Source organism: Phaethon lepturus, unplaced genomic scaffold (assembly GCF_000687285.1).
Source record: "Phaethon lepturus isolate BGI_N335 unplaced genomic scaffold, ASM68728v1 scaffold4374, whole genome shotgun sequence".
Taxonomy (NCBI): domain Eukaryota; kingdom Metazoa; phylum Chordata; class Aves; order Phaethontiformes; family Phaethontidae; genus Phaethon; species Phaethon lepturus.
In genome coordinates, this window is record NW_010535229.1 from 1 (window position 1) to 59,095 (window position 59,095).

A 59,095-nucleotide genomic window follows, 5' to 3' on the forward strand; every position below is an offset into this window, starting at 1 on the left:
ACTGCCCCCCGCGCACAGGTGGCGACTGGGGCTTGGGGTCGGGCCGTGGGGATGGCCGAGCCTGTCGTACAGGTAAGGGGCTGGGGTTGTCTTGGACCTTGGCCTTTCCCTTCCTTTCACGCACCTCCCGTTTCTTTTTTTCCCCTCAGCAACGACGGGACAAGGCCGCGCTGATAAGTGAGACTAGGCGGCGTTTCGAGGCGGAGTACTTGCCAGGTGAGCGCCGCGGGGGTGGGCTGTGAGTGGTGGGCCCGGCTCCCTGTATGTAGTCTCTGGGGCTTGCCCCGTGTCGCTTTCCCCCAGTGGGCTTTCTGTATCTCCGCTTTTCCCGGGTGAGGGGGGTTTCTGCCTTTGCTTCAGGCGGCCGAAGCTAGCGGGTGGGGATGGCGCACAAAGCGTGATGTTTGCTCTGTTGGCTCTCGGTGCTCTCTTCTGGGTTACTCTCTTAAGCGGCAAGGCATGTCGGGGCAAAAGTCTGGATCCTCTTGACTCACAGTTATGTTCGGTTGGCTGTAGCTTGGGGTCTGGGACACTGCTCTGCTTGGTACTTTTTGGATATAAAACATGGAAGAAAAAAAAAAAATCTGACCTTGACTAGTTTGTCAAGGAAAGAGTTGTTTTTCTAGAGTAACTTGCACTTTGAATTCATGCTGGCCTTAATTAAAGTCATGCTGCGTGTCCACCTCAGTTGTTAAGTGCAGATGCTTTTGAACTTGTAAATTAAGGCCAGGAGGTGCTGCGGGTGCCTAGGGGAAAGGGAATAACAGGGTAAGCCTAGAGGGGTTTCCTTGCATTTCAAGGTTCACTTGCATTGCTTATGATAGAAGAAAACATAGTAATAGAGTATGTTAACAGCTGCGGTAAGCACTATTATGAATGTCTAAATGCTTTCTATTAAAAACATACTCCTATCCAGTTTTTAATGCAAATACAGTAAGAGCATAGTAGTTAAGGAGTCGCATGCATTTCTTCTAATATAAGCCTTAGTCCTGCAAACAGATGCCTTGCTTTGATGTTCCTGATCAGAATTACTGAGGTTACCTAGTTATCACTTTTACGTAAGGGTTTCATGCTACTATGACTTATTTGTGATTGGCTATAGCACTTTTCTTGCAAACTTTGAGGGTCTTGAGGGTAGTACAACTTTGTTTCATACAGTTGCCCTATTGACTTTCATTACTTTGGCCTTGGTTAGAGATGACCTGTATTTATGGCAAGATGACAAAATTAGAATATTATTAGAATAGTGTCTTGCAGAAGAGAAAGCTTATTTTACCATTTGATATTTCTATGTGAATAAAAATGTCTTTGGCAGTCTTAAAGCTCAGGCTCAGGAGAGCGGAGGATCATCTTAAATTATAAACTCTTTTGGCTGTTAATGTTTTCAGTTAATGTGTATAGTTTCCTATGATAGGTGAATGTATCTTGTTTTGTATTATATTATCCCAGAGTCTCACTCATAAAAATGAATTTGGAAAACCTAGAACTGCTTTAGGACAGTTGCCGCTGAAAGGGAGCATTACCTTTTTCAACTGAACTATCCCTTACAATCTTGGAATTCCACCGGTTTCTCTAGTTGTAGAGAAACCTCTGTTGGGCTGGTTATTACAGCCATTAAAATAATTTAATACTGTTGCAAGGTAAGCTGTAATCCTGTTTGCAGTACTTTGAACACATTTTCTCAGCCCATTTTTGGGTCATGATTTAGGGCTCTTAGCCCTTTCAAGAAAATAGGATTGGGATTTTTTTGAGTTTACATTCTTAAGTCCCTCCCTCGAATTTAGGAATGACACAAGCAAGTTAATGTTGTCATGCCCACTTCAAGTATGAAAACCACAGGGTTTTAGTTTTATTGTGGTCCTTCAGCCTTTACTGTACATGCTCTAAAATGTATTCTTTTATGCTTCCTTTTAATTGCGAAGGGGATGGACGTGCATGTATGCAGACACCCCCAAACATGTGACTTTCTGTATTGTAAAGGTACAAATGATTGCTTCATATCCAGCAATTTCAGTCTGCTTTCAAAATTGAGGACACTGTCGAGGCACACTGGGAAACTGATATTTTCTGTGAAAGTTTAGTGTAGTTGTAGAATTGTGGGCCTTTATGGAATGAGCCTAATTCCATTTAGAGGTGAACTGCAAGTGTTAAATCTAAAATTTTAAGGCAGTTTTTTTTTCTGGGGGAGTGCAGCTGCTGCTGTTTTATTTTCCTTCTGAGGAAGATGGTGTTCCTGATTATTCTAGAAACGTGGTTTTGTGTTATGAAGGCATTCTTCCATGTTAGGGAACTCAGTTACATGGTTTCCCCTCCGTGCAATAGCAATTGTTAATGGTCACAAATGCTGTGATGATCTTTCAGGAAGGTTTATTTTTGTTGTGCAATGAAAACTTAGAGGACCTTTGAAATCCTGATATTTGGTTAAAATTACTTATTGGCAGAGTACAATTTTTAGGTTAAAGCAGAATGTACACAAATATATTAATATATTGCTGGTTCAGAAAAATATAATGTTAACTGTGACATCTAATACATGATGGACTATTTCACATAAAAGTTACAACCAAGTAATATACTAGTCTTGGCAATTTTCCAGTTAGGATGGGAAAAGTTTTGTTCAGTGGTTGAAAGCACCAGAAATCTGTTTTCTGAATTACACAGTTGTTTCATTTATGTGACTGAATCAAGGAATCGTTTTAATAGTCAGATACAGTTTGGAAGATACAGCGTCAAAGAACCTTACTGTCTTATTCCCCGAAAGTTTGCAAGAGAACTTTCTTGCTGGAGTTGTTGAGAAAATTGAATTTTGAAATTGAACCATTGAGGGGTTCTAGAAGAAAAAAGCTTTGCCACTGTGAGATCTTATGTGCAAAGCAGTGTTTAACGTTAACTGAGATCTTCCAGTGCTTTTTTTTCCTCTTCAGTAAGTTTTCTAGCTGTATTTGAAAGACAACTTCAGTTCCTGTGAGGCATGTGTATCCCTAGTAATTAAAAACCCTTGCATTTCAGTATTGGAAATATGCCTTTTAAAAGTTCTTGTTAGTCCAATAGACTAGCAAACACTGCCTGATGTCATAGGCAGACAGCACTTTATCTTTGCAGTTCGGGGCCTAACTTCTGTTTTGTCTGTTAGGATTCTTTGTGAGAGTTGGTGATGTAAATGATTTGGGTGGTGACAGGAACAATGAAAACAAAAGATTATTTTCTAGTACTGCCTGGTACTAACAGTGTTTTCTAGCAAACAGTCTTGTCTGTTTTTCCAGTGCATTTTCATTCCTTAGATGATTTCTGAAATTAGCTTTTATTTCTGGGCTGTTCTTAATGTTACAGTGGAAATTATTTATGATCAAATCTTGGTAGATTTTTCCATTCAGCAAGTATTTTACACACTTCCTTTTCCATATTTACATTTTCTTATTGTCTGTATTCCCTGCTTCTCCCCATTTGCATCCTCTTCTTTTCTCCTTTAGGTAAAACTTAATTTTCAGAAGAAAATTTTGCAAGAGAGGTTTCCCACTCCAATTTAAAAGATTAAATAGAGTCATGATGACATTTAAGCCAGTAGCAAAATGTGTTTTGTTAATCATATTGGCCAATTACAAATAAAATTTTAGACATACAGGGCATCATGAAAAAAACAGACATGACTTTTGTAGAAGACTCTTAAGATAATGCTTTGAATACCTGCTTATGTCTACTTATGCTCTGAATAATCTATTTTCCTTGATTCTTGGCTTTTAGGTTGAGAAACGCTGGAAGGATAAGATAGAAAATATGGATAGGGTAAAAACCATAGTTTTAGAGAAAGCTATGTGATACTGGTTCTTGAGCTTTCTCTTGAAAGTAGTTTTTATTGTCACTGAGAGTGTTAAGTTTTTCTAAAAAGTTTAAATTTATCAAATCTTGTGGAGGCAGGTATTTTGTCTTGATTTTGTTGAAATAACTCCTTATTGAGTGGAAATAGTTTTACCTTCACCCTTCTGTCTGTATGGCTACTGACCTTGAATTGATTTCCTCATCTAACAACTGAAGGCACATACGTGAATGGCTATAGCACTTAGGTTAACATGTTAGGCATCAACAGCCAATTAAAATGGGCTTCCTCTTTCTGGCCAAGGTAAGGGGAAGAATTATGACCCTTTCAGACCAAAGACTTCTTGGCTGAAATAGCTTAAGGCAATAGTTAAATCGAGAGGTTTTGTGTAATGGAACACTTGACTACTTTGCTAAGTTGCTTCTTACAATTTTTTTTGTACAATGAAGTGTTTTGGGTTTTTTCCTCTATTCAAAGGTATGTAGTTGCTATCCTTACTTAGCTTTGTGCATGACTTGTTCTGTAACATTTCTTTTCTAGATAAGAATTCTTCCTGAAGGGAGGGGTCATTCTTGCATGTTGTGAATTCTGAACTTCTCAGGATTATTTTAGGGTGGGATTTAGCTGTTTTCCAGTCCTGTAGTCTTTCTTCAATATTCTTGTTGAATATTCTCCAATTTCTATTATTTTTCCTAAAGCATGAATGCTAGAAGAAAACAGAGCAATGCAGCATGGTCTCCTGGTAATGTAGATGGCACCGAAAAAAAAATATGTTAAGAGAAGGGCTGTTACAACTTATGCATCAAAGAATTTCATGAGTTCTTCCAGTGAAAGTGTTGCAGTGAAATTTGTATTAATTTAGTTTTGCATTATTGTGGAGCTCTTTTCAGAGCTGTTGTCTTGTGTTATACAAGGTCCTTTATGTTGGAAGATTGTAATTAAGTCCTAGAGTTGCAGTGTGAGATTCTCAGCTTGAAGACAAAAACTACTAATAGGGCAGAATGTAGTCATGAAAAGAACAGAACTCCTCATTTTATCAAGAAAAAAAGGAAGGCAAGTAATAGGAAGAAGCTGCTGTTCAAACAGTACTTCTTGTGTTTTTTCCCAGTCTTCTCCCTTGACCTGAAAAGTTCAATGAGGAAATGAAAGTAACTTTAAATAGCTATTTTTAAAATAAGTTTAAATAAAATTATAAACTTTGAAATCTTTAAAGTTTAGTCTGAGACCTGGTGAATCTTCTTGCTCACTGAAATTTTCTTGAAGGCCTGGTAGCTGAGGGAATGAAGAGAGCTAATTCTTCTTGCTGTTGGCACTTTTGGCCTCTTCTTGTTGCTATTATCACTGTTACTCACTCAGATATAAATTAGAATTTGTGTTTAATGCTCTCTGTAAATACAAAATTTGCTAAGCAGGTTATGGTTTCTCTTGCTGTTCTGGATCTGAGTCTTGATTAGTTTCTACACAGCTTCCCAGTTCAACAGAAGTCTTGCAGCGTCCGAGTTTTACCTCTTCCACTGGCTATGGAACTATTCTGGGATACAGTAAGGTTTGAATTTCTTGGACTGGAGGGGGTTTACAAGCTTCTGAACAGTTGTCTTAACCGTGAAATGTTTCACCGAAGTCTGGCACTGCTGCCACATATGTGGCTTTCATCAGCTCTTTCTGAACAGAAGTAGCTGTGAATGCTGTTCCTTGTGTTACTTTTGGGGCAAGCAGGGTGTGTTCTAAATACGTTATGAAATTCTGTTTGTTATGGACTTAATTATAGAGATGTCCATCTCCCTGAGTAGAGGGTGACTAAAATTAGTGTCTCAGCATCTTAGTGGCAGTTCTGCAGGTGTGAAGAAACACATGCTTAATTTTCTAGTGAGAAAAGCATGACTATATGTTTAGAAGTATCCTATGTGGCTAGGCTTGGAGATTGTCTGAGGCAAGATACTTCAGTTTATAGGTTCACCTGAATTTGTTTAGGTGCCACTCAACTTCCTTTTGCCATCTAAACTATGCAGGGTTTGTTTAAATTATGTGTTGAGAACCCCAAAGATCTGTTTTCTTTCAACTAACTCTAACTCCAGAAATTTCTAATAATCTAGTAACTGCAGTCAAGTGTTCCATGAGTGATTTTAAAATAATTTAGAAACATTCAGATTATTTCACATCAGCAAGTTTCCAGATGTCTGTAGAATTATGGGAAATGCACAAATTTGAAGAGGAGTTCCTCCTCTGAATTGACATACTTTCAATGACTGGATTATTGGAAGGACTCCAGTAACTTCATATCACACTGCTTTGCACATGTGAGATAAAACACCTTTCTTCTGGGTTTACAATCTTATTCTAAATCGTATTTATTTTGTAGCAAGAATTGGACAAATCGGATAAGGTTAAAACAGTACCTGTTCTATCAGTTTTGTTAAGCTTACCTGATTGAAATACCAGCATTCTGCAAGTGCCTGTGGAGGCAGAATTTGATTAGTTGTTCCTGTTTTAGTGTGTGTTGTAGTGTATATGTAAATTCAGATTACATGTGTCACCTTGTTGAGAATTTAGTTGCTGAAGAGAGGAAAAAGATTTTACTTTTTTTCAACTAATCCCCATCTGAATCCAGCTGGCATTTCATTTTGATGTTGAAAGTTTGGATAAAATGTTTTTTCCTCCTTCACTTTGATTTTTTTAAAAAAATTCATAAAGTTAAATTTCTATTTTTTAAATATTAAGTTCTGAATTTGGGAAAATTTGTTAGTGGCCCAGAAACATGTGTTCTGAGGCATGTTCCACATAATTATGTGTGAATGTTTTTATATTATTGTTTGATACAAGATGCACTATTCTGTCATTCTGACAGTTCTGCTCTCAAATAGATACTGAGAGCAGAGATACTCAAAGCAGTGTGAAACATTATCGTCTTAGTTTTACCTAGTGGTGTGTGCTTTTTCTTGAGTTACACAGTACTCATCCCTTATACAAATAGGATATTGTCCTGGTTTCAGCCAGGATAAAGCTGGTTTTCTTCACAGAGCTAGTGTGAGACTATGTTTTGGATTTGGGATGAGAAACTGTTGATAATGTGCTGATGTTTTGGGTTGTTGCTAAGCAGTCAAGGACAGTCCAGCTTCTTCTGCTGGCCTGCTAGCAAGGAGGCTGGGATGCATGGGGAGCTGGGAGGGGACACAGCCAGGACAGCTGACCCAGACTGGCCAAAGAGATATTCCCTACCATACGATGTCATGCCCAGTACATAAACTGGAGTTAGCTGAGGAGGGGGCGGGAATCGCTGCTTAGGGATGGGCTGTCGATCGCTGGGTGGTGAGCAATTGCTGTATTGTACATTCCTTTGTTGGTATTATCATTGTTGTTTCCTTCTCTCTTTCTGTCCTATTAAACTGTGTTTATCTCAACCCACGAGGTTTTTTTTCTATTTCTCTTCCCCGTCCCATTGTGGGAGGGGGAGTGAGTGAGCGGCTGCGTGGTGCTTAGTTGCCAGCTGGGGCTAAATCACAACAGATATACATGGGACTGATCTCAGAAAAATACTTGGCTGATTGATTAACTGCAGACACTCTTAGCTGGAAGTTAGTGTGTGTAAGAGTTTACTAAACCAAGTTTGAAGTAAGGTAGCTGAGGCACTGGATACACAATACAGATGTTAAAGTAAATTTTTGCTCTTGTAAAGCCCTAGTTTGCTGTGGCTATGAGTAGCTATAAATACACCATATTGAATAGTCCATAGTGTACAATAGCTGATATACTATGGCTAAGAGAAGCCAGTGCTTCTCATTTCAGCTGACTGTGGATGTGCCACCTTAGTTATTGTACATGACAGTACCTCTGAAGGGGATTTTGAAATGCATGTTATATAAAGACAGGCTGTGGGATCTTTCTAACGGTGTGAGGGTAGAAAACTTGACTGCAAAAGTTACGTGGTCACCTGTTTGGACTTGGAAATTAGCCTTGCTGTGAGCAGGAGTTAGGACTGAGGTGACCTGCAGAAATCCTCTCCAATGTTATATTTTTATAACTTTAACTTGAAACTGAGTACTGTTAGTGTTTCTCAGGCAAGACTATCTAAATTATAATTTGTAGGGGAATAATAAAATTTCAAATGAGCAGGTGAGACTTTACAAAATCTAATAACCAAAATCTTTGTACCTTGTTCCCTCTGTGGTTGACCTAGAGCCACAGAGAAGTTAAACAGCACTTCAGTCTTGTGCTGTGTGTTTATTTTTACAGGGCTTAGAATATAGGGAATGATCTGTCTGGTGCGAGTACAGAAATAGTGAGAGAAGGAACTGAAAGAGTTAGAGTTTTTAGTGGATTGGAGGCTTGTGGGCAGACACCAGCAAGTAGTGGACTACGATTAAGGAAAGTGGGATTTGACTGTAGGCTTGGCTAAGGAACAAGATAAGGTAGTGGGATGGGGTCAAGGGAGAGAAATTTGAAACCTAATGAAGGAACTGAGTAGATAATGTATGTGAGAAGCAGTTGAATGTGAAGAGATGCATTGGGGGAGTGCAAACAGAACAGTTTGGGTTGGAAGGGACCTTTTAAAGGGCATCTAGTCCAACCCCCCTGCAATGAGCAGGGACATCATCAACTAGATCAGATTGCTCAGGGCTCTGTCCAAACTGACCTTGAATGTTTCCAGGGATGGGGCATCTACCACCTCTCTGGGCAACCTGGACCAGCGTTTCACCACCCTCATTGTGAAAAATTTCTTCCTTATGTCTAGCCTAAATCTGCCCTATTTTAGTTGAAAACCATTGCCCCTTGTCCTATCACAACAGGCCCTGCTAAAAAGTCTGTCCCCATCTTGCTTAGAAGCCCCCTTTAGGTTCTAGAAGGCTGCAATAAGGTCTTCCCGGAGCCTTCTCTTCAGCCTGAACAACCCCAGATCTCTCAGGCTGTCCTCACAGGAGAGGTGTTCCATCCCTCTGATCATTTTTGTGGCCCTCCCGTGGACCTGCTCCAACAGGTCCATGTCTTTCCTGTGCTGAGTGTTCCAGAGCTAGATGTAGGACTCCCGGTAGGGTCTCACCGGAGCACAGTAGAGGGGCAGAATTCCCCTCCTTCGACCTGCCGGCCATGCTTCTTTCGATGCAGCCCTGAATACGATTGGCCTTCTGGGCTGTGAGCGTACATTGCTGGCTCATGTCCAGCTTTTCATCCACCAGTACCCCCAAGTCCTGCTTGGCAGGGCTGCTCTTGATCCCCTCATCCCCCAGCCTGTATCAGTATCAGCCAACTGATACCGGGGGTTGCCTCTATCCAGGTGCAGGACCCTGCACTTGGCCTTACGAGTTTCACACGGGCCCTTTCCTCAAGCTTGTGCAGGTCCTTCTGGATGGCATCTCATCCCTCAGGTCTGTCAACAGCACAACTCAGCTTGGTGTCTCTGTCTTTGATGAAGGTATTAAACACTACTATGAAAACTCATAGTGGATGGATACATTTCAAATGGGTATATACATACTGTTATGTTGATTAATTTGTGACAGGAAACAGTATAAATTGAAAGACAATTAAAATAGGTCATATCTTTGCAGGTAGGCCAGTAAAACTAAAAATATCATCAGTATTTAATGGTGTGTTTTTCTTAATATCTTCCTCAGAGTTAAGATGTCTGATTGAAATATGCATCCCTAAACCATCCAGTCACAGCTCTAAATAGTCATTTGAATTATGATGACCCTGAAAGTAGTTATTTCGAGTTTATTGCTGCTGGAGTAGTCTTTCCAGGATGTGAAAATTAACATCTTTTTCATTAACAACCAGTTTTAATTTTTTTCCTGATAATAGCAAATAAATTTAAGTGAATAGTTTAAGAGCTTATGGTTCTTCAGTAGCAAAAAGACGTGTATCAGTGTCTGTTGCTTTCAGTAGTCTGTTTCTATCATGGGCTATTGATTTACATTCCAGTGCAGATTTCTCAAAGAGGAGCACTGATCTAAAAACTGAGCCTTTAAGTATACCTATAAGAAAAATAGGTCCACTTAAGCATTTGTATTTTACAAACTTTTCTGTTTAAAAAAAATAATTAAAAAAAAATTAAAAAAAAAAGCGACTTCTGCTTCATCTGAAGTAGTCCTAGAGCATGTTAACCTGTTACCCTGTTGCTAACCTCATACAAGAAGAGTTTGAGGCTTGAGGGTTTTGTACTGCTCTGGAGTTGCATGTAGTTTGTGTTCAGTAAAGTAACAATTTATAACAAGTGTAGAATGTGTATCTTTTTAAAGGAAACATTTTTTTATGCAGTGATCTATAGTGGTTAATAATAGTCATTTTAACATCTGTTCTCTGGCATTTTGTGGTCTGACATGCTGATGCCTATAAGTTTTAGAATTCAAGCTTGAACTAGTGATTCTTAATACACATTTATCAGTACACAGATTCTTAGACTATATACTAATTTATGTTAATTATAGAAACCTGCTTTTAGAAAAATTACACCTGTCATACACATCTTGTTTTCTAATGTTTTTTTCTTTGAATAAGAATCACAGAAAATATTTTTCTAATGAATCTTGTAGTTTTCCTAAATATCATCACAGTAGACAGATGTCTTTAATCAATTTCTTATGCTATGCTTTGCTTAAGTTTGAGGCTGCCAAAGAAATCCTATGTACCTAGTAGATGCTTATATTGAAACTTGACAAATCTCCTTTGCATGTTTTCATAGCAACTGCTATATTCTTGAAATAATTGATTTATTTGCTAGACAAATCAGATAAATACGATTCTAGAGATGTGGAAAGACTTCAGCAAGATGATAAATGGGTTGAAAATTATCTGATTTGGCGTCACGATGTTGTGGATGATACATTGAAGATGATTGATGAAAGCTTTCAGTGGAGAAAAGAATATACAGTTAATGGTAAGCTATGTGTTACAAGGATTTTGATAGTGTATGTTGCTTTCCTATTGAAATACAACTGACTTGTATATTTAGTTTCATTAAGCACCTTTTGAAGGATTTGTATGTACCACAAAGATTTGAGCAAGAACTTTCCTATTCAGTTAAAAAAATTAAAACTATTGCCTTTCATGTTGACCAGTACTGTCTCACTGTTTTGTTGTGGTTCCATATATATTGAAAGTTTAAGAGGAAGGAAAGCCGCTATCTCTTGTTTTGTTTTTGTGCATTTGCTAGGATGGCATCCTTAAAAAAACAACAACAAGAAAACCAGGGCTCTGTTGTTCATCCTAGTAGCACTGGTCTGACACCCTAGGTAGAATCGATCTTTTTTTGTGCTGTGAGCATGTTTTGAAGGTGAGCTTTATCTATAGAACTTTACAATCGGGATTAAAGGATAGAGCAAGAGGGGCTGCAGATATAAGAAAAAAAAAAAACACACAACATTTGAAGCATTTTTTTTTCTTACTTCAATTTTTTATATTTCTTTCTAGATAGATCCTACTCTACAGCATGAGAGGAATAAGACAGTAAATATTTCAAATGAGCTCAATGTTTGCATTAGTTTAGTAAAGGTTTTGGAAGGTGGTTTATAAAGACATTTTTGTATTTTGTTGCTAGGCTTCTGCATTTTTAGTGATTTATGTTAAGTTGCAATGTCATTATTATGATTGCTGAAATGATCTTTCGTTTGGATTTGCAGACCTGACAGAATCTGTCCTTCCAAAGTGGTTATTTGAAAATGGTTCTCTCTTTCTGCATGGCTATGATAAAGAGGGCTATAAATTATGTAAGTTACACAGAATATAATATTTTCAGTCATTGTTTATTATTGTTTCCAGCATTTTAGTATCTCATTTGAAAAAATAAACATTTAAAAAATAGAAATAGATACATATTGGCAAGTGTTCTTACTAAAAATCATGAGATGTTGGTAACTTTGAGTGTCTCTTCAGATCACAAAAATGGAATGAGGAAACTTTATCAGAAGTTTTCAAAAATCATAAATCTTTATCCAAATTATAATAAAGTTTTAAGCTCTCCTGGTGAAATGAACTTTTTCTGTATCTACTGTGGTGAGTCTATGATGAGTATAAATGTTTATTATTACGGTGCATTGTCATTGCTTTTCTAGCAGCCTGCATTCTTGCCTATTTGCAGTGGTTCACAGGAAGTCTGCAATGGTTTTCTTGTTTTGTTTCCTTAATTTTTTTTATGTCATTGGAATGCTCAGTAACTGTGGACAAATGAGAATTGCTGGAGAATGAACTCTCAAGTTGCATGATTAACTTTTAGTAATTAAAAAGTAAGATTTGGAGAGAAACAGTAAATACTGCCTGAAATACTCCTGAGCTGTTTTTTTTTTAATAGTGTATAATAGAGGCTTTTAAAACAAATCACTTATGAGGCTTTCCAAGGAACATTCTTGACCCTTGGGGGGAGGCGGCGGGGGAGGCACAAAGGAAAAAAAAAAAAAAAAAAACAAAACCAAAAAAAAAAAAACCAAACCAGACACTTATATCTGAAATTCTGCTTTTCTTTGGTTTACAAGGGCTAGTTTGTACTTCCAGAAATACACTAACAATCCAAAACTTCTACAGAAATTATTGTGTTTTAAACAACAACATAATAGTTTTTAAAAAAATCATAACCAGAAAAATACAGCTTTTATTCTATGGCTGTGTTTTGTTAAGCTGTCCCTTTTCTTATCATTGTAAGATACCAGTGCTGTATGAAAAATTGCTGCTTTGTTACACTTTATGATTTTCTTTTAGCCTCCAAGGTAATTATTCAAAGATGAGTGGTGGTGAATACTTTTTTTAATAGCATTTGGAAAACTGAGCGTGGTTATATTGGGCAGTTGAGTTTGGTTGAGACTGGGGAGGCGGGTAGTAGAAAAAACTCATGACTTTCTTGCATCAGTGCTTGGACTGAGGAAAATTATGCAATTGTTTCATGACAAGAATGTGTAAGTTGGGTAAATAATGATTTCTGGGGTTTTTTGTCACTGAAACATAACTAATGTCTCAGTTTTCCATACCTGAAGTATTTCTTCTGCAAATGTTAATTGGGTCAGAATATCTGACTTGATATGCAAGTTCAGATTGTATCATAGTTAAGAGTTCCTGGTTAGTCAACGTTTGAGAAATGTGTTTCTTGGGCCACATGCGCCATTCTCATTCTGTTATGTAAAGCAGACGTTTGAAAGTACAAAGAAATTCTTCAAGAGTTATTGGTTACTTTCACGAGAGTCCTGTGTTTGAATAGGGTTATCTTTTTGAAATGCAGAACTTACAGAATCTAGTTAATATGCTAGGTTTAAAAAAAAAGTTTATTTCTTTATATGAGCTGTAAAATATTTTTTTATTTGTAATTGGAAGTAAGAGACATGGAGAAGAAATGTGTTTTTCAGTAAGACTTTCCAAGTTTCAGGGAGAAAAGTATACCTACAGTTATTTTCAGCGCTTGTCTAATTTTGGTATTTTAGAGGTACCAACAATGAAAGCTGCTCTTAACATTGTTGCCCTAAATACTACTTTTATCACTTCATTGTCTAATCAGTAATTTGGTATCAGATGTTTTTATGACGTCTGTTACTTTGAAATATGCTACTTTTTATGGAAAAACTTGTCTCTGCATGACTCATTTCTTATTCCAGAAGGGCATGTATTGGGCTTTCATTTATATAATATTGCTCACCTTCTGGATTTTTTTAATAACTTTATTTTTAGAAAGGTCTGTTGCTTTTTCATAATGTGTGTATAAATAATTTTTTTCAAAACACATCAAACACAGTGATGTAGAAAACATAAGCAGGAAGAGAAACATAAATTTCACAACCACAACAATACTTAAGGTATCATGTTCTGCATATATTCTATCTGAGGACCACATGATTTAATAGGAAATTATGTAATAATAATTAGACAATAAGTAGCCTTTAAATTAAAAGTATTTTTGCACTCTACTGTTTCTTCTGTGCTGTAATTCTTTATTTTCAATTTTGAAAAAGTTCTGGTATAAAAATGTGAGCAGAGGGATGTGTGGAAAGGTATGCAGTTGTTTTTCTGTTTGTTCAATGGCCACAAAATCGGTAGAAATGTAGAATACAAACTCAGAGGTGTTAATAAATTTCAGTGCATCCTGTATAGTTATTTGTGTAATGTTTTCTGTTGATTTGGATCTGTTTCAATTTGTGTGCTTTTCTTTCTTCTCACAAGTTTGGTTCAGAGTGAAACACCATATAAGAGATCCTAAACAGCAACTTCAGAAAAAGAAACTGGCAGCTTTTTGGTTAGAACATTATGCCAAGAGAGATCATGGAAAGCCCTTAACAGTGGTGTTTGACATGGCTGAAACTGGAATCAGTCACATAGTAAGTATTTTTATTGTGGTTTTTCTGATTTGCTTTCTGAATTATTTAACCTATGTCCTCAGAAAAAGGGGGTTCCCTGTGCAGTCCTTGACACCAAAATAACTTAACAATAATCAGTGATATGTAGGCAGTGACATGAACAATTTCCAAAATCTTTTGTTACCTACTGTCCTGGTTTCAGCCAGGGTAGAGTTAATTTTCTTCATCGAAGCTAGCATGAGGCTATGTTTTGGATTTGGGATGAGAAAAAGTTGATAAGGTGCTGATGTTTTGAGGTGTTGCTAAGTGGTCAAGGACAGTCCAGCTTCTCATGCTGGCCTGCAGCGAGCAGGCTGGGGGTGCACGGGAAGCTGGGAGGGGCCACAGCCAGGACAGCTGACCCAGGCTGGCCAAAGAGATATTCCCTACCATATAACGTCATGCTCAGTATATAAAGCTGGGACGAAGAAGAAGGAAGGGGTGGAGGGACGTTCGGAGTTATGGCGTCTGTCTTCCCAAGAAACCATTACGCGTGACGCAGCCCTGCTTCCCTGGAGATGGCTGAACACCTGCCTGCCCATGGGGAGTGGTGAACAAATTCCTTGTTTTGCTTTGCTTGCGTGCGCGGCTTCTGCTTTACTTATTAAACTGTCTTTATCTCAAACCATGAGTTTCCTCACTTTTACTCTTCCGCTTCTCTCCCCCGTCCCACCGTGGGGGAGTGAGCAAGCGGCTGCGTGGTGCTTAGTTGCTGGCTGGGGCTAAACCACGACACCTACTAAACTCTTTAAGTCTTGTACAGGATACTGAAAACTTGCTTTTAGTTTAGTGACTGAGCCAAAGTGACTATATATAGTAGTTGCTTGGTTTGTCAGTCATCATGAATGAGAGTGGATCTTAGTTTTTAAGCACCCAAAAGGCGATGGGCTGAGCCATCTTTTATTGTGAGTACAGTTGCTTCCATTTCTTCAACAGCTCAATTTTGATTGTTGTCATCTTTTTCTGGACAGATCAGTCAGTCAAAAGTGAAGAATAGAAAATGGAGTAATGGTGAAGCATTAAAACCCTTAGATGCAGTGGCGGAGATCTTTGAGAATGATGATCTGTTCTGACAAATCAGCACTTCTGACAGTTCTGATCCTGGTCTTGCCTTTCTATCCTCCATGCTGTATATGCTATGCCTGTATATTTAAATTGTGTTCATTTCTTAAGTCCCTGTATGCATCTGTCCACCCATTGAATTTTGTGAAGAGAAGTTAGGTGGTTACACGAGAGCAGTTCATCAAGTACGTGTTGCTTTCGGTATTGATCTTAACGAAATATAGTTCAAGTCTCTCTTACTAACAAAACATGTTATTACAATAATGAGCTCGTATGGTGAAGAAGTCTACATAGGTGTTAATGTCTACAGATACAGGAAGAAATGAGGGTGTCTGAACTTGAACAAATGTGATAAGCCTACAATTCAGAAGTCTTTCAGACTCAAATTTCTACTTAAGGAATAATATCTTCACCCCCCTTTTCAGTTCTTGTCCACCTGTCAGCTTTATTGAAGACTACTTTCTCCCAAGTTTGACCTTACTTAAACAAGAGATTTCAACTTTTCTTTCAGAAGAGGAAATGTTTTTCTTAGCAAAAGTTTTTATGCATTTCGAGATGTTCTTTAGAACTACAAAACCACGGAGGAGCAGTGTAGCTCAGTCATTTCTGTAAAAGTAATGATTATTCAAAAGTTTGCAATTAGATGAGAAAACTAATAATTTTTAAGAGTAAGATTTCACCTTTGCCTTGGATTTAATTGTAAAACTGAATAATTCAAGAAGCTAAGAGGAATTACACTAATCTTGGAAACTATTTCCCATTTGTACAATAACTTACAAAATTCAAAGTTTCATCAATTTTAAAAACATTTCAGAATTAAGTACTTGAAAACCCATGTTCTAGGTATTGGAAAAAAACAAATTCTATACCAACTAGTCATATGTCAAGTCAGTAGTCTACTTTGGGAATTACGTAGAGATTTATTGTAGTTATACATAGGATTGGGTAATTCCCTGCCTGAAGTAAGCTTCAGAGAATGTTTAAGTTTAGATGCTCATTGGAATCTAGCAAATTGTTCATGTATGTTACATGAAACTTAAACATATTTAAGAACTTCTCCAGAATTGATGGTTTTAAGTTCTTAAGTCCTGTGCCTATATGGAAAAGTGGAAGATTTAAAGAACATGACTTGTGGGGTTTTGAATTTTCAAAAGCTTTATTGTTTCTTTAGCCATAATATTTCATAAACTGATCCTGAAAATACTGCTGTAAAATGATAAAATTTCCCCCAAATTCCTTTACGTGGAATCTTCTTACTTTAGAAAACCACTAGTTGAGTATCTTTCATTTTTACTAAAGCTTTCACAAAGTGCATAAGTATCTGTTTTCACATGACCTCTGCAATGTCATAGAGTTCAAGGACACTCCATATTTGCTTTTGCTACAGTGATTCTTGCACACTTTCTGAACCTGTTGTAATTTGGCAGCCATACACCTGCATTTCCTTGAAGGTTGCTAAACTATAGAGAGTTTGTAGTATAGTGGCATTAACACTGTAACATGTAGAGTGGGGTTTCTTCTAGTCTGACCAAGCCAGAAGTTCAGCTTGGTATATTATATATATTTCCATTGTGATGCAGAAATGCTATTATCTATTTCAGGAGGTAAACAATTGCCTTAGTAAATATCCCTTGTGAACAATTTTTCTGAGATGATGGATTTCAACCTACAGGACACACAAAGAAACGTGTTTGGTTCACTTAATTATTTACTTCAGTAAACTTGAGATAAGGATCTTTTGCTGATGTCCATTTGCATTTATATGTTGTATATGTCAGCACTTCTGTGAGGACCAAAATGACAAACTGCTCCTTGGGGAGTTATTTGTAAATACATTGCAGTTGACAGAATTGTCAACCTCATGCTATGGGTTTTGGTTTTTTTTGTGGTTCTCTTTCACTTCCCTTCTTTGAGAAGGAATTTTTGATCCCAATACTTTCTTCCCCCTTCTCAACACTCATCAGTACACTGGCTGGTTGTACACTGTCATCCAGACTTCTTGTATATTTTTCTAGAATTTTTTCAATACACATTTTGCTCCTAAGATTGTTCCTTAGTTGGATTTACGTACCAAATCTCCTTACCAAAATCTCCTGGCTCAAAAGCTGCTCTTGTTAATACCTGGATTTACTTAGAACTAAGTGCACCAGCTGCAATCTATCTTTTATGTTGCCATCTTTACAGTGAGTCTTTAAATTCACCAGATCTGTGTCCTTTTTTTTTTGTGATCCATTTTAGGCATGAGCCTGGGCATCAGTTTATGTACAGCATTAGCTACAGTTGCTGTTAATACAGTTTGAATGATACACTACTACTACTACCAGTAGAACTTGATCTGGTTAACGGCATAGAATGAAGCTGCAGCTTACCTGTTGGTTGAGGTCTTGTTCTGAAATTTGGAAATGAAAATGCTTTTTTTTTTTTTTTTTTTAAATTTATGTAGGTTTAGGAACCTGGGAACTGGGGTTGTTCAGTGTTGCTATCTACAACTACCTGAAAGGGGATTGTGGCAAGGTGGGTGTTGGTCTCCTCCCAAGTAACTAGTGATAGGATGAGAGGAAATGGCCTCAACTTGTGCCAGGGGAGGTTTAGACTAGATGTTAGGAAAAATTTCTTTACTGAGAGAGTGGTCAAGCATTGACCTCCAAGGTTGCCCAGGGAGGTGGTGGAGTCACCATCACTGGAAGTATTCAAAAAACATGTAGGTGTGGTACTTCAGGGTATAGTTTAGTGGGCTTGGTGGTGTTGGGTTGATGGTTGGACTTGATGACCTTAAAGGTCTTTTCCAACCTTAATGATTCTGTGAAGGAGTGAATTTATGTTGTATCTCTTCCTTTAGGTTTGGTTTTCTACTCATAGTTTACTACAGGCATCTTTGTAGAAGCTTATTTAGAAGATGAGAACAGTACCACCTCCTGCATTTTTGCTGATCCTCAGACAGCCTAAAATCAGGGTGGTGGTGTTTTTTTTTGGAGGCATGGGGAGAGGCTACATTTGAGTAATTTTAATTTAGATAGATGAGAATCTTCAGAGTTCTCTGTTACTCTCTTCAGCTGAATTGAGTAGAGGGTAGTACATTTTTAGCACCTACTCTCAGGAGCAATGTCTAAGCTGTTTTAGAGTGCAAGATGGAGATCTGGCTATCATTACATATTTATGGATTCAATCTAATAACTAAAAATGTTGTACATTGTCTATAGCCAAAACAAATCAATCTTATTTCTATAGAACTTTGAAAGTTTTCTTACAAAATGCCATACTGTCCTATTATTCTTACAGGAATGGCTAAAATTTGTATCTTGTTCTTTTTGTTGGTATGGCAGGAACGCATTTAAACATAAGCAAAAAAAAAAAAACCTGCTTGCTGCATTTTCCAGGCAAGATGATTAATCTTGCATTAGGACCTTGCAGCTGTGTAATACAAGGCCATGAGCTTTTAAGAAGATATTTTGACAAATAAATACAGTGTAATTCAGTTTTGCTAGGCAGGATTGGTGCTCTTACCTGTGCCTTGAGTTGTCTATCCATACTCCTAAGGTAATACTCCATGGTTTTATGTCACAAAGATAAAGGATTGTAATAATTTCCTTCATGTGAAAAAGCAACTTGATTTCGGTTTTGTGGAGCATATCCTGAAGCAACTCCTTTCCAATGTCACTGAGACTCCCAGAGGTGCAGTCTCAGCAAGTGCTGTCCCATTGTACAGTCTTGCTTTGTATTTAGTACATTCATCATGGAACAAAAATATTTTTTTAATGACTGTTTGTAGCCATGTAGAGTAATTGATAAATTTTATCCTAAAAGAACTTGGATTTCTGAGTTCTTTTCCAGAGCATGCTTCATCTGTTTTTTCTGTTGCTACGGGCATCTACTATGTCAGCTTTTATCACTGGTATGCAGCCAGGTAATTCTGATAGCTCATGTCTTGTTGCATCAGTTCAGGTAACTAGAATAGGTGCAGTTGCTGAATGATCTGCTGGAATCTGTACTTCTAATTCTAGACTTTCATCAAAATAATGGATCCATCCTGCTAATAATATCTGATAGTGCTGCTTTTGGATACGCAGCAGAATAAAGAGCAGCATCCTAGTTAATGTACAGGAGCTTCTAATCATTACTTGGAAATCTATTGCTGTGTTTATGCTATTAAATGAAGGAAAGATAACTGCATTTGGCACAAGCAACAGCCAGTTGAGATAAATGCTTCTATTAAAGGATGCCTTCTGCCTCTAAAGATACCAAGCTTTTGGTTAATTTCTAATTACTGAAGCTACTAATAAAGCTTTCAAGTTGTAGTAATCATCTTATAGAGGGTGTTGGTTTTTTCCTCTCTGTCTGCAAATGTTGTAATACCATGTTTGCATCACCTTAGGAGCCTGTTCCCCATAGCATTTTTACTGTTACGACAGGCTTTGGATCCTCCATCAGCAATGTGTTTTTACTATTTCTGAAAGTCTCCCTTGTAGTAGTGGTCACTCCTGTTAAAAAGGACTGGGGAAGGTATGAGTACTCATGGCAGCCTTCCCACCTAACCAAAGTACTTTATTGTAGTAAGGTATCTCTTATTTTATTATCTATATCTGCCTCATAAAATGTCTTTTTTTTTCCCTTTACTGTATAGTCAGTTCTATTATACCTGTATTTTGCAATAGAGACTTGGTTGTACTATGCCTGTGCAGCTGCTCATTGGATGGAAGCACCCTGAAAATGGGTGGTATACAAGCAGCTGTATTCAGTGCTGCCTCTGCCCACAGTTTCTATGCATACCACAAACTAATTCTGAAACCAAAAATTCTCTTAAAAGGAGAACTTACTTTTTTTCCCTCTGGAAGATCCTAAGTGCAGTAGTATATTGAACAATATGCAAGATAAGTTATTGAAGGGAAATTTTAGTTTGTTAGTGCTGTCCCTTGTAAGGTTTTCAGATAATCTGTCGAGCTTCTCTAGTGCTAAAGGTGTTTTTTTTCCCTGTATCTTTCCTGTACACCTCAAATCCTGCTAATACTCTGCAGTAGTATAGATACCTAACTTACTGTATTGATAATAGGTCTGTTGACTTACTTCTTAAATCATAAAGCTAATTTGACAGTCCTGCAGAAATTTAATGACGTGAAAAGCATTGCATTGAGTTTGGGTGATGTTTATAGTATGTGTCAAATTTGAATATAGATGATTACAATAGAAGTATCTTGTGCTATTCAATAAACGCCTTATCTTACCTAAGACTGTATTTTTAATGTTTCGATTTGCGTTTACTCTGTGCTTTTATTTTAGGACTTGGATTTTGTTCGGTTTATTGTCAACTGTTTTACAGATTATTACCCAAACTTCCTCAGTAAGTATTGTGTATTACATCTTAAGCACTGTAGACTTGTGTCATAAGAGCATTTCATAGTATTACAGATGATGGTGGAGGCTTGACTTTTTTTACATGTGTTTTATGTGGTAACTACATGGAACATGTGGACATTACAAATTCAGAATATTTTTGTGCTTGTACCTGTATACTTGCCTGTTAATTTTTTTATGGATAGATGAACACTGAATAGTTTTTGCCAGCTCATCTTACATGAGTTACATGTTTTAGGTGGAAATGTGTCTGAATATTGAAATTCTGTACAGTAACTGCTTAAACTCTGAATATTAGATTTCAGCTTGCTGATCAAAGTTCAAAAATTTGATCATATATCAAACTTAGAGGGAAGTACAACACTATGTTTTTGGTTTTTCTGACACTCGAGAAGAATTTTGGGACACTTCTAAGTACTGACATTTTAGACTTCTCTGCTGAAACAAAGAAACCTTGGGGGGAAAAAAAAAGCAGATTTACAAAGACTCTTGCTGGTTTGCTTTTTTTGGGAAGAAGAGGTGCTGAATATACCTGTCAAACTTTCTTTTCCATTCTAGTTTCATTTCTAGGTCTGGTTGAGTTCTTACCTTTCTCTGCCTTATTTGGGGCAATTATTTATTAGTGACCGTATCCCAGAGAAGTATATAAACAGTGTATAACTTAGAATTTTATTAACTGTTTTCCAAGCAAACATCTAATGCCTTTATATAGTAATAGAAGTAGGTTTATGCATTGTGGCTAGTTGATCCTGGCTGGATGCTGTTGTGTCACTTCCCTCCTCAGCTGGACAGGAGAGAGAAAATATAATGAAGAGCTTGTGGGTTGTGATAAGGGCAGGGAGAGATAATTCAGCAATTACCATCACGGGCAAAACAGACTCAACTTGGGGAAAAATTAATTAATTGCCAGTCAAAATCTGAGTAGGGTAATGAGAACTAAACCCAAATCTTAAAACACCTTCCCCCCCCACCCCTCCCTTCTTCCCTGGCTCAACTTAACTCCCAATTTCTCTACCTTCTCCCTCCCAGTGGTGCAGGGGGACAGGGAATGGAGGGTGTGGTCAGTTCATCACATGTTGTCTGTGCTCTCCTTCCTCCTCAGGGAGAGGACTCCTCACACTCTTCCCCTGCTCCAGTGTGGGGTCCCTCCCATGGGAGACAGTCTTTCATGAACTTCTCCAATATGGGTTCTTCCCACGGGCTGCAGTTCTTCATGAACTGTTCCAGCCTGGGTCCCTTCCATGGGGTGCAGTCCTTCAGGAACAGGCTGCTCCAGCCTGGGTCCCCCATGGGGTCACAAGTCCTTCCAGGAAACCTGCTCCAGCCTGGGCTCCTCTCTTCATGGGTCCACAGGTCCTGCCAGGAGCCTGCTCCAGCATGGGCTTCCCATGGGGTCACAGCCTTCTTTGGGCATCCACCTGCTCTGGCCTGGGATCCTCCATGGGTTGCAGTGGGACAGCCTGCCTCACCATGGTCTTTACCATGAGCTGCAGGGGAATCTCTGCTCCAGCACCTGGGGCACCTCCTGCACCTCCTTCACTGACCTTGGTGTCTGGAGAGTTGTTTTTCTTGTATTCTCACTCCTCTCTCTGGCTGCAATTGCTGCTGTTGGGTTTTTTTATTTTTTCCCCCTTAAATATGTTATCCTAGAGGTACTACCGTTGTTGCTGATGGGCTCGGCCTTGGTCAGCGGTGGGTCTCTTTGAGCCAGCTGTCATTGGGTCTATTGGACATGGGGGAAGCGTCTAGCAGCTCCTCACAGAAACCACCCCTGCTGCTACCGAAACCTTGCCATGAGAACCCAATACATACATGTTAAAAACGATTATACACAATTGCTTCTACAAAGAAGTGAAGATGGAGGTTTCCAAAAATGAGTATTCACTTTTTACATTACCATTATTGCTGTGCTTCCTCTTAAACTGAGAACTACATAACACTTGATATTCTGATAATTTCCTTTTCTTTTTGTCTTTTCAGCAAAGATAGTGATCTTTGAAATGCCATGGATAATGAATGGTAAGTTGTTTGGTTTTTGGTGTGGTCTTTTTTTGTTGTTGTTTTGGGGTTTTTTAGATCATAATTTTTTAAAATTAGTAGCATAAATAAGCATTTTTCCACTCTGTGTAGATAGAGCGGAATGGTGGAATTTGTTAAACATGCATCTTCAAATCTGTCAATTCAGAGGTTGCATACCTTTTTGTTTTTCCTTCTAGCTTTGTATTTTGTATCATACTTTAAATGGAGTCAGTATTCATCCTGTTATCTTTAAAGCTTGGGAAGCCTTGATAAATAGTCTATTCTTTGAATGTTTCCAACTTATCCTTTCAAAGGTAGATCTGGTCATGATTTGGTAATACCATAATCAGCAACTGATGGGCACTTATAACCATCCAAAAACTAGAGTACACCATTTAAGATAAATGCCTGACACTGGACAGCGATATTGTTACGTATTTTTTTATGTGTGTACTTCAGTAATTATCTTCAATTATAAATGTATGTGATAAACATGCTATTCTTGTATTTTTACCATATGAATATATATTTTTATGCTTGCTTTATATTTTTCTGTATATTCATGTTTTACCATCTCTGAAATAACTGTGGTGTTTGAAAATACTCGGTAGATCTAAACAAGTGTCCTTTAAAGCAGCAAAACATTTCAGCTAGGAAGAGTGTATGCATCTCTTTCCCAGTCTCCCTCACTCAGATTTGGAAATACAATTCCTTTTACCCCCCCAGTACTTCCTGGACTAAATTCCAAGATGATAAATTTTTCATTTGTTAAATCGAAGATACTGTTTCCATGAAAGTCTGTGGTCTGTCTGCATTCAGCTATAGAAAAGTGTATGTCCATAAAATATTTTATCTGTAAAACAGTGCAAGGAGAAGAATATTTTTTTTAGTCCCTATTATAATAGATACTTTCAGAGCAGGTCTTGACATATCTTATAGGATGTAGCTCACTTGTGTTCCATAAGGTCTTCCAATACACTGGAAAAAAACAAAAAAAAACCAAACCCTTCCTGACAACTTATGTATACCTTTTCTTCTTTTTAAAGCTGCTTTTAAAATTGTGAAGGGTTGGCTTGGCCCAGAGGCAATAAGCATGTTAAAGTTCACAAACAAGAGTGATGTACAGGAATACATCAGTGGAGACTATCTGCCACCTCACATGGGTGGAACTGTAAGTATATTAACATTTCACGGTCCTTTTGTGATAGACTGAAACACACTTATATAAATTACATATGTGGGGTTGAGAGCTGGCACTTCATGGATGTGAAATTTCTTGAAATTGTTCTGCCAATGATAACTTGTAAACTACATAAATATAAAATGGGTTGACTTTATGAGGATTTGATACCAGGCAGTCTTAAGTACCAAAATAATTTTTCTGAATCGTTCATTCACTTTCAAGTAATTGAAATAATTTAGTTTTTAAGATCCTTAAAAAAAAAAAAAATCTGTTTAAGTCTCATTTTCCTTCTACTCTTTTTTTTTTTTACGCCACCTGATGAATTAGAGAGTATGTGTTGGTTTATGAAACCAGTTCTGTGAACAGAAAATAGGTTTCATGGTGCTCTCAAATTTTTTCATCCAAAGCTATAATTCAGTAAAGACAATATTGCAATTATTTTTCCTTTGTTGTCTCTAGGGCAGCTTTTTAAGACATGGCTGTAGAAGATTCTTTTTTAAGAGTCTATTAGAACTCCAAAGAGTACGCTACAATCCAGTATCACTTCGACAGAACCTGGATCCTATTCTAAATAGCAAACCAGCACAAGCATCTTGTACAAAATGTTTCATTTTTCACAAAGCTAGTAAATCAGTTTGCTTAACCTTTACGATAGAATTTGCAGAAAGAATTTTTTTCCATTAAAATTTTTATAGACCCATTTATGGTAATGGAATAAGCCCACTGTAGAGTAGTTATTTGTACTTGCTCTTTTCCTTTTTTTTTTTTTCTGAAGTGTTTTTGGAGTTACGGCAGCAACAATGTGGAGAAAAGGAAGACTCTGCTTCAGCAATAGTAGGATAGGCTTGTTCCTTTGCATATAAAGTCAAGGTAGAGTTCTTGCAGCCAGAACATATGAAACTTGTTTTAGAACATAAAGACGTAAGTTACCTTGTTTTTTATTTGAATGAAAGTAGCAGTCTTTAGAAAGTGCTTTTGCAAAAGACTCTTGACGAAAAGATACCCTCTTTCTCCATGGAAAATGGCTGCCCAAACTCCCCAGTATCATGTAAGAACTTCCTCATGTTAGAGAAAGCTGAAATTGTTGAACTTCAGGAGTGGACATTGAGGGAAGGGTTGATGATGTCTGAAGTGTTGTCCTATTGTTGCAGTAAAGGGGAAAGTTCTTTTCCTTCTTCTTAGAGCTGAGTATCTCCTGTCTGGTTTTTAGGCCATCTTACCTGACAGCTCATTATGTCTTTAAAGAAACAAGCTTGTGGCTTTGAATATCCTCCTGAAGTGTCTTGAGTACACAATCTTAGAGTTACCCTTTATCCTGCCTTAATCCTAAAAGGTCTTATTGCCAGTTAGTGATTGTTGACCAAGGTGGCTCCATGTTGCCCATCTTCTAAGAGCACTAACAAGTTCCAGAATCATGGAAGCAGCTTATCCAAACCATCTGTCTCTGGTAGTAAGTTGCAGTGACAGAAATAAATTAGTAGAATAGGAGTAAACGTGCTTGACAAGGACTCCAAAGGTTTTGATTATTTCGGAAAAACAGCTCTATCTCTGCCTAAAAACCCTGTATTTTGAACCAGCAGAAGTTTTCTAACTATTGAGTATCTTTGGTATTTAGCCACTTGATAGGTGTTTTGAACTCTTTAAGCTCATAACTGTCATAATCTGGAAGCATTGTTAACAAATACTCAGACTCCAAAATCATGCTCCAGGTCCTCCTTCCAAAGATTTCAGTGCATACAGTAAAGCCGGTTTTTGCATCTCTCAGACAGCAAGTTTTTCAACCAGAGAACAGACAACTTACCTTTAATCAGAATTAACTTTCTTGATGTGGTTAACCTTGGCTCCTCTTGAGGCAAATAAGAGTCTCTGAAGATAGAGTACATTCACCAGTATTAGTGTTGTCAGGCCTCGTTTTTTAAGGCGGCATCTGACTTGCACGAAAGAATTCCTTCCGCTTGTGCTTTTGTGGTTTTTTTTTTTTTTCTTGCCTCCTTCCAGTTCTCTTTTTGTCGTCTTTGATTTCCATACATTTAGGAACAGATCATCATACTTGCAACTAGCATAATACAGGTGAAGAGCACAACATTCAGAGTTCAGCCTTTGTACTCAATACAGTAGCCATAAGTAGACTCTCATCCTCTTTCGGCTGTGTCCCCTATTAGGATCCATCTTGAAAGAGCCAGGTCTTGCCAGATGTAATGAACTAGTAGAGCAGGTCATTTGGCTAGTTAACTTTGGGGAGATACAGGGAATGTAAGTGCAGTGGAATCTAGGTATCCAAGAAGAGTGTTAGACTAGTTTTGGAATTAACAAAAAAATCCATTTTGGAAATAGAATTAATAACACTGAACTTGATTAAGCAAAAAAATCATTGACTTCAAGGGAACTCTTCCATGTTTCCATTGGAAGCCTTCAAGCTTCAATATCTCAGTCAAGTTACCTTTATGTTTTCTTTTTACTGTGACTCGGGGTCACTCAAAGGATGAATCTGAGGCTTTCCTCTGTATGAAAATCCTTAGACCAAGGATTTTCTGTCAGCTATATGTGAAAAGAGGAAGATAACTTGCTTGGTTTTAGACCACTAGTTCAGGAAGGTGTCTTCAGAGTATTAAAAGTAATTATGGAAAACAAAAGCTTGAATTTTGCAGGACTTTGGAATATAAACTTAAAGTAAGTTCCATTCAGGTCTTCATCAGTGTCTGTTAGCTGTGGCTGTTACCATACTGCTGATCAAGAGTATACCATGTACCTGGCTTTGAATGATTCTTGTCTACACTGCACAGATGTCCCTTTCTTTTTATAGTAGATTTGTCTTGGAGAACTTGTTGGAATTACCCAAAACAGATTTAGGAGCAAGCTAATGATAAGCAGCCTGGAAAATTAGGGTTAGGTGATCAAAAGCCACTCGCTAATAGATTTAATTTATTAATAGTTGTATACCAAGTCAGTGTTTTTGTGGATTCCCTATCTGTTGTATTCCACATTCTACCAGTTCCAGCTGTTGATATTAATAGTGGAACAGCCAAATTCTTAAGGCATACATGTTTCTGGCTGGCTGTGCGAGATTGATGCACATACAGTGTACGCATTGATGCAAGACGTGTACATACAGTAGAATTTTAGTTTGTGTACTTGCCCAGTTTTCCTTTGTCAGAGATGGGCAATTCATCCTTGTTAAATCCAAGATTCCCTCCACTGGTGCCACTATTGAACAATGTGTACTAGAATGGTGTGTTCTTCATCTGGGTCATCTGAATTGATAGTCCATAGTGTGTTTTCTTGAGAGGACTGTTTATAGGTCAGTGGCCTGAAGTTAAGAAATCACTAGGCATTTTGCATGTGATTTCGTGGCCACTGTGTACATGTAATCTTAGAAAAAAATCACTATCATGATTAAGATATCTCTACTACAATTGCAAAACATAGTAGTGTAAAATCGCTACCTCCGCTAGAGAAGAAAGCCATTATAGATTTATTCAATGCTTCATATATCACATTGAATAATTCTATCTTGTTTACCTGTCTGAGGTTTTCACCCTGTCAGTAGATAAGCCTGTCACTGACACTTACGGACTGTGATTGGCAAGTGTAGTACTTGGAGTTGTCCCAATGATGGGATTCTGTTCAGCTGCTGAAGCTGTACAGTGTTGTGGATTAATGTCGCCAAGTGAAATGTGCAGCAAAATTAGCATCTCTTTATTAAGGTTGCTGTCATATATGCCCTTCATCATATGCTGGAAGGAAGTGAAAAGGCTTTTTATCAGTTTGGTTAAGGGTAAGCTGGCTGTTTCTGCCTTCTGTTTGCAAATGGAGGATGTCAATATTCTGCAAGCCTACTGTAACTTTTTCAAGTCTAGAGTCTTTTCTAATAGTGAATTAGTCTTACTGATACTTTGTCCTTTAGGCCCTTAATAGGATGTTGCTTGAGCCAGCAGATAAGTTTCATTCACCTAAAGGTCTGTGACTGTTGCTTCAGCCTGAAGAATAGGAGAGATTTAGGCCTTGATCATAGATGAGCAGGAAGTATGCTGTTTTCCTAAGGGTTTCTTTGAATGGCCCTGTCTAAGGTTTTTCCTTTTTTTTTTAGCATCACACTATTCTATTTTGAGAAAATACACTTGATTATGGAGAACTCTCTTGAAACACTTTTTTTGCCTCCCTGCTGGTAGCATAGTTTGGGAACTGGGCATGGCTTGAGTCTGCCTCTCAGGAGTCAAAGCTATGGTTTTTTTCCTCTGCTGGAAAAGCTGAGAAATTGATTCAGTTTACTTGGGGTTTGAAAATGCAGTAGGAACAGAGACCCCTGTTTAAACACTGTTTCTAACACAATAGAATATTTCAGTTGGAAGGGACCTACAATGATCATCTAATCCAATTGCCTGAGCAATTTAGGGCTGACCAAAAGTTCAGCATGTTTTTACGTACATTGTCCACATGCCTCTTAAACACTCACAGGCTTGGGGCATCGACCACCTGTAGGAAGCATGTTCCAGTGTTTCACCAGCCTCGTTGTAAAGAAATGCTTCCTGATGTCCAGCCTGAATCTCCACTGACTGAGGCAGCTTTGAACCACACATCCTGTCACTGGATACCAAGATATCCCAGAATCATAGAATAGTTTGGGTTGGAAGGGACCTTTAAAGGTCACCTAGTCCAACTCCCCTGCAATGAGCAGGGACACCTGCAACTAGATCAGGTGTCCAGACTGATCTGGAATGCTGCCAGGGATGGGGCATCTACCACCTCTCTGGGCAACCTGGGCCAGTGTTTCACCACCCTCATTGTGAAAAATTTCTTCTTTCGAAATCTACTCTTTCAGATGAAAACCCGTTACCCCTTGTCCTGTTGCCACGGGCCCTGCTTTGTCTGTCCCCGTCTTTCTTAGAAGCTCCCTTTAAGTTCCTGGCAGACTGCAATAAGGTCTCCCCGGAGCCTTTCTTCTCCAGGCTGAACAACCTCTCAGCCTGTTCTCATAGGAGTGGTGTTCCTCTGATTATTTTTGTGGCCCTCCTCTGGACCTGCTCTAACAGGTCCATGTGTTTCCTGTGCTGAGGGCTCCAGAGCTGGACGCAGGACACCCGGTGGGGTCTCACCAGAGCACAGTAGAGGGGCAGAATCTCCTCCCTCAACCTGCTGGCCACGCTGCTTTGGATGCAGCCCAGGATAGGGTCAGCACCTCCCTCTCCATTTACCCTCCTCAGGAAGCTGTAGAGTGATGATGTTACCCCTCAGCCTTCTTGTCTAGTTTGGAGAAAAGCCCAAAGTCCTTAGCTGCTCCTCATAGGACATTCCTTCCAGTCCTTTCACCAGCTTTGTTGCCCTCCTCGTGGATGCACTCAAGGATGCAGTTTGCCCCCTTGGCTGCCAGGGCACACTGACTCACACTGATCCTGCTGTCAACCAGCGCCCCCAGATCCCTTTCTGCAGGCCTGCTTTCCAAGCACTCCTCTCCCAGTTACTTGTGTCCACTGTAATTCTGTTGTAGATGCAGAATCCAGCTTTTAGACTTGTTAAATTTCATCCCATTAATCATTGCCCAGTGCTTCAATCTGTCTAGATGCCTGTGCAAGGCCTCTTGTCCCTCAAGAGAGTCAACAGCACCTCCTGTCTTGGTATCATCAGTGAATTTGCTAATGGTGCATTTAACTCCTTTTAGTACATAAGACGTAATAAAACTATCTGGAGAATGTTGAGTATTTCCAGTTAGTAAAATAGCAAAAACTGGGGGTGTTTTTTGTTTTCTTAACTCATTCTCCAATAGAAAAGATATCTTTACTGTAGAAACATTAAGAACTTAAGTATGCTGCTTCTACATTACTTAGGTGTATTGAATACGGTCTTTAAATTGATTTTGCATTCCAAAGACTGAGGTTCGAGTTGCAGCGTATGTTAAAGGTCCACACACTAGGTTAACTTTGAGGGATTGTTTGGGATTATTTTGTGGTTTTGTTTTTAAACTGGGGCTATTCTGAAACTAAAATACAAAGAACAACTGAAGTTTTTAATCACTTTGGGGACATTCTTTAGAAATAGCTGTCATGGGTTTTAAACCACATTTCCTAGAATGAAGAACAAAACTTCAGTCTTAAGACTCTGAATGTTGATCCTCAATAGACCAGATTCTGCAGTTGTGCTGTAACTATAAATAACAACAGTAGTTACAATTTGGATAAATGAAACATACAGTCAATGTGAAACAAAAAATCTATAATATTTCCATTTAAAAAAATACTAGAGAAGGCACTTCTCATCCTCCTAAATAACTGGTCCTTTAAAAATCTCTTTATGTTTTAGGATTCTTTCAAGTACAGCTATCCTCCACTGGTTGATGATGATTTTCAAACTCCTTTATGTGAAAATGGACCCATTACTAGTGAAGATGAGCATGAAAGTAAAGAAGAGATAGATGCAGACACCAAGGAGACTGGGGAGCTGAGTGAAGAGCAAAACCTTAATCAGAAAAAGGTATCTAACTCTGAAGGTTGAGGCAAGACTAGTTAAATGGCTACAAAGTGGGACAGGAGGCATATAATTTTTGTTTCTTGTTAGGCTTTTTTATTTTGTGTGTTCATTTTTATATTTTAAATTCTTTTTTCCCCTCCAGTTTGACAAAAGCACCCAGTAAAAGTGAAAATTATGCTTGAAGTTTCAACCTTCCTTCATAGTCTGTTAAGATCAGTTTCATGCTTCTGAATAAAATATGTACTGAATATTGAGTATATCTCTGGAATATAGTGAATTATACAGTAGAATTTAAAAGATGTCTATGTTTTGTTTTAAAAGGCTATGTCTTTCTAGTTGGTTAATTTTTAATCTTGTCATATCTAGTGGTGTACATCTTAAAATACATCTCGCTTTCTCAGGTGCTTATGTCAGTATGTATATGAGAAAATATTACGTTAAATATTTATACTCTACTGGATGTTAATTTGTTTTCTTAGATTATTGATAAAATCTCAACATAGAATAGTTTTCATTTAGTCTCAGGAGAAACTGTATCCCTAATCCATCAATCCTGTTTTACAATATAATCTTCCTGTTCAGTGTTTATCCAGAAATATAAAGGCATTGTTGTCCATATGAAGTGATACTTAGGAATATACAGTGATAGTCAGTGGTGATATTGCTCTTGAAAATAGTAGGAAAAAAATTAAATTCATCACTTAGTGCTATAATTAATTTTGGAATATGAATTGCAAAACTTCTGTTCAATGGAGTAGAATAATATTACACTTTCAGTTTCATTTACTGGTTTAAGTTTTTGTCAGAACAATTTGAAAACACAGCTCACTTTAAGTAGTCCAGCTGTTCTTTGCAACTTGTCCAAGTCTTAAAAAAAAAAAAAAAAAAAAATTTCACTGACCTTAAGCTCAAAAGAAAGCATTACATAACCATGGTGACTTCCTGACCATTAAACTCAGTAGCTTGTTTTGGTTGTAGCACATCTTCCAAGCTCTGATTCTCAGATATGGAAACATGGAGAATTCCTATTCAGTGTGTGAGTTGGCTTTGGTGTTTAATAGCCTCAGTGTGTGGTTGTGTTTAATTTGCTTGGCTGACTTCAGCTTTCTAGTTAGGTCTTTTTCTTTGGTTTTTTTGCTCTTTAAAATTATGATTTGGTTTGTGGTATTTTCTCTCTTATACAGTATAATCAATCTTTTCAATGAACTAAGATTGATATTTATGCTTAGCATGTATCAATCTTAAGGCACGTTTAAGGCCTTACCTTTAACATACTTTTAAAAATTCAGACCATATCATTGTTGTTGGTACTGTTTCTGTAAAAAGTAGATTATTGTTTTGCTTCAACTCACTATTCTTCTGTTCACATATTTAAGAATAATTCTTGCTATTTCTTCCAGAGCAAGTACACCATTGTTTGCCACTTCAATGTTACATTCTCCTCCAAAATGTGTTTTTCATAAATACTCCCTTATTGGCTCAGAATGGTTGGCATTTCTTATTTCTAAGTTAATTATTTTTGACTGTGTCTAAATATAAATATTCAAATGTTTTTGTAGTAAGGCCAGCTTCCAAACCAACTGATTTCAAGTCATCTGGGAGATATCATTGTCTTTATTATTTACAGCACTTTATACGCAGACTTTTGTTATCGCCAAGAATTCATCTGATTTTATATATGTATACCTCCTCTTATCCTATAGAAGGGCCTATTTCCAGAGTAGAGGGAGACATAAGTGCTAAACTTGGTTAGTAAGTGTCTTTCCTGCAGATGCCTCTACCTTTAATGTGTGCTGCAGTAATAATTTTCTCTGTAATTTTAGGTTTATGTAGAATGAAGCCCAACACATAACTAGTACAGTGTCTTTACACAACTTTTACTATAACTGTGATGATTAAAAAAAAAGACCTCCACACAAATTCCTATGTGGTTTCTTTTTATAAAACCTGTTTTCAATAGTTTTTTATTCCTTTCATTTCCATACTTCAAATTTACGTAAACTGAATCCTCTTCATGTGTTCTCTTTGTGTTTTAAGTGGAATAAAAACAAGGCTAAGCAAACTGTTCAGCTAGCTCATCCTCAGTCATGTCACTAACTCTTTCAGTCTTCTGTATTCCATCCCTCCACCCCCTGCACCCTGTTTTGCACTTAATTTCAGAGTTCTTTCATTTTTTTTATAATAAGATGTCCTGGCCTGCTGACATGTATTTTCTGAATGTAATAAAGGAAAACCATCAGAACCCAAGATATCTGCAGTTTTGGATGCACCAATTCAATCAGCACTATTTCTTTTAAGTTCTCCAATACTTCAGAGTTCCATCTAAAAGCAGTGAAGACATGTTTATTAACTCTGCAATACAATAAAGCGTGGAATTATTATTGTGTTTTCTGTTCAGTGTTGCAGTGATTGTATTGGGGTGTCTGTTTTAATTGAAAAGTGTTGCAGTGGAAGAATATCATCAGTGCTTTATCTTAAATATTTGAAGTACCGTAACTTAACGTGTCTGGACTTTTCAAAAATAACCAACTTGGGCATCAGGAAAATACATCTAAAAAAACCCAAAACAAAGCAGAAGTCTTGTTTCATGCATGTTTAATACATAATGTAACTTCTATAACAAATCATTTTATTCAATGGGTTTAAACCAGCTTAAGGGAATGAATATACATATATCAAGCTTGGTCTGCAATATATAAATTGTTGAAATAAGCCTCATCATATTCTTTGAAATACTGGCATGATTTTGTAACGTGTGTAACCCAGATTTCTAGTTAATCATTATAACTATCATTTTTACTCAGATGAATTCTATAGAACAAATTTCCAAATCAGAGGAAACTGACAAAACAGAGATCAAACCAAAAAATGCAAAGAAAACATTAACCACTTTTAAAGGACCTTTATTACATATCAGGTAATAATAATTTTCTTTTTTTTACCATGTGCCTTGGACACTTGAATACTGAACTAGTAGGTTTTCAAAATAAACTATTTTTTCAGATTGTTAGAGGAAAACAAGTTGTTATAATCCGTTCAAGAATGATTTTTACAAAGCTCAAAGAATTTTTCTGCTTTTACACATTTTTAGTGAATCTTTTGGTGTCACCATTGGCATGCTTTTTGTACTAACTAGTAGCTGTACATTTCATAGAACTGTGGAAGCATTTCATGGTTTCATTTACATTGAGAAACTGTCATTGGCTTTATTTAAACCTGTGCTTATCTGTAAATGAGAGCAGTGGTTTGGTACTGATTGCATTGGCTTAAGGAAAAACAATGTGTTTATTGAAAGCTTTCACTATTACGTCTTGCTTGAATTCTTTTAATTTAAGATGGTATAGATGTCCACACTAGTAGTTTGCACCAGTTAAACTTACTTTGTGTGGAAAGTGCTCTGTATAAATGGCATATCTGCTCACAAGATTTTTGTCACCCAGGATGCTTACATCTTGCAGTTAATCTGCTTTTTATCATTAAACTACAGGAAAAAAAGATCAGTTACTCAATATCACTCATTCTTTTCACTGCCTTTCAGGTTAAGATGCTTGTTTAGAAATTGATTTAGATGTTTACTTTTATTTTCACTTCCAGTTTGCTTTTAGGTGAATGAAGAAAATATCTAATTTATAGGTAATTCCTTAGCTAATTTTGTAAGTGCTGTACTGATGAATTAGTGTTGGAATGTATTTGAATAATGACATGCTCATTAACATCAAAAAATATTTTGTATTTTCCTGGTTTTGAAATTAAAATTATAGTCCTTTGTGCAAAAACCTCCTCTGTGTAGACCTAGTTTCCTGTATGATAGGACAAAGGTGTAAACTGTAGAATTGTGATTTTTTTTTAAAAGAATGTTTAAAATTTTCTGTCCCTCTGACAAAAGCAGCCAACAACTAACAAACCAAAATCAACAAAACCCACAACAAACAACAACCAAAAGAAAGCCATTAAAGAAAAACAACACTCAAACCTGCTCCACAAAGTGTACCCTTTTCTCTTAAAATATTTCAAGTTCTACCATTGAAATGGAAATTATGTTGGAGTCCATGTAAATTACATGAAAGACTAAACTTAGTCAAGTATGGAAGTGCTAATACTTGTAGTTTTGCTGTCATGGAAAATAAAATACTGATGTCTCCATTATCCTTGCTGTTTGTTTTTTGTTTTTTTAAGTAAACTCTTGAGAGTATGCACAGTTGTTGCTCTTACTAATAACTCTGTAGAAGCTAGGACCAGTTTTTATTTCCTTGGAATCTTTCTTAGGACACTGAACTGAAATTTTTTTGAACTGATAATGTATAGTGCCACATATAACTAGTCACAGGCACCTATCTCGGACTATAAGCTCTGCCAGTATGATAAGCTGGTAGCCTTGCTGATAACCAGCATTGCCCTGTAAAGGGAGCAGCCTAGAGCCTGACTGGGAAGCTGAGGCAGAGCAGCTCTGACACCATGAAATTGCCAAGAACCAGCAGCCTTTCTGTGCCTCTCTGACTGTTGCAGCAGTGAGGCCTCCTTGGACCCTTTGCAGGGATATTTCTAACCTGTTGCTGCTTAGTACTTGTTGCCTCTGGTGTATGAGAAAAGCTGGGTTCTTGTGCTCTTCTGTTTCTCATCTTAGTAGTCACGCTCACTAGTCATCTGTCTCTTCCTGGTTTAGGCTGTGATTGCATTTGAATGAAAGGCTGGTCTTTATTGGCCTTCAATAAATGAATGTATTTGGTAAGACAAAAAGCAGCAGTTTACTTGCACTGTCTGGCAGGAGACTAGCTCATGTTGTGATGTATTTTGAGATGAGAATTTCTAGTATAAGCTGAAATGGTTATCCCACACACATCAAAGTAAAGAAAGTAGCATTTCAGTAAAAATGAAAGAACTTGGGTGTTCATTTAAAATAAAACACTATCCTCCCAACAACTACAAACCACCCACCCCCAACACTGTGGAACTGGTTGATTTCACAGACAACAGGCACACAGCAGTAGCCCTCAAGCACCACCACCCCACTTTTTTTTTTTTTTTTTTTGGTTCATAGCCAGAGTTGGTGGTAGAGCAAGAAAGATCAGGTTGTGGTGGAAAATTCCTTTCTTTGAGCTCACTTTGTGGCTTGTTTTGATGCTAGTTAATGCTTTCCTGACTAATTTATGGTTCATCTTGCAATTGCTGTGACACTCAGCTGAAATAGTACAATATTAAGATAACCAATATAACTTTGGAACTACAATCCTTCTGTTCCTTACTGTTGTTGGTTACTTAAGTTGAGAATTGGGAACAGGAAAAAAAAGGAAAAGGGCATACAGTTACCCTATTAATATGTTCTAAACCCATCAGTTTCTTCTTTTTTGCCCTGCTCAGCACACTTGCTTCCCCACCAAAAAGTAAAAATTTTTTGTCATGTGAACTGTCTAAAACATAGGCACCCCCCCTCCCCACCCCAGTCACCATTGGTCTCCTGTCATGGGTTTTCAGGCTTCCCCTACAGCACCAAGGATTTTTCTTCTCAGCTAAGAGACTGGCTTGTTTCAGTGAGGGGAGGAGGAAGGATTGATACTGTAAAAGGAGGTCTCTTGAGGAGAAGGTCAAACTAACATGGAATTGGCATTCTGAAAAGGGGAGAAGGGGAAAAAATGTAACACATTTTTTTGAAAAAGGCTTTCTGTCAAAAGAATATATGGTTCTGTGGCACTGTGTAGTATGGCAGTTCTTTGCATACTCATGTGACCTGTTGAAGGAAAAAAGTTTTTTCACTTGTTACTTGAGTTTCCTCTCAACTTGTAGTATATGAGCATGTCCTGCCTTTTACCTAGTAGTGTTTATTTGAATGCTTATTCCAAGATGAGTTGTGTTAGTTTGATACGGTTTAAAAGATTTCATGCATGACTCCCCTCATTGCACAAGAATAATAAAAACAAGCAATAACATTATGCATGTGTCACCAGAAATATGTGAAGACTGACTCATAAGTACAAGTGAATTCAGCTGTAGTGGTTGAAATGATTGCCACTCACAGATATCTGCCTGTCGTCCTATGTCTGCATTTATACCCATTGGAAGGATAGATGTATAAGGTAGAAACTACTCTCTGTCTGTGACACCTTATACTCTTTAGTTTTAATCTATGCAGATATTAATGATGCTTTCTTTTAACACACTGCTCTAAGATGCAGCAGCTGAAGTGACTGTACATATCTGTTGGCTATTCCTGCTCTTGCAGGTGGTCACGCTCTAAAGGGCAGTAATCAGCTGATGCAGCTAGGTCCAGTTGTGGTCATGAGTCAGCACTGAGCTTCACTACAAAACTTCTGCATTTTGTTTTCACAGCTTTTTGATGATAAACTGTTTATAGTTACTGTAGCTGCAGGGTTGAGAGTATTTTATTTTCCTGTAGGTGTGGTCAGGTTTTTTCTATGATATGTTGTAAAGATAATTTGAAGAAACTAACTCTTTTTAAATTTCTTATTAGCCCAGCAGAAGAACTGTATTTTGGATCCAAAGAAACTGGAGAGAAAAAATGTTTGATAGTTCTCACAAATGTCACTAAAAACATAGTGGCTTTTAAGGTAAGTATTTTATGTGTGGCCTGATTTACTTTACTAAGCGTGTAACTTTTTCTTGTTTTGGCTAAGGAGGAAGAAGTACTGTTAAAGCCACTTTTCAGTATATATTTTTTTTATCCCATTGTGATGTTTGAAGCAGATCAAAGAAATCTTCTGGATGAATTTATGCCTGTTATGTACTACCCTGTGTACCACCTACAGTCTAAAAAAGAGCTATGTTGATGGTTAGTTCTTTAGTGAGAGTCTAATACTTCCTGAAAAAGAAAGGCTTGAGCATTGAAAAGTCATATTTTTAGGAATTTTCTCCTTTTTAAATCTTGGCTGGGAACAAGTTAGTAATGGTCCAAAATGATGCAGCTCCATCTGCAAATGTCACTATCAAAGGAATGAATGCAGTTATGTTTGCTTCAGAAATGCTGAGTTGACTTACATTTTGATTTGGTTTTCCACCACATCTTTTGTGTTCTCTGCACATACAAATAAGTGAAGTTTCCATACTTTCATATTAAAAATTTTAACAGTCCATAGATATTCTTGGCTCTTTCTAAATATGTATATGAGAAAAATAGCATATGCCAGAAAAGAAAGGATAGAAGTGGTTGAGAGAGAGGAAAAAGTGAAATACCAGTGTCTGATTACTCCTACAAAATAAAGTATTTTAAAAGACTGTATGTTTTACCATGTCTTAATATTTAAGCTTTTGGGGATTTTAGTTGTTACAGAATGAGGGAGGTTATGAAACAACCATAATTTGTGTATGTGTTTACTATATATTTGCTTGGTATTTCTTGTTTATAGGTGAGAACAACTGCTCCTGAAAAATACAGAGTTAAACCCAGTAACAGCAGCTGTGAACCTGGCACATCATTGGATATAATAGTTTCTCTTCATGGTGGTAAGTAAAATCTTACAATAGAATCTTTAAGAAGTCTGGACAAGTTTTATTAATGGGCTGATGCTCTAGATGCTAACCTCTGTATGTGCTTGCTGGGGTGTAAGACTGATTGACACCCATGCCTCCTTCACTATTTTATGAGAGAGTTACTATTTGTAAAAAAAAACAATGGATGTCAGGCAGCATTTGAGTAACTGCCCCTACTGATTTACTGCTCCACTTAGGCATAAGCAGCTGTTGTCTGCAGCCTGTCCTGTTTCTTGTCTTAGAAAAAACAAAAGTCTCAGTGGCAGCTGTCTCACTTGTGCCCTGTTTCAGTGGGAGTTTATCTGCAGTAAATCAGTTTCCTAATGGGTTGCAAGGACAGGTGAATTTGCTGGAGAATGCGTTCTTTACAAAATTCTGTGTCATCCTTGAATTGGTGAGATGAAACTAGTTCTGTTAAAATGAAACTGTAGAATTTTGGGAAAACTGTAATCAAAATTGTTGAGCTTAAGAGAATGATTTTGTTATTTTTATTTCTAGTAACTCAGTGTCTGATGTCCTGCAATAAACAAGTTCTCATTTTAAAACACTGTTGTTCAAAAATTTTTCTATATGCTTTGTAATACTGTCATTTTATCTAGTGCACTTTCGCTTTTTTTTTTTTTGAGGGCAGGTTTTGCAGCTTCTCTGCAGGATCGTTTCCTTATCATGGCAGCAGAAATGGACCAGTCTTCTGGAGCAGGTGTACCAGAACTGACTCAGTTTTGGAAAGAAGTCCCTAGGACCAAAGTGATGGAACATAGGTGAGCATATGGTTTTCTGTTGGCACAGTTTTTGGGGTTTTTTTTTAGACATTATCATTTAGCTGATTTATAGCACTTGCTTGTCACAATCAGTGAAGGATTCTCCAAACCCCGTTGTGTTCTTATGTACTGAAGTATATTGCTGAGGCTCCTGCTCTGTTTTAACTGATGAGAGGTGCTTTTAACTCATAAAATGTCATGGTATTCTGCACGTGCTCTTCTTTTTATTGTTGTTCTTTTTCTGATTAAGAGTTAAGTGGAAAAAATTTGAAGGGATGTGGCAATACACATGGGCAGTAGATTTTTTTTTTTCCCAATAAGAATATGCCACTTGAGTTTTCTAAAAAGCAAGAAAAGAAGGCATATCAAATGCAAAGCTGTTTTCTAGACAATAATAAAAAACATTACTTTTCTGCTACACAGTTTTGTACAAAATTTCTGTAAAACCTATCACATATTCATATGTATGTTTTCTGTATTTAATAGTAAAAAAAAATACCACTATGAAAATACATTTCCCCATACACTCCTTTAAATATACCTGTTACTCTTCTCTGTCATCTGTTCGCATCTAGTTGTATCACTGTACATTTCTAGGAAAAGTTCATTGTAGTTCTCTTTCATCTATAAGTCTTAGAGCCATGATATGGAGATGCTGTTTCATTTTAAAACAAAGTAGTTTGACTGTATTTTTTACTGTAGATTGTGCCTGGTTTTTGGGGAGTTCAGGGGGGTGGGTTGGGTTTTTTTGGAGCTGCCTTTGCCCCTTCACGGCCAAAATTAACGTGGAAAAAGTATTTTTGAGACTTGATGCCTAAGTCTTGCTCTATCTTTTGCTTCAGATGCTTATCCTTTACTTCCCTATTAAACAAAATCTACATAATGTTAAGCTTCCTTGCATAAATGTTGCAGTTTTTTTAAGACAAACCTTGAAACAATAGGGGGAGGTTATTTGATTACATTAAATTTACCACCTGCAAAGTGTGCCATGTATGTATGTTACTGATGAATACAAACCTGACCTTTACTTTTAATTAAACCTAGGTTAAAGCAGTGGAGAACATAATTATTGTCTCTGTAATATTATGTGTGCAAGTACTTTGTCTGAGGAATCTACTTAGATTTTATTACACTTATTTGTCCCTTTTTTGGTTTTGTCTTGCCAGAAACATTTTAGCATTCCTCTTTCCTTAAAATAGAAAAATGCTGCAGCCTCAATTTAACCGTTTCTTTAGCAAATAAATTCATTCCCACTCTAATTGACTTGCATGTTATCAGAGGAGCTTCAGCTGTGTTTTATAAATTGTGTAGGATTCCACTATCTTCAATCATGGCTTGAAATCCTTTTCCTGGATTTTCAACTGTGGAAGAGGTGGACTCTATGAAAAATGTTGTTGCTAAGGTTTAAAATCGAAAGAAAACGTTTAGATTTTGTTTGCTGTATAATAAATGTTGCATCTCTGGTAGTATTTGACTGAGTAATCCAGTGCATCCTATGCTATGAATCTGAAATTATGAAGATATATTTTAAATGAGCATGCAGATAATTTTGATCTTGCTTTCTATATCAAAAGCTGTCAAATGTATTTGGTGGACTGAGGAAGCCTTTTCAGACTATCATTGCAATAGTTGTTTAGAAAATTAATCAATCAGAACAGATGATAAAGCGCATATAATAACTGTTAGCTGGACTGTTTACTATTAATTATACAATGTTACAATTTATGATTTTTGGTGCCTATTTTTCCCCCCTTTCACAGGCTCAGGTGTCATGTCATAGAAAGTAGCAAACCTTCTTCTCTGACACTAAAAGAGAATGCACTTAATATTCCAGCAAAAACCAATGAAGATTTACATATACAGGTAATGCTGAATATTTAACAAAATTATAAATATGATAGAGATAAAAAGAATTTGTACTAAATCTCTTTGGTATTTTGTAAATTATACTATTTGAAAAACTCTGTAATTGAAAATAACTAAATCAGTGACACTTTTAAATTTTTTTTTTTTTTTTTTTTTAATGGTAATGGTTTAATAAGATACTGCTTTCAATGCAGTTTGGTCGTTCCTCTTCCGTATATTACAGATCTGGGGTATCAGTGAGCCTCAGCGATATCTTTTGTTTCCTAGTGTAAAGATATCACCTGCTAGATACAGGCAATATGGCCTTTCCATAACTTAAGATTTGAAGCTCCTTTAGTGGAACAGATTTGTGAAGTACGTAGTGATAGAAAAGGTATCACTAAGAGAAGTATTTCTTTTTCCCCCGGGCTTATAGTTACTGGCTAAATAGCTCTAAATTAACAAGTACTTTCATGTGCAGTAATTCTAATTTAATTAAACTATTTCTATTTTCAGCTAACTCGTTTACTGCAAAGTCATAAAAGACTTCAAGAGCAGATTGATCACTGCCTCTGGTTCCAGCAGTTGTCACTTGTTTTATCATTACTGTCAGTTACTGTTGTTGCCTTCTGCTTCTACCTGGCGTATACCCAGAGAAGCTGAGAAGAATTGTTGTGCACTGGATGTGCTGCCTATCATGGTTGGTTGGAGTGGAAGAGATTGCAGTGCTGCGCTAGGATTCTGGAACTGCCAAAATGAGGTTTGTGAGCCCACAACAACAAACAATGATGCAATTTGCTGAAAAAAAAAGAAAAAATGAATGACCAGCAAAGGAAATTACTGAAAGTTGACACTTAGAACAGGGCATGAGGAAGATATTAGAGCTAGGTCCTATTTTCACTGTACAACTCAATAAATACTACTGAACTGGAAGGAGGAAACCAAATACAGCATAATTTAAAACTGTTTAGAGTTTTTTTCCTCTATAACTACTTTAAATACAATATTTCATTTCTTTTCATCATGTTCGTTCTTGCATTCTGAATTACTCCCATAGAAGGTACAAGTAGTCAACTCAGTGTATTCTAAAGGTTAGCCTCTTCATTCAGGAAAATTTACAGAAATTATGTAGTACAGGCAGATTTTTTACATAATCTATGTACATGCACATATAAAGGAAGATATTTTTTGTTAGTAATTATTTTGGTAATTTAAGCTCATTGCTTTCATTGGTTAGATTCCTTATTTTTGTGCTTTTTCTGAATGCAAAATTACTGTAAATATTTCCTACCAAATAAAACATACACACCGCCATATTGACCAGGAATGTAACCGTTGTTTGATTCCAAAGATACTAATGAAATAATCATGATCAGAGACTATTCCTGTTCTTATTTTTTCTTTTTTTTTTTTAAAACCACTCTTAGTCAAACTGTGGAAGGAGTGCAAGAGTTGAGTTACAATGACCTATTACTGGTTCATAAAAAGGCTAATAAATAGTCAGTGCAAGAACTTATTCTGAGATGTGCAATATGCTTAAATTACAGATGAATTTATGAAAAAAGCAAGTCAAGTGGGGAAGATTTAAATATTGTTGAAGGCAACATAAAAGTGTTATATCTGCCATTTCTTAGAAACTGTTGTGGAAATGGTGTATAAAGCTAGTGAGAACTTACGCTAACGAGGTTTCTTTGTACTCATTGCTGTAAATATGTATATTAAAATGATAAACACTTAAAAGGAGACTGATGGTATCTTTCATACATTTAAAATTTTCACTCTTGATGAGGTCTAAAAGTGTAATTTCTTTACTAGAATTAATTTTTGCTACAGATTGGCTTTGTAACAGATCATTTAGTTTTTTCTGCTGACTTCAATAGACGAGAAGAGATTATTGAGGAAAAATAAAGGTCATACTCTGCTTCTGTCTTTTTGCTTACAGTATCTCTTCAGTGTGTTGTAGTGTCATTTCTAGGAAATAGAAAAGGGCAGTTTAAAGAAATGCATTAATAAACAGATTAACTAATAAAGCAGCAATATGATTACTGAAAAAATTACCATGTAAAAGCAAGTCTACAGAACTGTTTGGTGCACAGTATTCTGTCCTTTCTTAAGTTATAAAATGCTTTACTGCCTCCATTTTCTTAATTTTTCACTAATCTAATTTCTGTTCAGTTTGCTTCTCAGTATTTTGTTTTCTTAATGAGTTGGCAACTTACATTGTTCACTGCTTACTATGAAGCTGTTATTTAGGTTATTTCCATGTGCATGCAACTCAAATGCTTTGCTTCCAACAAAATGAGTTGTCTTGTTGAGAAAGGCAATGAAGTAATCTGTAACCTTAAGATAATAATAACCATGCTATTAAAATGCTGATTCCTTAATTTGAGTGGATTGAATAGCACTTTACTGTAAAATTGCAAGAAATATATTCGTAGAGTCTTTGCCAATATGCATATTTTAATGTTTTGGTGCTTTCATATATTTTCAGTATTTTATTACTATGTTGGTATTTTCTTTGTATGATGAATCAGATGAACATCTTTTCTATTTTAATATGTTTTAGAAAAATACAGTTACGAAATAAATACAAGAAAATATGTACTCTTGAATGTTTAGTCTTTTAAAAATAGCTGCGTCTCCTGAAGTTTTGGTTCTCTTGTTGGCGTGCAGATACTTAATGTGAAGGAGGGGTCGATATGGTAATGACCCATAGTCTGTTGCATAATAGAAGTTTTGATAGTACTTGTCAGACAAATGTAAAATAGCTGATCATTAATTCCTAGGCAGAGTGCCTAACACAGTAACATAGCACATGATACTGGCATGTAAACACTACTGTGTCACAAATAATGCAAATCCACACACTACAAATGTATCTATCTTGGTAAAACAAACTATTATTTAAACATCACACAGTAAATGGAAAAATACATATAAAAAAAAAAACAACAGCAAAGTAACAGTATTTTTTCGTACAAAAAAATTGACAGTAGTCTACTGTGTGTTTTTCTTCTGTGAGAACTTCATTGTTCTTACCATTACAAAACATATGGTGATCTATCAGTATTTTCCCAGTTTTCAGCTAGTAGTTTCAGGTCTGCCCCAACCCTTGGAAACACACATTTGAGCCAGTCCATTTTGGAAGGTTTTGTGTCTAGTAAACACTACAGTTACAGGGTGCACAGCAGTAACATGATATGATACCCAAAACTGAGAGAATAATCAAAAGATTGTTTTCAAATGTTTTATTTTTTCACAGAACATGAAACTCAGTTTATAAAGCTGGGACATTTTAGAACTTAGATGATTTACAAAATAGGGTTGATTACATGAACTATCAAGATACAAGATTTAATTTTCCTTTCCACCATTGTAGATTAGCAGTTAATCTTGGCTTTTACAGACAATTAAGAGACAGCAATGAATGTAATCCTAAAAATTATCAATTTGTGCTCCAAAAGAGCACATACTCTTTAAAAGCAAGAAATTTTGGTGCCTTATTCTTGGGTTCTTTTTTTTACTTTATTAAGTAAAAGATTAAAGATTTCATAGATAGTGCTTTGTTCATCATCTCATCTCAACTTCTAGAGTCTCACTATAGGATGGCTCTGAACCATAGGAATAAGTGGTGTTCCAGTGACACCATTCACACATCCACATTGATGTTCATCCTGAAGTTATTTACAGTGATTTAATGTTACAGTGTATTTGAATGCTCAAAGAAGTATGAAAAGTCTGTTTTACACAGGAAGTAGTTGTTTTTTAACAGTGAAAACAGGAATTTTTGCATAAGGACGCAGTCACATCGAGGTTTTTTAATTAGATGCAAAAAATAAGTAACTTAAGGAAACACATTGGAGTAGGCTCATTTGGGGGGAAAAAATCTTGATTATAATATTATAGACACAGACAAGCATAATATATTTTAGACATTTTGTAAAAAAAGGGGGAGGGGGAGGGACAGCAGCGCCAGGAACAGGGTTTTTAATTGCCTTTCCCTGATGAGCTGATTTATTTCTGTCTGCATTCAAGTTCTCTCAAACATTTGTCCCTCCTCCTTCCAGATGTTAGTTTATATGGCTTTTGTTGACTGCATGGGGTTTTGTAGAGAGCAATTTAAGTCACTGCACTGTCTTGGGGATCCTCGTACTTTCTGTGTAGGTGGACTGGCAGCGTAAGGGTGTAAATGCTGTTCTGTTAATAAAGGACAGCGTTAGTTCTTTCTTTTTCTATGGCTTTACTGTGAAAGTGGACAGTCAGAATAATAGAAGAAATTTGATAATTGGCTGAACAACAGTGTACTGCAAAACACATCACAGGTCGCTGTAAGAATTCACTTACTTGTAGTAAGTAGTTCCATAGGGTATTTTGTCCGAGACACAAAGATATCTGCATTTACAGTATATGTATTAGTTTAGGAAGAGCTGATCAGTTCTAATTAGCCAGGAAACGCAGGTTGAGTGCTCTTTCCTGAGGTTAAAGACAACATCTTAAGGCAGTTTCTGAAGGCGTGGCTTATTGTTCCCTGTTGCCTGGAAGATGGCTCATTGAGGAATTACTGACTTGGTATTAGGACATTTGCTACATGTACCTCATGTATGTGTTAACACAGGTAAGTAATTATATGTTAATGATTCAAATTAACAATGCTTTTCAGTATGCCTATAAGCTTGGGCACACTTCAGCGTCAGCAGGTCTTGGTTGTGTGTTTCCTGCAGCTGGTGAGAAGGGTAACCTCCCGTTGCCAGCGTTCTCAGTCATTTCGGTCCCACTTTTCAATTCGGACCTCGCTATTCTTGCTTTTGCCACTTCTATAGTGAAAGTCTACAGTTGTACACATAAACCCAACTTGAAAAATAAAGCACAAAAAATCCAGCGCTGTAGAAGCGTGGCAGTGGTGAGAGGATTTCCCTCTTTGCAGAGGAGATGAGTGACGTTCCATGTGCCGGCCTTGGCTGAGACTGATTTAGGTAGTTTCCTGGTAGATCTGTTCAAGTGCTGCTTTGCCACTTCTGAGTAGAAGTACTGAAATCCCCAAGTTGTGTGAGCAAAGAGTAAGCAGCTTGCCAGATTTTTACCAGCAGGTATCTCTGCTCCTGGTTCATTTCATTCACAAGGCTGGTGCCTCAGCCTACCTACTTGGGCTGCTCTCTCACCTCTGTTTTCCTAAACACTGAAAGAAGCATGGGGCTAACAGCTGAAGGGTGTTAAATTATTGCTGTATGATTGTAACTAATAGCACTTGTTGTTTTTTTAGATTGCAGTAGGCAATTCATTCTGATGGTATCGCTGAAGTTAATAATGAAATCCAAACATAAAGCTCTTTAGGAGAAAAAAAAAAAAAAAAACAAACTATTTACCAGTTGCCAGTCATTGTAGTCTTCACCATAGTCCCAAGTATAGCAGTAGCCCACCTAAAGGACTGCTACGTTCTTCCTTATGTCAGTTCAGGGTCTCCTGGTTTGTAGTAATACTCCCTCTGTTCTATTAATTCTCTTCATATCAGTTGTGCTGTATTGGATTTGCTTGAAATGTAGGAAAACTTGAATATGAAAAAAAAGTCTGTAGCTTCTGTTTATTTATCTCTCTTTTTCTTTGGACGGCAGTAGAATGTATTCATTATTTTACTGTCACTTGGGAGTTTTTCCCACAATGTTTTAGGAAGTTTTTGCTTCCTGTTAAAAATATCTTGTTAGAAGGGTGGTAAAATACGTGTTTTGTTCATCTTGATTACCCCATGAGATACACCAACACTTCATGGTGATTCAGCTGGCAAGAAGCAGTGATTTCCTTGAAAGTGTTCAAGGACTTTTTTTATATTTTTAAAAAAAATTGTCACTGTGCCTCTTTTTTTTTAGCCTTAATCAGATCTTGCTCTTGAAATAAATACATCCACACAAACTTACTTGGCTGAGGAGCAAAAGACTTGGCCTATTAGAACTTACCAGAAGGAACAGATAGTTGAATACGTACTTGCTGTTACATACCCAACTACAAGTAACGGGTTACAGCTACTCATGTTATTCCATTACATACGTGTGTACTGTGAAGTTGCCACACGATAAACCAACGTTGCTGCTTGATGAGAGAATAGGTGGTAAAGATTCGTCCTACATACCAGTTTTATCCAGGCAGGCAGGAGTGCAAGTGGAGCAATGCTACATAATGATGTGCTCTTCCCACAGCATGCTAAGTGGTCCCTCTAAAGCAAGCGTTCCCCTAATTTTGGGCCCAGGAGAGGGGGAAAAAGCAATCTTGATAGGTTTTTGTTCAGAGCCAATGTGGTTTCCTTAGATTTGCAAAGAAATGGTTCAGACATGAGAACTCAAATCCAAGTCCCCAGTATCAGTCCCACAATGACCACCATCCCATTCTGTGTTTGTGATTAAATCTGAATTAATGTATCCTTTGGGTGATGATGATGTAGTCTAACAAATCCTGTGTGGTGTTTAATTATTCAAAATTACAACTTTCTTGTATTTCCTCTGCCCTGTATCTCTTAAAATCATTGCCAGTTTCATTTTTGACAGCTTGGAGCTATATCTGAACACCTGCTCTTCAAGCCCCGGGGAAAATGTCAGCAATGAGGAACATCATTTAAATAAATAGAGATGACAACAGTAGTGGCAAAAAGAAGCATAAAGAGAATTTGTTAAGCTTTTATGTTCTAGAATGCTACAACTGATAAATTGCTGAAAGGAAAAGCGAATCTGGGAAAACACCACAGATGCTTCATTAATCTGGTGCAGCTGACATTTACAGAGTGATGCTTAACCTACTGGCATCTGAATTACCATAATCCCCATGGCCTGGAGTGCATTTTCCTGTTCATGAGTAGAATTTACCATATTTTCCTTTTTCTTACTATTTTTGTTTTTGCAATTTAAACTTGCAGCTGATGGTGATGACTCACAAAAAGATTTTGTAGTGCTTTTTAAAGGAAAAAGTAGTGTTTTATTCTTCAGTTCACAGTTTAATGGGCATTGTTCTGCAAAAAGGATGTATGAACAGTCCAGTCTGGAATTTGATGGGAAGCCTCAGAAAAGCAATGCTCATCTATTGCAATTTTTAAATACTCCTCAACAAATGTGTGTTGATGTATATGTAATCCCAGATGTCGCTTGTGACTGACATCATGCTTCTTCCTACCCCTCAGATTGGATGCGTGTTGGAGCTTGGAGTAGGTGTTAAGTCATTTATTTCTAGCCCATACTGAAAGTACACTCCAGTATTCCTATGCTGGCTGTCCTGTACTGGTATATGGATGGGGAATATGGGGAACTGGTACAACTACTCTGTTCCGAGAGTCTCCAGAGGGAGCATCTGTTTACTACAGCAAGTTTCCAAATTGAGGAGAAATTGCACATGCATCAGAGGAAGAGGGTCTAAGTATTTTCACTACTTTGGGCACGTGCACCTCCTTGAAACCTTGAGAAGTATTACATGATATAAAAGGTGAGGTAGTCAGGGAAGGAAGGAGCTGTATCTTGGTTTTGTCTACCCTAAGCTGCACATTGGAAAAACAAGGGAGACAAATAGATTTTGTGCTCCACCCATTTTCAATGAGATTTAACTTCCATTAACCATATCACTTTGGAAATACATCTGAAGTCCCTTAGTCACACAGATGCCATCTTATAGCAGTCTGGCCCAACGGATGATAACGTTTGCAGATACGGAACATTAAAACACAGGAATATACCTCTTTTAAAAAATTCTTCTTGGAATTATTTACTGTAATTGAAAATACAGTGTTATTTTTGTTAATGCCTGGAAAACTCAAGAATGTGCAGAAAAGCCACCCCATTTTTGCAGGATATTCACAGGCAAGAATCAGAGAATAGCTCGAGTTGGAAGGGACCTGCAAGGATCATTGAATCCAGCTCCCTACTCCTTGCAGGATTATCTAAAACTAAACCATGACTAAGAGTGTCATCCAGACTCTCCTTGAACTCTGACGGGCTTGGTGCCATGACCGGTTCCCTGGGGAGCCTGTTCTAGGGACCAAAATGAACTTCCTCCTTCTGTAATGTCTCTTCAACTTTGTCCCTGTTTGTCTTCAGTACTGTCCTTGTAGTATTTGAGCACTTTACTGTCTTTTTGTATATTTATCATAAAAGAAGTCCTGTAAAATAGGTTGGTCCTATTGCCATTAAACCCAGGTCCAAAATGATCACATTTGTGACACCGGCTATTATGACCGTGATCTGTTTAAGACCAAAAGAGACCAAAAGAAAACAAAAAAAGTGACGTGGAATTATGCATCAAAACAGTTTTCCACCTTTTAGACAAGGCAGATTTACTTAGTTTAATCTACTCATGGATCAAAATAGAGCTGGGACAAATTTGTAGAGAAGATAGAAGCTTTCCTCTGTGTAATAAAAAAAATGAACATTTATAACTCAGTAGTTCCTCTCTTTGCACGTCATTTTGGATGTATCGGAGAGGATAACAAAGCCAGTGCTGTGCAACATGGGGTGTGATGTCTTCTCATGTGCTTCTGTGCTCTACCAAAGTGAGTAACTGTTGTGTAGCACTGAGAAACTACAGTACGTGGCATGACACGGGCTGCTTTTCAGGTGATATTCACCTATTTTGGCATATGTTGCAGGGTTTGACTTTTTTATATCAGCGACAGCAAAAACTTTTCAGCGATCACTTGTCATGGTGTTGAAACAAGGACATTTGCTGTACGTATGACTCAGATGGCAAGAGGTTGCACACAATTAAAAAGCGCTTCATTATTTTGTGACATGCTTTACTTATACTTTAAAGAACCTTCCAAATGAGTTACTTTGCAGTTCACATGCAATGTAACACATGCTAAAATTTTTGTTTATATCTTGTATAGTATTTCCGAAGTATTTTAAGAAATAGAGTTCAAGTCTTCAAGAACATTTTAAAAGGCTGAATTTTATGTCAATGTTGCAAAGGAATGTTAACAGCAGGTAAGTTTTTCAAAGCAAATACATAATTTCTGCTAACACTCCAATATGGATGATTCTTGTAGAGGGCTAATAAATTCAGTTAATTAAGGTGTTAGGATTTTGAGAACCCTTACAGTTACAAAAGAAGGAGAGGTTTTAAGGTGTCAATACACATAATACCAACTTCGCTGCAAAAATGCACATTCCAGCATCTCTTTTGAACAATAAGTGGGATGAAGAAAAAACAATAGAAGGGATTAACGTAGACAAAGCAACAATTCCGTCTCTAAGTGCTCCATAAAAGGCAGAATACTTAGGACTCTGTAGGCTCCTCTCTAAAAGAAGGGTAAGGAAAAGAATTTTTTCAAGCTCTGCTACTGTTGTTTTTAACTGAACTGCATAAATATAGGACAATTTACATCATCTTCACATGCTCTTATTGCTTTGTCATAGCAGCGTGCTTATGACTCTCAGAGCGTGCAAGGATTCTTGCCTTACAGCTCATACTACTGGGGAAGGAAGGACCTTGCAATATCTATTTTCTGGGCGGTATATAATTTAGCAGTAGAAATGTGGAATTGGAAAATGATATAATCAAAACTCTTCCAAGTAAGCTGGCACAAAGAAAGACAGCAGTGAGTCAGATGGGAGTAAGGACAAGATCTTTTTTCCCCTCCCATTTGGGCTTGATCATCCCCACTTTATTTTCCAGGTCTGATTTCCAAATCTCAACATCCAGGTTGTACCCAATCATATACTGACCCATCAGCACAGAAGAAACACACAAGGTTTGTAGCAGGACTGTCTTGTTCACAGCGTAATGTGCAATCTTCTGCTTTGTCAGCAAACCTGGGCGTTTCAAAAAAATATCTGGCTAAAGTGAAGCCTTCCAGTTTGCTATTGCTAGTTGATCATGTATCAATCCCCAACAAATCTATTCTCAGTCCTCAACTCCCCATCACTCTAGGACGTATTGCAGATCAACACCATTTTGAATTTTGCAAGCAGAATTAAGAATATTAGACCAAATGGTCTTATATGTGTTGGTGACTTAATATCCACAACTTCATCTCCACTCTTTGAATGGTGGCCAGATTTGTCTTCCACACACGGCGGTGCCCAGTGTTGTGGTTCAGGTCATCTTAACTTCTCTTTTTAATTACATCTGAACTTGGAAAGAATAAAGGAAAAATGCAGTCAGTTCCCAGATGGTCGGGATGCTATCTCTTGGGTGAAACCCTTATGGGTAGGTTACAATGCACCCTCCCAGAAGGCAGCCAGTTTCCAAGATTTCTTCTTGAAGTGTTCCCACCGCCAAAATTCATGGAGCTGTACATCTGCTTACCAAAGCATCTGTTTCTTTGGTAGAGTTTTCTAGCTCTGAGGCATGCTTTAGCAGAACAGGATTGCAGTCTTTGCTAAGGAAGCGTTCTTGCCTTTTGCATTAGGTTACTGCTTAGGAATCATCAGGAATGGGAGAGGTGCACAGATAAGGTTCTGAAGAAAACAAAATGCTTGCTCCATTTGTAACACCGGACTCTTTAGGACAGGTGTTTGAAATATGCCTACGTGCATCCTCCGTCCTGCAGGCAGCTGTCTGGAGGAACGAACCTTTTCCCTCCTTGCTTTGCTGAGCGCGCTTTGAAACGGTGCGGGAGGGGGATGTCGGGGCACTCAGGTTTGAACACCTTCCCTGTGACAGCACTGTATGTTCTTTCTCCTATAAGGAAGCACAGATATTAAGTGAAATTATTGATTCCGTTTCCTATTTGTTATCACTTCCAGCAGCACAGCAGCCGTTCTAGATGCTTGCAACTGTATGTTCTTTGATGACTTTCTTGCAAGTCTTCCAACCTCATCCACTCCGGTCAGTGCTTTGGTTTATGTCGCTGCAGCTATTTCTCAGCTTGAGGTAGTGGCTGCTTCACTCACAAGCACCATTTTTTACCTGGCCCAGAACACGGAGACAGCTGCTATCCAGGCACCCACAAAACCAAACGCAGCTAAGCTGGCTGCTTTTCGAGCTGGTACCAGAGGCAGTCTGGCAGCATAGGAATTTTTTTCTCCAAACCAGTGTTGTGCTGGCCATCTTGTATTTTGTGTAAGTCCATCGGTCCTGCTTCTAATTGTACCAGCACTACTCCAACTGACTGTTGCGCTTGTGTGTATTGGGCTTTGACAGGGGATCTGCGACCTGGGACTAAACTGTGAAACATAAATTTAAACAACTGTGAAATGAAAAAAAAAATATTTCTCATATAGTAGCAATGACTGATGGACATGTGCTAAGCCAAAAAATGGTTCCTTCTTCCAGGGGAAAAAAAAAAACAAAAAATTGTTCAAACAGATGTCTTCCAGACCTTGGGAGAAAAGGAGGCCCAAAACATGTTCAGAGCAGCTTTGCCTGAAATTTGCAATCTATAGCCAATATGGAGTTACAAATTCCTTGTTTCAAAGAGTTTGAAACGAGCCAGCTTTCACCATGGCCTTGAAGGGGATGGTCTGCTCAGCCCCCAGAGTGCCCAAGCCACCCTCCTGCATGGCTGCAGAGCTGCAACTGCTGGATCCGATGACTCCCTGAACACCTAATTGAAGAAACAGATTAAAATATCTGTGATGGATTGTAATCTTGGTTTCACCAGCTTATTTTGAGCACGTTTTGTAAAATTTGTTTTGTTTTTTAAAAAAAAGTGTGGCCAAGAGGTGGACTAGCCTGCTGATGCTGGATTGCTTGACTGCTGTTCACTGGGGCAGGTGGTAGCCTCCAGAGAGATGGTGCCACCCTGAGAGCAGCAGTGCGTGTGCCACAGGGGTCTTCTGGGATGCAAAAGGGGACAGGCATGAAGGGAGAGGAGCAGGAACCAGAGACTGGAGAGACCCGGGGAGAGGAATGAAACAACACTGCTGGGAGGCAGGAAGGAGACTTTCCTTTGTTTGATGGGATGCAAAGAAAACCACGAAAAAGTTGCTCCAGTGAGAGACAGACTGGAGGAAAGGACCTGGCCTGCAAGCCAGTGACTCGGGGAAAGGAGTCATTGATGAACCTTTTGTTTTCATCTGTCTCACCTAAAACCTCTTCCTCTCCTGTTTATGTTATAACAAACCAATAGAGACTGAAAATCCTGAAAACATTGGTTCTTGGTGTAGTGACCGTATGGAGAAGACATACATAGATTTGTGCCAAAGCTCTGGGTGATTTGGTATTCAGTCACGACCTGCAAGATGAGTTAAGCACAGTGCAAGAGAGACTCCGATTGTCCTTCAAGTCTACAGGTATTTTTCCAAGTACCGTTTTGCCTGCATATGTGAAATTTGTGTTTGAAAGCTACCCGTCAGCAGATGCGCTAGCTTGGCCTCTGCTTATCGAAGACCACGCGCAGGGAGTACGCGCCACGTGTTTGATGACCTTGTGCAGGGCTGAGACAGAAGCCTCCAGACTCGCACAAGTGGGGCACAGGAGTGACAGACACCTTCTTATATTTGCTGTGTGCAAGCGTAAAGTGGCTTTGCTGTCCTCCTGGAGCAAATGAAACACCCTCCAGGAAGCAGCAGTCACAAAAAAAAAAAGTGGAAATTGCTTTGGTAGCCAAATCGAAAATTGCTTTGAACCATGCTGTGAAAATGTTGCCTTGACTAGCAAAGTCACCCATAAGTCATGTCTATGTAATGATGGGCAGGTGTACATGTGAATGCCCTTGCAGGCAAATTTGGCAGCTCTCAAAGCAAAATACATGTTAGGGGTTTTCAAACAGGTTCATAAATGCAAGGATCTTTCCTGCCAAGCTGCCTGGGCCAGTGGGCAGGACACCTGGCTTATGATGCTCTGAAAACACACCTGGCTTACCCAGAGGGATAGCTGCTCTCGTAACTGTCTCCCAACAAATTTCAGTCTGGAAGTGCAATGATGCTTCAAATACAGCTCTGTCATGCCAGGAAAAATGGCCTTCATACATTTATAACACTGGGCAGTTTTTAGGCTGAATAGTAAATTGATCCTCAAGAGAAGTAAAGGGAAAAATAGGGGAATATTTAGTGATCGAATTGCCAGTTTTGTCAGTATTTTCCTGACATCAACAAAGAGACTGACTAGATACAAAACATGTTTGTAGAGGACTGCAATTTTAGTTGCAATTTATCAGCTAAGGAAAAATAAGTCATCCAAAAACTGTAAGTACTGCAAATTGGATTGGCGCTGGAACTTTCTACCTATCCCAGCTAAAAAGAAAATAGTAGTAACCAGTAGCAACTACCAGAGCTGGCTGTGCTTATACTGACGCTATTCACATCCAGCTACTGATATGAATGGGAGCTTACAATTTTAAAATAAATGAAAACAAAGCACAAAAAAGCCTTACATGTTGAAAAGACAATATGCCTGAAACTGATGCTCTTCTTTACTTACTTGGTGCCAAAAAGTGATCTCAACCATCTTCCTTCAACTGATGACCAAAACGGTAAGCAAAATATATTTGAAGTTTTTTATTCTACATTAGAATATTAGGTTAAATATTTTTAAGTTAAAATTTGTTGAGCAAAATTTCTAAATGGGTGTATTTCTCCTCCAGGAAATGTACAGAGTTCTGCAACATACAACACAATGCAACAACAACATACAATGAGTTGCAAACTCTCTATCTAGAGACATACCTCTTCAGGGTAGGGATCTATATTTTCTTCGAGGCTAGGGATATATTGTGCTGTTACTTATGGTAGGGTTTCCTTTCAGAACGTATCTGAAATCTCATAGCACACTCTGACAGAAGCTGTGGGAGAAACTAATAGAAAATTCCCAATATAGTTTGCTACATAGTGCTGGAGGATAATGGAGTCAAAATATTATTGAGTTAGAGGAAATATTTGATTGATATAAGTCAGTATGTTGCTAGGATTTAGACCTGCAGGGTAAAGGTGATACTCCAGGAGTTTTTGAGAGATGGAAAATAATTTTAGGTTATTGACTATAAAGGACTTAAATTGTCTAGAAGCTAAAACAAAAAACCCTAAGCACCTCTATCACATGGCTCTCACTGAAGGGACACTTGGTGATGCTAAAGCAAAGGGCTGGCACACGCGCTGCAGGCTACCGAGGAGGACAAGGGTGAATGGTGATGGTTGCGTCTTTGCTGGCCATGTCTGTAGCTCAGGAGACAGAAGGCAGTGTGGAACAAGGAGCCCAGCAGAAACCTGACAGGGGTTTGCCTGCAATCTTTTTTCTAATAGTTCTGTGTCACACTTATGTAAATTGTACTGTAATTGCTATTCTTCAAGCACTGAGGGTGATCAAACACATCAGCTTAAAAATACCAGGCTGACATTACAAGGAAGTGATTTACCCTGCCTCGATGTGCTGGTGCCTGTTGGAAGAAGGGATCTGTTCCAGACCATTATGTCACATCTAACATCGCTGCAGTAGTGAAAAGCAGCAATTTTCCTAAATCCATGCTGAAACTAATCTGAACTGTCCTATCATATCTGCTCTGCAACCTGATTGTATAGGAAAAACAAACAAAAAAAGACTTCACTCTTAATAAAACTAAAAAGGCAAGATTGAGCTCTACAGATATTGTATCTTAGAAACATCGTATGTAGATATTGCATATAGCAGCCATTTTATTACCACAGAAGAGAAAGTATTTTTGCAGGTGATGAAATTTTCAAGCAGTGAAGTAGAACCTCCCAGTTTTATTGCTCCTCAGCTCCCCTTCCTACAAGCTTGGTAAACGACTGCGACTACACTTGCACGTACACTAGTAATATAATGATGTCTAGCGGTCTGTCAGCACAAATCAGAGATTTCTTGGCTGTGGATAAGCACTATTCATAATTTATAACAATTGTGATGCTCCTCAGTGCGGACCTGCTTATTCTTCAGTGTGAGACTGAGAACTCTGGCATGATGGAAGAGCTGTTGGGTGTCCCATTGCTCAGCGCTCTGACCACAGGCCCCGACATGTTTGAAGAACAGGGAAAATCTCTTGAAGACATGACAGCCAGTAGTATTATTTAACTTGATTGATCTAGATTAGACAGATGGGATTTGCACAGATAGGATACCCATCATCATTGGCAAAAATGACTCAGTTGCTTTGCTGGAAATGTTTTAAACCCAAAACAGAGCAGTACTCTTGCAATCACAGAATCACAGAATCACAGAATCACAGAATCACGGAATGGTAGGGGTTGGAAGAGACCTCTGAAGATCATCTTGTCCAACCCCCTGCCAAGGCAGGATCACCGAGGGCAGGTTGCACAGGAGCACGTCCAGTCAGGTTTTAAAGGTCTCCAGAGAAGGAGACTCCACAACCCCTCTGGGCAGCTTGTTCCAGGGCTCCGTCACGCTCACAGGAAAGAAGTTTTTCCTCCTGTTGAGGTGGAACTTCCTGTGCTGTAGTTTATGCCCATTGCCCCTCGTCCTGTCACTGGGCACTACTGAAAAGAGACTGGCTCCATCCTCCTGACAACCACAATATCCACCAGGAGACTCCTTGTGCCAAGCAAGTGAGTTTCACAGATGTTTTAAATACCACTCTCTGCTGTATCAACAAAGTCTGTGTGAAGGCAATTCATTTCAGAGAGATTTGTAAAAATGACAAGCTGGGGAAGAGAATGCTCCTTTGCAACGCTTGTCGACTGTCAAAGAAAAAGGCTCTTAGAAACTTTAGAAACTAAGAAAACCAGTGCTAAAGTTTCTGATGGAGAGTGAATGCATGGAAAGCTGCAAGCTGCTTGAAGATGAAGAGTAGATAAGCAAGCTGGCTTTCATCACAGATATTTGTTTTTCCTTTGTGAGCTCAGTATGAGTCTCCAAGGGAAAGATTGCCTTTTGCCGTGCTGTGTAAGGTACTTTCTTCTCTTGTGAAAAACATGCAGACTTCCACATAGCAATATAAAACACTTCCTTTTTTAAAAACGGATAATGACAGGAGGCATAAACTGTAGGAAATGAAACATCTTCTCTCTTAATTCATGTAGATCCAAGCCTGAGGACTTTGAGGCAGAAAAGAACAGTTTCTCTTCGCTGCCTCAGATGGTGATGCTGACAAGCACAGGGTGCTGGGATGGAGGGGCCACCCGTCAGCCAGCGTGGCCATCCCTGAGAGCTTGAGTTACAACGTCAGGAGTGAGTATGTGCAGGTTTTACTGTATGGAAAGCTGGCCCACCAGCAAAGGCACTGGTCTTTGGTCTACGGAGACCAAATTAAAGTCCATCCTCCACTGCAGAGGGCCTGCAGTTCTCCTGGCCTTTCCGTGCATCTGCTCGGAGGGGAGACTAGTAATTCCCTATTGCAGGAGCCGGGGGCATCAATATCTAAGGACTGAGCTACCACTCATGGGCTGTGCTAAAGGACTTACCGTGCCTCCTTGGGATCGTTAGGCCACACAAATCTGGCTGTGAATAAGCAAGTTGGAATAAATGCCCTACGTGGGGGCTGCACACAAGCAGAGCGTGGACCCTGCTGGTCCTTGTGCCGTGGGGACACTAGGGCGGCAGCGGAGGAAGTGCAGGGGCAATGGAGATCCCCCTCCCTCCCGGTGTGTTGTGTTGTGTGGCGGCTTTTATCCTCTGTGCCACAGAGTCGGCCCCAGGGAAAGCATCTCCTGGGTGTTTTTGTGCTATTTCAGCTTTTTGGAACGCAACATGTCCTTACCCATAGTCTCCTTTTTTCTTCCTGAGAGAAGATTATTAGGATTTCTTAAGTAGCTGCTCAACTTAACTTCTTGTTTTCTCTGTTCACGGTGGTGTACACATTTATATAGGTTTTATACCTGACTAAAACATCCATAAAAACAAACCTTCCAAGCAACGCAATTGGTATCTGTAGGTATCTATCTCCACTTAGGATAAAGTTAGAACCAGGTACTGTTTGCCTGTGTAAGTGAAGTATTTGAGACTATCAATCAACATTATTTTAGGAGGTGCTAGAGAGCACAGACCTTTAAGATTCAGAGAGGAGAAGCTGAGGGTAAAATGCCCAGATGTGGTATCTTGCCCACGCAAGACAGCTTTGCAGTTGGTTAATTTCCATATTTTAACAGGGGTAGAAATAGCATGGTTTTTTTTCTTTACTGTATTTATTTGCACGACTCTTGGCCATAATGTTGCATCTCTGCAGAGCGTGACAAGGCCCATGATGGTATTACCTGGAGTTTTGCTGCTGGAGAATTTGGGTTTACTCAGGTGAAGGAAGTTGTGTATCATCAACAAACTTCAGTTGATTAAAACCAAAATAACTTGCTGCAGTTTATTAGAAACTAAAATGGGATTACTGTAAGAAAGCACCTGGTTTTCTTTGTCTTTAGGAGACTTATAAACATGGGCAAGGCTGGATGCACCATGGTATGGATGCAGCAACTGTGGTGTAGGACTGTTTCCATGTTGTACAACCTGCACTTTGCACAAGCCCAAGGCCGCGCTCCTCTCATGGCGCCTTTGGGTGGCAGGAGCAGCTTTGGCCTCTGCCAGCTGCTCCGGGGGGGCTTGCCGGGGAGCGGGAGCAGCAGCAATGGAAGGACGCAGCTCTCGTGTGAGGCTGCCCTGCTCCGTGACTGGCACCGATGAGCAGCGTTGCTCCCATCGTGCCTGGGTGGGCTGGTAGAGGTGTCCCTGACGGCCAGCTGCCACATGCACATCCCACCCCAGACTCACAGGAGGTCGCCGCATCTCTCCCCACGTCAGACGTCCCCTGTGCTCCTGGTTGAGGCAGAAGGCAAGAGGGAGCTCCCATTTCTCCTGCAAACAGCATCCCCCATGACCGGCACCGCAGGGGCCTGTGCCAGGATAGAGCAGCGTATGGAGGTCTCCAGGCCCAGGACAGAGGCTGGTGTATCTCAGCATGCCTTGTTGCTGCTGGAGCTGGGGGTGCTGAGCACCTTCAAGTAATCCTGCTTACCCTGTCTTACATTTGTCACCTAAGGGGTCTCCTTACCCTGCAATGCTGAAAAAAACCCTGCTGTTCTATCAACTCATAGTTTTCCAGAAATCAAGAGTAACATCTGGGCTGTTACATATGTGCTGTTCGCGATTATACATGCACATACGCATACATCTGTCTGTCTATCTATCTGTTTATCTTTCTGTCTGTTTATCTATTTGTCTATACACTTCTATTTGCATAGGTACTTTATTTTTACCCTTTTCACCAGACTCTGCAGCATAAACGTCAGTGATTTCTGACATTGTCTGTCAGCAGAGAAAGAAAAGTTGGGAAAAGGCAGTCTCTCTGTATACGCTTTTGCCATGAGACACTCTCTTTCTGCTGTTATTATATGAGAGAAGCATTCAAATCCCCTTTCCAGAGACTGACAATCGAGACTCACATTGGCTTGCTGCTAAGAGGTGCAGAAATACGCAAAGTGCACCGGACACAAAACATGACCTGTTCTCACTCTTGTCAGATGTAAACCTGCCTCTCCCCAAGCAGCTGGAGAGCTTTGTAGCCCAGCTCAGAAACACGTGTCACCAGCTTCAGCGGGTTTCCGCTGTGTCTGTGCTCCCTGGGAGCCCGTGCTGAGGCGGGTGGGAACGGGTCCCTTCAACATTTTAATGGTATCAGCACTGCAGCCATTCCCAGGGGGGTCAAGCAATGCCGGGGTCTTTGGAGACACTCACGATCCTCTGCTGGTGCCTGCGGTTGAAGCTCTGTTTTGCAATGACCTCCTGCTTCGAGAGGCAGCAAGGAATGTCTGAGCACCGGGGAGAGAAATACTGTTTGCAGAACGGCTTTAGCAATGCGGCGAGTAGAAAAGCATCTGGGGGTTTAAGCCAAAGTCAAAATACTTTCTCTTCAAAGGATGAAAGGGTGGGGAGAGGGAATCGCGGCGGGAGCAGCAGCCAAGGAGTCCAGCCCCGGAAGCAGGCGATGGTGAGGGCTGTTCGGGCACCG

The 59,095-nt window shown here is 38.4% G+C and overlaps 1 protein-coding gene across 2 annotated transcripts; it reads left to right on the forward strand.

The window, feature by feature from the left end:
• Nucleotides 1-152: 152 nt before the first annotated feature.
• On the forward strand, nucleotides 153-41,167 carry MOSPD2 (motile sperm domain containing 2). Of its 2 annotated transcripts, none has more exons than XM_010285721.1 (14): nucleotides 153-216; nucleotides 10,530-10,685; nucleotides 11,428-11,514; nucleotides 13,946-14,100; nucleotides 20,455-20,515; nucleotides 22,510-22,548; nucleotides 23,595-23,719; nucleotides 30,026-30,196; nucleotides 32,998-33,110; nucleotides 36,660-36,756; nucleotides 37,552-37,648; nucleotides 38,307-38,436; nucleotides 40,197-40,299; nucleotides 40,798-41,167. In XM_010285721.1, the coding sequence occupies exons 2-14, from the start codon at nucleotides 10,640-10,642 to the stop codon at nucleotides 40,942-40,944; spliced, it is 1,371 nt and encodes a 456-aa protein (XP_010284023.1). In that variant the 5' UTR covers nucleotides 153-216; nucleotides 10,530-10,639; the 3' UTR covers nucleotides 40,945-41,167. The 2 variants fall into 2 exon arrangements, with proteins under 2 accessions (XP_010284023.1, XP_010284024.1); XM_010285722.1 differs by lacking the exon at nucleotides 153-216 and adding an exon at nucleotides 2,681-2,707 and having other exon boundaries at nucleotides 10,520-10,685.
• The last annotated feature ends 17,928 nt before the right edge of the window (nucleotides 41,168-59,095 follow it).

Excerpts from the sequence above, each read along its gene's own strand:
- MOSPD2 (XM_010285721.1), top strand. The coding sequence starts at position 10,640 with ATGATTGATGAAAGCTTTCAGTGGAGAAAAGAATATACAGTTAATG. Across the intron at positions 10,686-11,427 it reads AAAAGAATATACAGTTAATG|ACCTGACAGAATCTGTCCTT; the intron begins GTAAGCTATGTG and ends TTGGATTTGCAG. Across the intron at positions 37,649-38,306 it reads AATAGTTTCTCTTCATGGTG|GTTTTGCAGCTTCTCTGCAG; the intron begins GTAAGTAAAATC and ends TTTTGAGGGCAG.